This window comes from Centroberyx gerrardi, chromosome 14 (genome assembly GCF_048128805.1).
Source record: "Centroberyx gerrardi isolate f3 chromosome 14, fCenGer3.hap1.cur.20231027, whole genome shotgun sequence".
NCBI lineage: Eukaryota > Metazoa > Chordata > Actinopteri > Beryciformes > Berycidae > Centroberyx > Centroberyx gerrardi.
Genome location: NC_136010.1, coordinates 6,326,881 through 6,398,969, shown reverse-complemented (window position 1 = coordinate 6,398,969; position 72,089 = coordinate 6,326,881). Strand labels below are relative to the sequence as shown.

At 42.4% G+C, this 72,089-nt stretch overlaps 1 protein-coding gene across 1 annotated transcript; it reads right to left on the bottom strand.

Annotated features, from left to right (window-relative positions):
* Positions 1-14,350: 14,350 nt before the first annotated feature.
* sema3b (sema domain, immunoglobulin domain (Ig), short basic domain, secreted, (semaphorin) 3B) lies at positions 14,351-45,106 on the bottom strand. The gene is made up of 17 exons (XM_071896163.2): positions 44,582-45,106; positions 41,189-41,346; positions 39,325-39,387; positions 30,887-31,006; positions 29,883-29,976; positions 29,341-29,460; positions 28,785-28,927; positions 28,360-28,474; positions 26,051-26,120; positions 25,431-25,575; positions 23,096-23,315; positions 22,838-22,929; positions 22,592-22,633; positions 21,732-21,889; positions 21,473-21,528; positions 19,527-19,666; positions 14,351-18,726 (listed from the first exon to the last, which is right to left on the bottom strand). The coding sequence occupies exons 1-17, from the start codon at positions 44,805-44,807 to the stop codon at positions 18,217-18,219; spliced, it is 2,472 nt and encodes an 823-aa protein (XP_071752264.2). The 5' UTR covers positions 44,808-45,106; the 3' UTR covers positions 14,351-18,216.
* Between the last annotated feature and the right edge of the window lie 26,983 nt (positions 45,107-72,089).

Sequence of the window (72,089 nt, the reverse complement as noted above, 5' to 3'; positions counted from 1 at the left end):
GTGTGCAGGACAGGCATGACTGAGCGATCCAGAGGGAGCCGGCTGTAGATGTAGAGGCTCCACTTTGACTGATGAAGATTAATCTGCAGGGAGGGGGCGTGGGGGTGGGGGGGGGGGGGGGCTGGCTGGGATGGAGAGATGTTAAAGTGATATTTCACTTTGGTAGAACATTTCCATTTTTGTAGAGCTTTTCCTCAAAAGGAAATCACCAGCGGTCAACAACTAAAACTGTGCGCTCTGGGGACCTGAAGTCAGCTCCGCTTTTGAAAAACAAGCCTGAAAATCATTTTTCTTGCAAAAAAGGAAAAGTAGAGCGGGCTGACATTATTTCATTCTGTCACCATAGATCATGTTTTTCGAGAAATAATATTGCCTTTGCAATTATAGATATTGAGAGCCGAGGAAAAAAGTATGAATGCTGGGAGTGACAGCCGATCTCCAGGGCATCTGTCACTGAGCTGATCGCTTCTGAACGTCTGTTGAGGTGCTGCAGACAAATTGTTCTAAATCTGTCAAAGTTAAACCATATTCCATTGGAGATCTTCTTTATTATTTGTTTGTTCATCTTGATCATTAAGTTGCATCTTGTTTTAATACAGAGGCGTCACTGAGACTGATGCAAAAGACCAAGTGAGTGAGAGAGAGAGTTTTCCCTGGCACAGCTCTGTACAATGTTCCACCGCTCCACTGTGACTAAAGCAGAGAAATTAAGGCTCGATTTACCAGCAGGCCAAGTGACCAAATCCAATTTTCTGATTAAATCCAATAGTTGGCTAGTAGGCTTTCTAAATCCACTTCTCCATGTGGCTCAGATCAGATGTTTGCGTGTGTGTCCAGACAGAAGCGTGGCAAAATGGCACGCATGCATAAAACCAATCAGATGGTCCTGTCATGATATCACTCCTACAGCACAGTAAATTTTGACCTGCTTTTACACACAGTAAAACGAATGAAAGGTTGTTACTAAAAGTGCAATGTGTGGCATTTTATCATCAGTTGATCATTCCATTAATTTTGAGACATTAGTATGATTAAACAAATGAGACCACTGGTGAAAAGATTGTCAGCCTCTACCGGCCTCTACACTGCATTTTACATTGTGAACCACCAGGTTGGATTTTGTCGGCTTTATGTGTGTGATTGCTTCATGGCACAAAACAACAAGCGGGTGCTGTTCTTCCCGTGAAAACGGAGGTGAAGCTTTCAGAGTTTCTCCTAACGGCAGATGGCAGAAGGAGTGAAAGGCTGATGGAAAAATCACTTCCAACATGTTGTTCCTCTTCAGGAAAGTGAAGCGAAGAGAAAAACTTTGACTGGAGAAGTGAAGATCGTCTTCGTGAAAGGAAGCACTGGGGTTTATGGGAAATGTGGTCTTAATTTTGAGAAACACTAGCAAATACCACTGGTGTGAGATGGAGGCTACCAATCATCTCAACCATGGTCTCATTTGGTTATGGTATACCAAGGTATCAAGATTAATTTAACACTGATTTATTGATTTTTAAAAAATGTTATATATAGCAGTGGGGAGCAAATAGGTGGAGGCATGGATGGAGGAGAGCGAGAAGAGATGGATAGAAATAATGAAGGGGTGGAGGGTGAGAGAGGTGGTATATAGAGAATTGAGGAGATAAATAAGGCAGAGGAAGGGGGAGAAAGAAATGAAGGAAAGGGATGGAGGGATAGAGGGAAAGGAAAAGTGGAAAGAAAGAGGACAGATGGAAAGCAGGGAAATTAAAGAGTGGAGTGAAAAATGTAGAATAGAGAGATGGAGGGAGAGAAAGAGGAAGTTGAGGGGAAATGAAGGAAGAATTGGGGATATTGGAGATATGGGAGGCCTAGGGATGGATGAGATTCAGATAAGTGTGTGTGTGTGTGTGGGTGTGTGTGTGTGTGTGTGTGTATGGTCATTAATCTAATATACATGTTCGGCACCACTCATCCTATGGGAGAAAGAACGAGTTTCTCATTCTGTCACAAACTATTTAGGAAACTGAAGTGCGACTGTTTCAGGCATCTACTGCAATCTCAATATTACAAGTCATACAGAACACACACACACACAATGTTCATGGTTTCTCCCTCACACACACACACATGCAGAGTCAAACACTACATGACCCACTTTCAGCATGAATATGTGTATTATTATCTGTCATTATTCAGACCAACACCATTTATCAGTCCTCAGCCCTTGATGTTACACACAACCACAGAAACCTCGCTCTGCGTCTTCATCATGCTGAAGGTCTGGTCACAGAAACCACAGACGCCTCGCTTTCACTGCAGCTTCAAATCTGAATTCATTCAAATGCTCTGGAGAATTTTTTAATGTACGGCATTGTTTTTTTTCCAAACCAGCCTATAAGACAACCAGACTTTTCTCAAAAAGGGAGCGGCACTTTATTGATTTATTAACAGGATAACCCCTTTGAGATGACATGAATCATGTATCATCTTGTTTTCAAGTGGGTCCCTTAACAATATAAGATTACATGATTTTCTTATAGCAACAAAATTATACAGTGCAATGAGACAGGGACAGTGTGGTCGAATCTATCGCCATCAGACAGAATCAGACCCCTACTTATATTTCACTTCTTGGTATACTTTGGCTCCGCTATGTTGATACAGTGAGAAGAACCAGCTGATAAATTCTGTGCTTCCTGACAGTTACACCATGTTCACACTGCAGCATCTTGGTCGATGTGTTGTTTTATTCTGACTGATTGTGGCTGATGTCAGAGGCTCATTGCAGCGGTCTGCAGCTAAGTTTTGAACAGGCAAATCATGTGTTTTTTGCTGCTTTGGCCTTGCCTTACATAACTTTATGTTGCTTTGATGAGTTAGCAGTGCTAGCTAGCAAGCGGTAATTAGGTAGCATTAATAGAAAATAAACATCAACCCCAATGACTGTTCTCCAAGCATCATTTTTGAGAGGTTTATTCCTGTCATCTTTCAAGTAAAAGCTGTAGAAAACTGGAAAGCTTTTGAACTTCTCCTCCGTTTTGCACTTTTGAAACAAAATCACACCGAGAGGGAAGCAATGAAGTGCAGACATCTGATTGGCTGTCGGCGGCCGATGACTGACAAAAGTTCAGCTGTGGCCAACTTTTCTCAGAAGTTTGTTGACTGTCGACACTTTGTCTGAATTCTGCTCAGCTCCATAGGAAATTAATGGACTTCCAGTGACTTGTTGATCTCGCAGTGTGAATGCAGAGTTACAGCAAGAGGTTTAGACTGTCATCAACTCCCTCAGACCTTCAGATTTCCACTCATATCTATCAAGTCACACTGGGTTCACCTCCTCATTGTTAGTGACCATCTCCCTTACACTAATTGATCCCCACAATAGCTAATGTGTCCATCAGCAGCCATGGATCCTATTGAAGTGTCCTTAAGCAAGACACTGAACCCCAGCCTGCTCATGCTTCATAAGTCACTCTGGATAAGAATGTCAGCTACATGCCCAAAATGTCATGTAATTTACCACTGACTTTAATACAGAAACTGGGTAAATTCTTGTTATTTTTTAACGTGAAATACATCTATGTTGTAATTCACTGTCTATATGATTAGTTCCTTTCAAATAATTGAGAAAAAAGGGTAACTTACCCCATTCATGCCCATGAAATCTGAACATTTTAGTCCAGTCCAGTACAAAATCTGGCTTTGTTCCGGGGTTGTGAAACATTTCCTATGTGGGAGAAAATGTCATCTGTCAACTGTAAAAGACAAAAGTGGCAAAAAACATATTTGTTAAAAGATTTTTTTTTAAAAAAGGAGATAAAAGAAGATTTGTTAAAAGATTTATTATGTGCCTCATTGAAATTGTAAACATAATCTCAAGTGACAGTAACATGGAAAGTGGAAAAAGAAATATTGTAACTTTTGCCATAAAAAGCATCTGCATAATCACATCCACTTCCACCAACTAGGAGGATTAGCCTGTCATCAGCTGATCCCAAACATTAGACCTCATTTCCAATTAATGAATAGTGACTCTTTCTGCAGGCAGATTTTATTTATTTAATCGTCACAGCAAAATGATTTCCTGCAAATGCTTCCCTGCCATTCAAGACCACATCCTTTAATGGAAGTAGATATATTGTTGTAACATTTGCCATGAAAAATACATCTCTATTGCCAAAAGATTTCCTGCTTGACATCATTTGTTTCCCCAAAGTCATAACAGCTTCTCGCTGACAAAGAAATCTCAGATAAAATCCATATTTCTTGTGTAAAAACACAACCGCAAAGCCAAACGTTGTCCTGTTTTGTGTTTTCTGGCTCTCTTGAGGATGTTTAGTGACGATCACAAAGGAAACAATTCCTCTTTGTCGTAACTGAGAGAGACAAGGCAGCAAGTACAATAAATGTACGGGAAGAGTATTGACAACCGACGGGAGGACAACAGCATCTCACCTACTGTACAAACAGACATATTGATGGATTGATATGTGCATTTAAAAAGATTAGCAAGTTTTTTTTTAGCATTGTAGTCCACAGTGGCGGCTACAGTGGAACAGTGGTTCTCAACGTGGGGTCTGGGGATGAGGGGGTTCCAGGGGGTCCCCAGCAAATTGATGAATTGTTAAACTTCAGCATTATTTCATTTAGAAGCAGTTAACACAATTAGAGACTGTAGAAGAATGACTTTTTTGATCATAGTTTCACTGTCTCTAAAAATCTCACAAAATCATATCTAACAACAAAGATATTGTCAGATATGAGTCTGAGAGACAAAATCTCATCAAATGGGGGTCTATGGCTCTATTGTGGACTAAATTAGGGTCCTTGATATGAAAAAGGTTGAGAATCACTGCAGTAGAAGACTTCAATCCTGCATCAATCCTGCATATCTCCTACAGACACGGCTGTCTATACATTTTCACATTATTCTACTATACAATACAGGATGAGTATAATATAACACAAAACTCTGTGTATGCTGTATACTCAACAACATCTGAGCTAAACTGAGAGAAACATCTGAGATAAATTACTTGCACATTTTTGTTACAAAAAAACAACCACAAAACTAAAAGATTTAGTATTTTACGTCATGTTGCTCTCTGGAGGCTGAGCGCTGACCGTCACAAACACAGCAGGTCTGATCAGACCACAGGACAGACTGAGCTGTCATCATACTGGCTCCTGTTCATATGAGCAAGGGGCAATGAGATAAAGTTGATCTTTTTTGCTCATAAATGCCCTATTCTTCTGTTTCTTTCATCTTGTAACATGAAACCCACATGATACTGACAAAAAAAAAACCTAACCTAAGCTCACTTCTTTTGACTGTAAATCATCCAGCTGAAAGTGGTCCAGCTGCTGTCTGGTCCTTCCCTAATTGTGTTGGCTGGCTCAAAGTCACAAACTGCATCATTCTTTCTGAGATTAATCACATGTTTTGCATGGAAATCCTTTTTTTCCCCTCCAGAGTTACTAGTAACTGCAGGTGTTGCACAAATGTAGTGCAGCAACAAAGTGGGATGTTAGCTTTAAAATATAGAGGAGAAAAAAACTATTAACGCCCCTAGGCCGGAAACAGTTAAGTACAGCTCAGGTAAATCTGTCTTTAAGGGGAAAACACCAGTATAACTGAGTACTCAGTCGCTACTGTGAGTGAAGGTCTCATTTTCAGTGACAGTTTTTCTTATTTAACCATGACTAAAACCTTAACCTAACATTAACCAAATTGTTTTAGTTGCGAAAACCTAACCCTAACCTTAACTGAAGTTGTTTTACTTTGCCTAAACTTAACCGATTTTCACATGGAGAACACATGGAAATGTTGTGTCCCAATTTGTGCTGTTGTAACATAATGCTTTACTGGTGGAGGAACATATTCCTCAAATTATTTGTGTCCAGAACAGGTAATCTGGGTTTCAGAGTTTGTGCTCATTTCACACTTTTTTATCAGACTGTATGGATTTCAGGGTGTTGAAGTTAACAAGCACAGATCCTGTTCAGACCCACGGCGCGAGTTTAATTCTATGCACTGAAGCACTGCAGCACGGTTAAATTAACGTTACTTAAATACCACAAGGTAACGTCACCCACCATTAAAGTCTGTATGGCAGACGAGTTACTGTCTGCAAATCCCTGTTACTGACTGTGGAAAGTTAAGTTTCACTTTTGTTTTCACACCGGGAGACTCTGTGGATTGAGTTCACTGCTGTTGGTCTGCTGTCTGTACATCTCCAAATTACAGGCATGACGTGATTTAGATCCATTTATATACACTGATTATACACTTTGATTTTGCGCCTCTGTATGGGAAACATCTCATAGTCAAAAACGCCCTCTACAGGCCATCTGATGAAGCGCATCATCTCACTAAGCGTTACCTGACTGACTGACTGACCTGAATTTGGCTCATGATGCCCTCGACTGCACCGTGGGAAAAATGTTAAAGCAGTTGCCTCTTGCTGCCATTTGGAGCCACCAGCATGCAAAGTTACCTGGTAGATTTAAGTATAGTACTTTAATATTACTTTCCACTTGCTGTATCTTGTCAAATCACACACAGGACATGCCTGGTTTGACTGGTTTGGAGGCCGATACTTCTGAGGATTCAGATTGAGTGAATTTAGTCTCATCCTGTTTCCTGGAGCCGGACCGCCATTTATGAAATGATGATTCACCGCTGGAGTGAGTTCATGCGAACTTACGTACACCAGCCAGATGATACACTCACTGTGTTTTGTTATTATCCTACTCAGGACATGGCCTGTCATCAGGAAGCGCATGATGATGCTGCATGGGCCTGTAATTTACTGGCATTCCCATGATCCTTTTCTGCAAATAACAGAACATTATCCGAGCCACGGACAGATGTTTGTTGTAATGCAGATGAGAACATGTGTTTTCATGAGGTATTGTTGAAAGAGTCACCCTTTAGGTATTGTAAACTGATTGGGGGGGGGGGGGGGAGGAGAGAGAGAGAGAGAGAGAGAGAGAGAGAGAGAGAGAGAGAGAGAGAGGTGCTGTTTTTACATGAAGCGGAATAAACAACTGAAAGGAACCTGAACACCTGGTTCTGTAAGGCTGGAAGTGAACCATACAAGACACACACACACACACACACACACATGCACACACACACACACACACACACACACACCAGCACAAATGTTAATTGAATACTCCTATAGGAAGTCTGGTCAATAACACAAGTACCACAGGTTGTTTTCTTCCTGTTGAGGAACGGCGCTGACGCAGGATTGGTCCATTTCCAGGGCACCTTGGTTTTGTCAGAGGTAATGACCGGCCTGAGAGGACTGGCCGTGTGTGTGTGTGTGTGTGTGTGTGTGTGTGTGTGTGTGTGTGTGTGTGTGTGATAACTGCAGCAGCTGTACTCAGAACAGCACAGGCACCTCTGCAACTGCCCACCTGAGACCAAACCTATTCATACTCACTTTATGAAGGCTGCCAATACACCTAATGTTCTCTCCTCTCTCTCTCTCTCTCTCTCTCTCTCTCTCTCTCTCTCTCTCTCTCTCTCTCTCTCTCTCTCTCTCCCCTTCAGTTAATTCCACAAACACACTCTCTATCCCTCGCTCTTCCTTCTTTCTTAGCCTCTTGCTCTGTCACTTTGCTTCTTGCACAAACTTTTCCTCACACACACACACAGCGGCTCAATCGATTTTCTCTCTCTCACCGTGTCACACCACCACACACACACACACACACACACACATACACACATAAACACACCACTGCAGTGTGGGAAAGCAGTGAATGATTAGGCCTGCTGTGTGTTTTATTAGGGATTAACCCTCATTTACTCTGTGTAAGCAGGGTTAATTGATTCTGAAGATATGGGGGAAGTGATGCGTGTGTGTGTGTGTGTGTGTGTGTGTGTGTGTGTGTGTGTGTGTGTGTCACAGGAAGTGTCCTGAGTAAAACCCAGTAGTCACTGAGCTACTTCCTTCCTGTGGGTTTTGTCACACCTTGACCAAAAGGAAGTTACGCTCCCTGCAAGCTTCATGCGGTCTGACCGAGGCATTGTCCACAGTAGGCCCGGCTTCCTGTGTGTGTGTGTGTGTGTGTGTGTGTGTGTGTGTATTTGTGTGTGTGTATGTGTGTGTGTGTTTTACCCAGCTGTTTGCTGGCTTACGCAGCTCAATTTACAAGCAAAACAATCATTATTTTATGAGGTATAACTGATTGGATTTTATCCCAAAATGAGAGTTTCATCCCAAAATGTGGTTTTCACCTGATGCATGTTATATGTTAGTTAACGGTTTAGTGATAAAAGAGTGAGTTCTGGCAAAGGGAGAACTTTGTCATGAACAGAATGTAATTACAACATTTACTTTGCATTAGTTAATAGTTTAGTAAACATGAATACATTCATTCATGCTGTAGTTAAATTCAACATTAGTTCATGCATTAACTAAACTTATAAATTGTTACCAAAAAATGTGTCCTCAACTCTGACAAAATGACTGCTGGCATGAAAACCACAGCTCACTTTTGAAGATTATTGAAGTTATTAGTTATTTTGAGTCCTTAGTTATAAAATAGCTGTATTTCAGAGAGTGTAATGATTGTTCTCTTCAAATATTATCCTATGGGAATCAGGTAATTTTTGCTTTTGGCTCACCCAGTGTGCTGAAATGAAACACACTTCATTGAACCCAGGTTTCCAGTGTAAGGAGGTGATGTGAATGGGGTGCGATGGGGGGGTGGCAGCCCCTTTATTGGCACAGATTACCGAATAACCTCATCTTGCTGAAGGGATATTTCACTTGGGTATAAACCTGTACGTTTTTAGTCCACAGACCTCTAACAGAGCTCAATAACAGTCTGCCACCAGAGCTGCTCTCTGCTTGCACACGTGTGGAAGTCCATGCAGACACCTGACATAACAGACTGAGAGACGTCTGCAGGATTTACCATGGCATCACACCAGTCCGTTCATTACAGTCTCTCTCTCTGTCTCTTTAATCCCATTGTTGTTGGAACTCTAATGAAATGTCTAGTGGTAATTGGAGCTAATTTGAGGTATGTTTATGTCCACAGTGTATTATAAACGCTCCCATACCGGTGGAGACTGTCTCGGCACTTCAGTTGATCATAAACAATCCTTTGACCCTCTCTCTCTCTCTCTCTCTCTCTCTCTCTCTCTCTCTCTCTCTCTCTCTCTCTCTCTCTCTCTCTCTCTCTCTCTCTCTCTCTCTCTCTCTCTCTCTCTCTCTCTCTCTCTCTCTCTCTCTCTCTCTCTCTTTCTTGTGTCCAAGCTTTTTGTTTTCTATAGAAACAGTTTTCTGTAGGAGAGTGTTTGGGTTGTCAAGGTGGTAGGCTTCCATCAGCACAAATCAAAAAGTGGTCAAAAGTGTGTGTGTGTGTGTGTGTGTGTGTGTGTGTGAATGAGTGACTACGGTTAGTTAGAGGGAGCCCTGTCTCCTTTGTGTCAACAGTCTTTCTAACTCACTGAGGCTAATCACTGAGGTAATTACTGTTAATTAGGCTCATTAATCATTAGAGCTGTCACTCCGTCTCACTGCCTGGTAGCTAAGTGTGTGTGTGTGTGTGTGTGTGTGTATGCGTGTGCGTGTGTGTGTGTGTGTTTACTGTGTGTAGATGGTTTAAAGACAGAGAAGGTGGGGTTAATCATATTTCAAATACCAAATTGTAAATTCCATTATTTCAAAAGAGTGATTGAAAAAGCCCAAGTGAATGAGAGAAAGAGTTTTCCCTGGCACAACTCTGTATAATGTTCCACAGAACATTAGGCCAAGGACAAGTGACCAAATCCAATTTTCTGATTAAATCCGATATTTGGCGAGGATCTCCAAATCCACTTCTACATGTGGCACAGATCAGATGTTTGTGTGTGTGTGTCCAGACAGAAGCGTGGCAAAATGGCACGCATGCATAAAACCTATCAGATGGTCCTGTCATGATATCACTCCTACAGTAACTTCCCCAAGAGAGAAGTACATTTTGACCTGCTTTTACACATAGTAAAAGGAATTAATAAAGGTGATACATGCAGCATTTTAACATCAATAAATCATTACCACATATTTTGAGACATTAGTATGATTATCGTAAACAAACAAGACCATCGCTGGTAAGATTGTCAGCCTCTAGCGGCCTCTACACTCTACACATTTTACCTTGTGAACCACCAGGTGGGATTTGGTGCGAAATCTGCTGAATTGATTTAGAACCCAAAAGGCAGATTGCTTTACAGCAACAAAGAGGATCAGGAAGGAAAATAGACACAATACCTATTTGAATGGCAAGAACTATGTGTGACAATTCAGTAGGTGTAATTTGGATCCTTATCTAGCAGTCAATATCAAACCAGTTAGCAATCATGCTGGGTAATATATTCTGTAATCTTCTTTAGGATCAGTCTTTGCACAACACAACCCAATCAATAAACTTTAAATGATTAATAATAATCCATAAAGTCGGTGGGAGAGACAGTTAAATGTCACATACTTGTATACATAACTGCATTTGAATGGTTCACTGTTTGGTTTGAAACATGCCAGTAAAGTCCTGAAGCTTCAATGTGGCTGTAAATCTCCAACAACTTACAGCAGAAATCAACTAGTATATACTAGTATATATAATATACTGTATACCTCAACTTACTTAAGAGATCAACCCCTACATCCCACAGCTCAATCAGTTTAATTACACTCATAACAATTCATAAAGTCAGTGGGGGAGACGGTGGCATGCTAGTAGTTACATACAAACTGCATTTAAATGGTTCATTTAAACTACTTTACATTTACCATACACTATATTTATTGTACTGAGTGGCAAGGCAATCACAGGAATACACATTCTCCTGTTTCCTCATTTAGAAATCCAATGTAAACACACTTGCATGTAGTATATGCATTGTTTACTTCATGTAGTGAATGGAGTTGAGGCCTCAATGGCATCATTTCCACTGCAGCCTGGATACTAAACATACACTCATACTGGTGAGTCAGTGGGTGATGGTGCGCTCCATGTTAGTGACCCACAGGTTGGAAACAGCTCACAACTTTTATTTTGCACATCATCACTTTTTTCTCCCATCTATCCAGTCAGTTTGCAATAGATATTGTCTAATGAAGCTGATATGCCATAAAAATAGTCTGATTTAGACTTTTGCGTTTGACTTTTACTGGAGAGGTTGTGATACAATTTGCATTTACCTATTTTGACACCAGAAGAAGTATATTACTCCACCTCATCAAAGGCTCAATACTTTTTGATACAAACATTTTATCCTTTTAGAGAAACCTTTTCTTAACCTTCAACCTAAACTCGATTTTACAGCAGTCGAAGAAACGAGAGTGAAAATGGCGCCAAAGGGGGCTTAAGTTTACCAAATTTACCAAATGACTTTATTTTGACGTATTCTGTGATCATATTTCATACTCTTTGGACAAAATGGCGTCTTTATAACAGAAATTATATTATAAAGACGCAGATTAAAGTGCTGCATTTAACGGTTATTTGAGTCTCTGTTTAACATTGTATTGAATGGCATGGGAATGACTTCTCCTCTTTTCTCATTTACTGGTGCGACGAACTGAATGTAAACAGGCTGGCATGTATAGAAGGCATTAGAGTGTGTAGTGGGGCTCAGTGGTGTTGTGTTACATACAGACGCCACTGTGTGCCACGGCAACGTTTAACCCTGTTATGATAAACTGCACTGTGTGGGGAATGTGTTCGCTTTACTCAGCAGGGGAGAAGGGGAGGGCAGAGGCACCTGCATGGCACACACACACACACACACACACACACACATACATGTGCACAGACAGAGAGAAAGATATATACACACACACATATGCAATACACAGGTAAGCTCACACAAGGCACACAAGCAGCATGCATACACACACACACACAATGGCTATTGGTACCTAGTAAAATCAACCTACGGAAATGAGCCCTCAATTAGGACCGCATGGACCACTGCAGAGCCATTTATACACACACACACACACACACACACACACACACACACACAGTAAGCCTCCCTCCCAGTGGGTAGGGCCATTGGAAACACTGGGGAACTAATGGGTTGCCAGTTTGAGTAATATGGACCCAATTTCATTTCCTATGTGTTTATGACTGGTGACCGCATACTGCATTCATGCATGTCTGTGTTTGTGTGTGTGTGTGTGTGTGTGTGTGTGTGTGTGTGTGTGTGTGTGTGTCAGCGTCTCTGAATGCTTAAACATATGTGAATGTTTTTCATATGTAGGTGCATTTCAAGTGCTCTCACTTATGTGGCCAGGAGTATCTGTGTGTGTGTGTGTGTGTGTGTGTGTGTGTCATGTTGTATGTTCTTATCTGGGGAAAGTGGATCTGGGTTCCCAGCACTGACAGGCAGGTCATGATGATATTAGTATGAGGAATGTGAGTCAAAATGTCAGATGGTGGCACTGATATGTACAGAGGGGAGAGAGAGAGAGAGAGAGAGAGAGAGAGAGAGAGAGAGAGAGAGAGAGAGAGAGAGAGAGAGAGAGAGAGAGACGGAAGGGAGTGAATAAGGTAGGATAGATAAGAGGAAGGGAGAGGAGAGAAGGTGAGGGAAAGAGAAAGATGGAGGTTAGGGAAAGAGGGAAGTGGGGAAGGAAAAGAGGAGAGGGATAAGGGGAGAGAGAGAGAGAGAGAAAGAGAGAGAGAGAAAGAGAGAGAGAAAGGTCTCTTTGAACTCATAAGATGGATCTGTGATTTTTTGCCAAAAGAAACTTTTCTCCCTTTCTCATCTCATTCTATCTTTCTACTCTCTCTCTCTCTCTCTCTCTCTCTCTCTCTCTCTCTCTCTCTCTCTCTCTCTACTTGGATAGCAACTGATTCTTATCTGGAGTTAAAATCATAACCTTATTCTCATATAATCCTGTTTTATATTGATGATATTTACTTTTTAGATTTTTCTGTCTCATTTCCTCTGACAGATTTAAAGTCCCTTATTTTTCTTGGATTTTTCATCATAGGGGATTCATGCTTGATGCTGTATAATTTCCATCACATGCGTCCTTACTCACCTGTCAAAACTCACCCAAGTATGGAACATTAAAGCCTTTTGACTCGCTATCCATCTTATTTCTGAGTCTGGGTCTTTACGAGCGCATGTGACCCTATCATTCAAAGTCATTAAAAAAAAATCTGCAATTTCATATAATCTTTGCAGCGTTTAACAAAATAAATATATAGGGCTGAAAGAGAAAGAGAGGAAAGGTTTCATTTCAAATACAGACATCATAGAAGTCCGGCCTTTCACATGTTTGCTGCTCATTCTCCAACTGAAACTGTCCAGTCCTGCAGTTTAGTTTGATAGACGCAATGCATTTTGGACAGACTTCTACAACCGATGCCATTTTTATTTAATCCTGCTTTAGTCCGTGCACATGACTATAGGTCATCTATCAAATGATCTAGGATGTGTGTGAACCTTTACTCTTGACATATGGCTTAAAAAAAGAATCAGTCATACACATCGATTGTGAATGTGCCGATGTCTTCCTAAGGAATACTGAAAAAGTTAGTCCACCATATTCTTTGAATTATTTCTGGACAGGACATTTCTCAGCTTCAGTCTGAAGTTATAAATACATGTTGAGAAACATTTTGAAACAATTTTCTGCAGGACAGAAATAAATTGTTAAATGGACCAAAAACAGCAAATAACATTGTGGACTTCAATACACAAAGTCACCAAAGTAGCATGAAAAAAAAAAATACTTGCTCATATCAATAACTGCTCATGTATCATGGTTCTTACATTATTGCATGACTGCCACCATGTGGTTGAAAGGCAAATGACACTATTTCAGTTATTCATGAAGAATTCAGAGTTTAAAAAAAGAACATGAAGATCTGCATTTATATCTCTGTATGTGATTCCTTTGGTACAGGTACAAATGAGAAAAATTGAAATGAAGTCTTCTTTATTTTAAATTTTCTTTTTCTTTTCTTTTTTTAGGTGCAGACCATCTTTATTCTTTGAAAATATCTGACTGTCATGTTAGAATTACTTTGCCTTGTGATTTAGAAGAAGCTCAGCAGATACATGCAGCATAACAGATATTACCTCTGAACACCATAACAGATACATGACTCATAATTACAACTGAAGTATTGTACACAGTATTGTAAGAAAGTGGGTTGATGCGTGATCACTGCATCTTGACTCCATGGACAGTCAAACGCTGACATTAACTAAACCTGAAATATGCACTGAGCGCTGGTATTTTTGTTCTTGCATACAAGCGATACTATTTATGTAAAAATATGACAGAAAACAGAAAAAAATGGAAATATTACTTTTAAAACACGACAGAGAGACTGAAAGAAGCACAAACGTGTGTTGAAGTAACTGGGTATTTTTTATTGTGTTAATCAAAAACAATCCGACACGACAATTCACAAAGACCTCTGGGAGTATTACAGTGCACCACGTTAACTTTGGCCTTCGACCTTTGAACTTTCACCAGCAGACCGCTCGACACACACACCACCGCTCCTTAGCCATTATATACAGAGCTCTCCTTTCCCCCAAAACACACACACACACACACACACACACACACAATCCACAAGCACATGCACAACAACACACACTCTCTCCCTCTCTCACACACACACACCTCTCCTTATGACTTATCATACAGGGGTGCGTCACATGGCATGGGATACAACAGGAGTGTTGATTGGAGGGCTGTGTGAACAACAATGACTCTAATTGGACACTGGATTCAGGAAGTGTTTCCCCACTGGTTGTAATGTACAAAACAAAAACAGTCTCGAGGATGAGTCCTTCTCAGCAGAACATGAAAGGTACAGATGTAAATCTACATTTATAAGAAAAATAAAAATCCACCACAACATATCAGCTTATCTTTGCACATAAATACATAGGAATAATAATAATATTCAACATTGTGCTTTCTTTCTCTCTCTTTTCTCTGCTCTTTCTCTCCACCGCACCATTGTCAAACGCATATAGCCACTAACATTGGTCATGCAATTTCAAAAGAGCACAAAACAACAGCCGGCTTAAAAGGGAGACTCACCCAAGTTTGACATCACTACCAAAGTAAAATGGCCTCTTATTAAAAGAAAAAGTAAACTCTTTTAGTGAATTAGTAGTCTAAACTCAATTAGTTATGTAGTTTTACAAGGCTTATGGAAATGGGGCATGTGTAGATTGGGCTGCATCTTCCTACAGTTAAACTCATTTTTTTATTATCGCTTCTATTTTCCTTTCGTCTTTTTGCGGTGATTCCTCACTTCTTGGATGTGATGTCAAATTGCAGAGTTTCCCTTTTACAGGCGTCAGTCAGTTCAGTTCAGTTCAGTTTAAAGAGTTAATTACATCTTTATAAAGCAGGTATATAAATAACAACGACAATGATTCCATACATCTAAAATCCACTCACAGGCCTAGTGCGTGCTGCCTGCTGGGATCAGGCGCTGCTTTTCCAACAGTATCTTAGCATTCCCATCATCTTATCACAGAACCGGATGATCTTAGAGACAGTTTTTATTTTTTTTGGCACACATTTCCCTGTGTGAGCTAATGAACACTCCAGCACCAATGTCAGCTGTCAAGAATATCATTATTGACGTAATGTTTTTGTGTCCATAGTCTGAAAATCATACTTATAACACGTATACAAACTGAAACGACCAAGATAATGTGATTGTATTCCCTGCTGTCTTTTTGCATAAACCGATTTTGCAAATGAAACATCACTTTTACACCAAGATACTTTTGAGAAACAACAGCTCAGATTCATGAGACCCGACGAATCGAACCCCCTGGCAGCAGCACAAACTAGGCCCTGTATCCATCATAAAAGGGATATTGAAATTTCATGAATGTAAAACGTGAAGGCGTGTTTTATCTTACAAAGCCAGCTGTTTTCTTTCACGTCGGATAGACTATGATATGAAGAATACGTCATCGTACCACAGGTAGGCGCTTCAACCGGGCCTATACACACAATGGACACTGGGGGGCAGGCTGCACACACCATGTTATCACATAGAACCAACAAATAGGGCTTCTTTACAGATAATACACACAGAGAGAGATGGGACTATAGACAGAGGGAAGGAAGACCTTATCGTCCTTATTGTCCAATAGAAGGAGATGACATTGTTAAGCAGCAAATGATAATGATATTCGACTGGAAATGACTGTAACGCTACATGAAGAGTGATTATAACAGTGTATAAAATTAGTGAAAATGCATCGTGAATAGCGCAGAAGAACAGGCTTCTGTGTGTATTTTAACGAGGAGTCACTTGTCCGTGTGCGAGTGAGACCGACGCGCTCGATCATCTCAAATATCATTTGCATATATCTATTTATCACAAACAACATATGCAACAACAGTGTAAAAGAGCAAAGGAGTAGAAGTACCGCTTAGAATACAAAAATCATAGTTTCACTCATAAATATCATGCTAATATACTGTACTGTAGCCCAAAAGCATGGGTTGTCATACTCGGAGTCCACTAGGTTTTGCTGAGAAAGGGACGCATCTCTTTCCCATCTTTCTCTCCCCCACTTTCCTCTCTTCCTCCTCCTCCTCCTCCTCCTCACCACGTTAATGCTTCATAGTCAAATCACCATATTCACAATCCCTCCTTATATCCCCGAATGGAAATGTGGAAAAACATAGAACACAGCCTGGGAGTTGACCAATAAATTGTGAATTTTAGTGCTTTTATGGGTCATGTCAAAACTCTTTTTTTCAAATTATCAGTATGACATTTGTGTGTTATCTTTGTGCAGAAAGATACTGCATGAACTGCATTTTATAAACTAAAACATCGTTCATATGTAATGCAGGTTTTACTGTACTATAGGGTTCGTATTTGTTCTGCAATCACGACATAGAGATTTACTCCTTAGTGCTCCAGCTTTCTCTGTGTAAACGTCTGATCTTTCTCTCATACCATGGAATGCCAGTAGTTTTTCCACCCCTCCTTTTCTAGTGGTTTGGACCAATAAAAGCAATATAATCATATCCGGCCAGATACGACTGCTCTTGAACCATGACTGCATCGTACTGTGTGATTCGCTTTGCTGCAACACGCCTCAATGTGCCTTAAGGAAACCTACTGCGTAACCAGTTCTGCAACATGCTCATCTTTGCCACAAGTTTCCCCTTCGCCGCACACTTTGACAGCATCTCCACCTCCATCATGACTGCATCGTGTAATATGCATACAAAACCTGTGAAATGTGAGGATACTGGACACATGTGCACATAGAGTACCAGAGAAAGTGGATCAATCCATCCAGTGTGTGTGTCTGTCTGCATGCTTGTGCGTTTGATATGTGTGTGTGCCCATTTCATCGGTTATACTGCATGTGTGTGTGTATAATAATCCAACTCCATTATTCCAGTCATAGGCCATAACTTTCCAGTATATTCCAGTTGATATGTTGACATGTTTCACCATCCTTTCCCACTTTGTTCAACACTTGAATCCACCATTTTGGTCCGTTCTACAGTGGTATGAGGTCTTCAGCTAAGACAAGCCTTCGGGAGAGTTCATCCATACAACTTTTGGGGGACAGTTTTTGATCATGGGTGTAGTGGTGTTGTCCAATGAGGAGGCGTTTACACTGTGAACCACCATCCACTTACAGTTTGTGTCATCGGTAACTGGGCTAGCATGTAGGAAGACTCTTAATACCCAGAGAAAGACGTGGTAACCCTGGACTGTGAACGCACCATCCATGTTTAGTCAGTGGCAATGGGGATGATAGGTGAGTGTAAGCTTTATGCCCAGAGAAAGAAGTGGGTATACTCCCAAATACCTGCTTATACACTCAACTATACTAGTGGAAGAGAGTAAAGGGGTCGTGCAGAATCAGTATGGGCAGTAAGGCAGTACATGCAGGGGCTGGCCAGTGGTACGAGGATTGGGGGATCGAGGGGATTTGGTGACGTTGGTCGGGGGGGAATCGGGGTAGAATATAGTGGGGGCATCCGTAGATAAATATACACAACAGAGGAGGTGCTGTGTGTGTGTGTGTGTGTGTGTGTGTGCGTGTGTCTGTGTGTGTGTGCGTGGGGTGTATCTGTATGTGTATTTCAACACCTCCAGGAGTTCTTGGTCTCTCAGTCTCTTTCTATCGTCATCCTCCTTTCTCCGCTCCTCCTTTCTCTCTGTATCAGTCATTGTTTTCTCCCTCCGTCTCTCTCTCCGCTGTTACTCCCCTGCGCTGCGCGGCGCCCGTGGGTTCGGCTTCCCGTCGTGGGTTCGGCGGTTTCTCCCCTTCCTGATCTCCTGAAGGTGCTTCCACTTCTTGTTAGGGGGGCGGGCCACAGGGCCCAGAGGCGGGGCTTGCTTCCCTGCCGCCGGTGAACTCTTATCCGGTTGGTCGCTGGCAGCCTTGCGCGCCCAAACTTGCTCGCATATCTGGTCGACGGTGCTCAAGTTAGGGTGGTCCACCAGCTGCATAAAGTCCCGGTACCACAGCTTTTGATTGGTCGGCGGGGGCCCGCCTCCGCTGCGGGGGTCCAATCGGACAGGGGGGTCGGAGGGTAAGTTGGAGATGGAGGGGGAAGTTGAGGGGACGACTTCTAGGGTGATGCCTAGTAAGGTCTGGGTGAAGCCGTGCTCCATGGCGTGGCACTGGTAGACGCCGATGTCTCTCTTCAGGACGCGCCGAATCAGAAGACCTCTGTCCGTCTGGAGGATGCGGTCGTCTAGACGCACCTGGGAAACAAGAAGTGAGAAGAAATGAAATGGAGGAGCTAAAAGTAAGAAAGGAACTAAATTGAAATAAATTACCATGTCCTATTTTTTGTCATTTCTATGGATGTGTTCACAAACAATGATTTTAAAGTCACGGGTCTAAATTTACTACGATATCGTTGCAAGGGCATTTTGCACATTTTTTCACACCTCAGTTGCTTGAGTTAAGAGTGCAGAGTTGATCTTATTCAATAAGAAATTAAGCAAAACAAGTTGCGGCATCAACAAGCCCTCTAAAAGAGCACTGCACAAGCAAATATTCCCCTTCATCACGAACTACAACCGCAAATGACGTGTTTCAGCTTTAAAAACAAATCCATCAAGGCTGGCACCCTTACACCCTAAGGTGCCCTTTATAAATGAAGCATTCTCTGATCTGATTTGGGTTTCCAGGATGGAAAAGTCTCCCTTGGTTGTCTTTACAGCACCTTTCAAACGATCTTATATGTGTTACAGTTAGTTAGGGAATTGGTGTTGCAAAGTGTTAGTGATCGGGCGCAAACTTGACTTGTGTGGCCTTAGATTTACATCTAAATTACATGCATAATGATGACACATTTTTTGGCTTGTGCTATTAGGCAGATTTCCACTCATTGCACACAGTTAGTGAATCAGATTTGGTTGTTTTGGTGATATAGCGCACACTCTTCCCTGCGCAAACCTTTAGTGAATCTGGGCCACGGTCTCTTCCTACTTGCCACACCTCTGATCCTCCCTCCCTCCCCTCCCTCCCCTCCTCCCCTCTCTCCCATCCCCCTCACCTCTTCCCGGGGGTTCTGTGGATGTTTCTGGAAGGTCCAGGTGACTCTGGCCTGCAGGGATTTGGGGATACACTCCAAGAAAGTGCTACTTCCCTCGACTCCATACAGCCTCCTCTCTGCAACACGATGCTTGTGGTGATCTGCAGGGGGCAGCAGAGACACAGACATGTAAAGCACAGCATCTACCTACTTTACTTAGTGTGATATTAGAATCAGGGACAGAACAGAACAGAACAGAACAGAATAGAACAGAATAGAATAGAATAGAATAGACCATTTAGAGACAAGCTGAGCTGATTAGGTTCAGTTAGGAAACCACATTCAAAGTTCACTCAGGGACAGTTTCCCTAATAAAGATTAATAAAAGACTAAATATTAGGTCATTTTCAGTCTTGTGAGCAAAATTATCTCTTGTATTGGCATCACAAGAACTAGATTTAATCCACATTTGTAAAACATGTCCTTGAAACAAGGCCTTTTTCATGCAAGCTTCCTTTTGTTGTATGTCTTGTTTATCACTACAATGGAGTGTTATTCAGCACTGATTGATGACTGCCTCTGTGTCGGTACTGATGGGAAAGTTCACAACAATCACTCGTGATGTCAGCTTCCTGTTAGGAAGTCTTACTGAAGATGTTTTCAGAACTTGGGGGGGTTTGATTTGAACATGTTGGGCCTGCGTGTTTCATATCAAACAAGGGCCTTCATTGTCTTGGTCGCTCTAAGTCACGTATATCGTCATAATGGCTCTTATGCATACTGTGAGACAATTGATGAGTGATGAAGTTTAGTAATGACCAAGGATCGACTTCAGTGCCCCAAATCCTAACCTTAGCCATTAGTGGGCAACAGTGTTTCCCCTATATTCATTCAGCAATGGTGGATGAGCAAGCATTATATTTTAATCAAAATTCCTCAAGAACACATCTGGTCAATGTTCAGAATTAATAGTTTTTATTATCTAATGCAAATAAGCATGTCTGAGGTGCACTACGACCAAAACCGGACAAAAAAAGACCAAATTTACCTTTAACCACTACTACAAAAAAATGACTGGGGAAACAATGGCGAGGAAATTGCCAAACTGACCCATGATCAGTGCTTGGGGGCAATGCCAGCAGTCGCAGACAATTACTTTGACCTCCATCGGTTTTACAACACCGCCACAGGATGTAATCGTATTATTACCCAGCAGTCCTTCTGTTTGAGCGATTAGCCTGATTCAGTTATGTGGCAGAAAGGCAGATAGCGACAGAAAGCCGGTATTGTGGGCTGAGAGGACAGAGGTCACCGGGGGTGAAGGGAGTAGGATTTTGGCTTTGGCACAGAGAGCGGTGAGATGTCAGACACCAAGTCTCTCTGTGAGTCAGAGCATGAGCAGAGCGACGCTTTGTTCTTGCACATACCTCTACAGCAGTTCATGAACGGTCAACCACCAAATCTGGCTGCTCCGGGGAGCTATCAGAAGCCGCATTTTCATTTTGAAACCCTACAGTGTATTCTTACTGTAATCTGTGTCGTGGATCCAGTATTTGCCAAATATTCTGTGGCTTTACAGTTATTGATATTGACAGTCAGGGGAAACATCCTGAATGCTGTTGTTGATTGTGGAACCAAAGGTCAGTTAATGAGGTTTCTTGTTGCTGAACTTCTACAGAGAGTGCATGCTGAAAAGTAAAAAAGTTCTTCCAAATTGAGATATCACTTTAGAGAACATTTGGTGTGACATAGTAATAATTATTTCAGTTGCAATCCACAAGATTCTTTTTGTAATTCTATTTCTTTGGTGCTAAGCGCTCATTGCTGTGGTGTTTCTGCACTGCACTTCCCAGAGATCACCTGTCAATCAAACAGTGTGGGTGGGACTGTGACGTCTTTCTACTTCTACTTTACATCACTCCCTGTGCAGATTTTTCCTACAGTATTTAAAATCAGCAGAGTCTTACCTCCAGAACACAGGGTGTTGGGGTCTCCGTTCCTCACATCCTGACGACGGAAACGTCTGTAAAATGATGTTTAATGGAGTTTACATCAATTTTCTATCACATAATAATGTGAAAAGTAGTCGATAACACAGCAATTGACCTTGCAATCACAACACAGTATTTTTCATTCACTTTCTCTTACTTTCATCTCAAAATACTATCAAATGAATGAATTATCATTGGAGGTGTGTCATTAGTGTGTAGTGTTTTTGTTCCATACCTCTTGGTGTTAGGCAGGTAGCGTGTGCAGGACGTCCCGTCCCAGGCGCAGTAAGGGTCTCTGGCCAGGCAGCACTCTGCACAGGCCTTCCCATACACACTGCAGCGGTGGAGGGGAACCTGGGCTATGCCTGTGTCTGAGCCCACATAGAGCTGTTGCTGTGTACAGAGGGAGAGTGGAGGGACAAGTTTTAGAAGAGGGTTTGGAATAAGGGTTTGGTGGTTCCCTGTATATGTGTCCAAATGTCATGAACCCAGGATCATTTAACTTTACAGGAGACCAATTTTACAAGAAAAAAGGTTGACTCCAAATCAAATCAAAAATCTATTTTTTGGTTCAGTAATAACCTCCACCAAGCAGGTAATTTTTGTGCCCCTGTCTGTCAGCAGGATATCTCAAAAACGTATGAATGGATTTACGCACAGATGAACGGATGGCCTTGGGCCAGGGAACAATTGATTAGATTTTGGTGATGATCCGGATTTGGGATTTCTACCATTAGATGATTTTCATTTTTAAGCCATAACTATGAAACTGACAGAGATAGAGACTTGATTCCAAATCCTATGTTCATGTTTGCAGGCTCAAGAAATCAATTTAACTTCAAATTTAAGTGACAGGAATGATGTGTTTGGGTGTAACAGCAGGTTGGAGAATTGGCAGAGGTTTGCGATTTCCGAATGTCTCCTAGTTAATAATTCAAACAAACAAAACAAACAAACAAAAAACTGTCTCCTACAATGTGCCTGTTTTTCCATGTTGGGTCAAATATTCACTGCAGTGCAAGAACTACAATATCCAATTTAACATGAGGCCTTCCTCTTGATTAAGCAGCGATTTGAAGTATAAAACAGACTTACCCGTTTTGAGGAGATCTGCATGTTGATGATAGACGAGGCATCCTGAAGAGCAGAGGAAATAAAACCAATCAATTACCACCTTACATTATATAGAACATGGGTTTGCATTATTGAACACAAAACTTCACAAAACTCATTCAACATACAACACATCGTTACACAGCATACGACATGCAGTATTATGATGTTATGAAGTACTTTTATAATGTCTAAAATACCTTTATCACTTCTATATAATATTCTTACCTTGAAGACCTCCAGTTCTTCCAGGAGAAGTTCCTCCATGTTGTTCCAGCTCTCCTTGGGGACACTGATCACCTTCAGTACAGTTCCTTTGTCTGAAATAACAGACCTAGAGCTTTAGATAAATGTTTTTTTTCTTTTTTCATATTTCTTACAGTGCTTTGAGTATTTACTGATGAACTACACTGAAGGGTCCAGGAAGATCACTACAGAAACTTAGTAGCCATGAAGTTGAGGATCAGAGTTGAACAGAAACCTTACCCGTGCCAATAAACATGACGTCGTACTGTCCGTCCGCAGCGCCGACTCGGTCCACAGCGATCTGCGTGAAGCTGTAGTCCACGTTGGTCCTGAGGAAGACGGGCCGGCGGTTCAGAGGGTAGACCGGGTTGAACATCAGAGGGTGGTGCCGGGCGAACTGGATCACATCGTCAGGGAAACCCTTAGTGGACTCAAAGCTGCCGAATGTCTTGCTGGGGCACTAATGGGGGTTGATAAAGAGAAATTCAATCTATTAGCCAATGTTAGGTCCATGTTTATACAGACTTGAAGACAAAAACGAAACTTCTTATCCACTCAAACATAGTAAATAAAATATGAAGAGATACAGTACAAAAATAAACTTTGCAAATAGCGAACTGTTGCTTCTATTTCCCATTTCCTAGAGGTAGAGGAGTGATCACATATCATTTACTATCATTAGATATCCCACTTCCCATTTCATTTGCAGCTATTTTGCAGGTGCTATTTTGTGCCCTTCTTAGTAAACTGATGCACAATGGCACAAATGAATGCAATCTTTTATCCCATCCTCAGAAATCCCAATTCACCTGTTAATGAAATGGAGATATTGACTTGAAATGATGCAAACATTTGAAAATACATTCCGCAAATAGGATGAAATTGTTTGAATTTCCTCATTTAGACAAACGATTTTGATCGCAAATTAGGCCATACTGGGCATTCTGGAACATGTGATCATGCACGTTTTACATTTTAAATAGGATTTAGACCGCTGACCAGAAATTCAAAGAATTTAAAAAAATCAGTGAATCCAATTCTACTGTACTGGATTTATGACAGCGCTACAGGACTGGACTCAACACTGAAACAGCACAGGCTTCTCTCAGATGATCTTGACCACATTTGGAGTAAAACGTTCCATAATGACTCGTAATTGACGGGTAAATTTGTTTTGGTGTTTGCATTGCATGCAATTTGGAATACAATCTTTGACTTGTCAACAGTTCAGTTGTCTTGAGGTAAACAAAGCCACAAGGCACTGAACCGCAGTCCAGCAGGCCATGGTGAGGTGATTATGGTGTGATGGGTCACAAGGATGTGAGAGAGATTTACTTCAGGTCAAAGTACAGCCAGCTTCTGTAATTAAAATTCCATCCCTGGACATTATATCCAGGATACTTAAATTGTACTAAAATATACTCTCATGCAAGCTATTTATAGATTTTTGTTAAAATAGTGTTAGGATTTTTTCATTTTTTCTATTTGACAGCGTAGAGAGGTGATTATGGTTTGAACCAATGACAAGATATTGCAATATACTACAGCAGAATACAGTGCACTAGCAAACAGTTGGCGCATACAGTGTTAAACTTTACTGTTTTATACATTCGAAAAATTTTATCTTTTTTATTTTGCATAATTCACTTGTGAGCATGATCTTTTTTTTTTCTGTTTTCTTATAACTTCATTTGTTCCTCTAATGTTACCGCCCAGTGAGGTGACGATGGCGTGAGAAAGGGTTTACTGTCGGCCAAATGCAACTACTATTCTGCAGTCATACAATGGGGATTGTTCTGCTATGGCAGCAACAGCTAAATCACTGTAAAACAAATCCTGCTGACGCTACGCTTGTGTGCTTAGCAGAATGTAAGAGCCCTAATAACCGAATATTACACGGATTGGGGGATTGTGTGGAGGTTTTGAGGTCTCGTAAAGAGGACTGTGAATGTACAGTGTGGCTGTTACAAGTGTAATACATTGAGAAACCTCTCCCATCTGACTGAGATTCAAATACACATACACTGAATGTACAAAAAAACAGGAACACCTTGTTTTGCACAATCAATGCACACTCATTGCATATATTCAAAGCTGCACTAGATAAGACTTAGATGTAAAAATATACCCATCTTATCAGCCTACATCACTGAGTGGGGCTGCAACAGAGTAGAGCGTCCCATCCGCCCTAAAGGAATCACCCCGTTTGTCCAATTTCATTTCAGATATTTTCTTCCATTTTCTTGGCAGACAGGAAGTGATGAACCAAAACCAAAGAGCGAAATACGAAACTGTCTCCTAAACAAAGATTTTTATCCACTAACGCACTAAGAAGAAATTTAGGTCCGAGTGTGCAGTTTACTGACATCATGTTACATGATTTCTGGGTAATGAAGTCCTTCAAAATATTTCAAATAGTTATGTCCCGCTGCCACTTGGGGCCGCCAAAGTGCAAAGTTGCCTGATGCAGTTTTATTTTTACACAATTACATCGTCAAAACAATCATGCTCATCAGATTGTTGATCTATTGATCTTAACACTATTGATCAGTCATTTCTGTTATCGTTAACATACCATGCCAGGCCGGGGGTAGGGTACTTTTCCCTGGAAGGGGACCCACTGGTAGTTGGGCCCCTCTTTGTGAGCGAAGGGCCCCAGGAAGGCCCTCCGGATGTCATTCATGGTGTAGAGACACACAGCTGAGCCTTTAAATACACTGCTGCTGGGGGACAGAGGGGCAGAGGAAGGGAAAACAAAAACTTGGTTTAGCTAGAGAACTCACACAAACATTCTCTCTCTCCCTCTCTCTCTCTCTTTCTATGTCTCTCTCACACAAACACACACACACACACACACACACACTAAAACACAAGGACAACTGCACACTGCTAACCCTTCAAACACACTGATGATGTGGGATTGGGTGAGCAGAATATGTTTCAATAGTGATTCAAGTTCTGTCTCTCTCCCTCTCTTTCTGAATCTGTCTCTCTTTCGCACACACACACACACACACACACACACACAACCTAACTATACACATAGAAATCCAACTTCCCATGCAAGCTCATTGCCCAAACAAACACATTGCCTAATCTCACACATTCTCTCTTCACACATGCATGCATACATGCATACACACACACACACACACACACACACACATGCACATACACGTATGAATGAACTCTGACCTGGAAGTAGAGAAGACTGTGTAGACCAGAGGGTTCTTCCTGTCCCTTGTCTGCAGCAGGAACACGTCACCTGGAGGACGGACACACACACACACACACACACACACACACAGGTCAGAGGTGACAGTTGAGAGGTCAAAGGTTGAGAGAAAGATAAACAAAGCCCTATGGCCATGTCTAACCACTTTAAAGAGACATTTCACTGATAACTGAGGGTCATGGCAGGGAACTCGCTGGACAAAATCCATTATAGCCTGCAGCGGGGCTTTGTTAAACTAAACTAAATTTAACAAGATTTAGTTTCATTAAAAGATTTTGCTGCACTTGTCAGATTGGGACCCACCACAAACAAGACTGAGTTGAATTACTAAAAAAAAGACACCAACTTTTCATAGTTCTACTGTCCCTGTCTAGATGAAGTGGATTCCTCAAGAGTAGCTGTGAGCTTAAAGCTTGAGGTTTGGTCAAGAAATTCAGGCCAATTTAACCCTTAATTCTGCTTTCTCTAGATCCAGATCAAAAGATTTATTTTTACAGGGGGATCTTTTGGAAAGACGTTGCCTCAGGTTGGTCAGAAAAATCTTGGTCAAGATGAAAGACTCATTGTTCATACGAGGGAATCTGATGGACGGATATAACCTAAGGTAGGGTTGGAAATGTAGACACATTTTTCCACTTAGTTAAACTTTCACTGAGTTAAGACAGAAGCACACAGACAGACCGTATTATAGCCCACAGGTAGAGTCAGACAGACCAATCAGAAACATCTTCAGAGCTGAACTGCTGCTGCTGCTGTGGAGAAACCCAGCGACTGCAGTTTGGGTGTTTTTCTTTTAGAAACTTCATATGGTCATGTGTCGAGTGAGTTTCATGAGTTTCCTTGAACCCTTTTAAAAACCCACTGCATAATTTAAAAAAATACATTTAGTGTGAACAAGAATATGTGCATTCTTTTCTGAATTTAATTTAAATTGTTTTCTTTTCTTGATTTAATATTGATTACTCCAAGTCTGGATTAAATCCTTTTATCATGCCAAGGTATCTGATGGACAGAGTGCATTATAGCCTATATTTAAATCTATTAGATAAACTAAGGCTTTCTCCTGATCTGACTGACATGGTTTCCCTTATTAAACTAGGGGATATTTTGTGCTATTAGAGCAGAGGCATAGATGGAAGATTCAAACTGATTCTTTAAGACTAGCAATGCTTCCTTGATGAAAGCATATTTATTTACTGCATAAATAATGTTTTAGAAAGTTATACACAGATAAAATGTATCGCTTTGTTCGTTATGAGTATTTATGAGTTTAGACAAAATACTCTGAACTGGCACCAGAAGTTTGAAGATCAATCAGATCGAGTTCAGAACTAAATTACGTCTTCTTTATCTTTATCATAAAACTTCCTCTGCTCACAGCCCAAACTTTAGAGGTTTAGTCTCGCCCTTGGACCCAGTCTAATGAAAACACATTAGTGCGTTCTGTCGTGTGACGACTCACCAGAAAGAGGCCTGCAACTCATTTTGAATCCCAACCCATAGCCAAAACACTGGCTTCAGATCTGGTTAGAAAATATTACCAATTAATCTCTCACTCACGCTTTTTCCAAGTCTACAGGAATGTGGGGCTGAATGGTAATCTACAATTGGGGTCAGAAGTCCTGGTTAATTTATTGTGCTTTCTCTGGGTCGAGAGGGAGACAAAATCAGGGAATGTGCTGCTGGATAAAAATCCAAAGAACAAAGAAAGGTTGGAAAATCAGCCCAATTTCAGCACTTAGTTTTGCTTTTCCTAACTCCAGAAAAATCTGATTACTTTATCTCACTATGGAATGTTCTGGACAAACGTAGCCCAAGGTGGGGTCAGAAAATAAGAAAGCTGGACCTATTTTGGCACTTTGCAATTTGAGTTGAGATAAAAGTGCGCTCCTTAACCGTATTAGGACATCTGCTGAGCCCAGAGTGAGGTCAAATTGGGACAAATTTTGGCACTATGCTTTCACCAATCCAAGATCAAAAGGCCACTCTTGACCACTTTCACTGGAGCTCCCTGCAGGACAGTCTCTTCAAACACCAGTTACATTACATCACACTTTTACCTTGCATAATTTTAGTCCACTATGCAGTCTTTCACCAGGTTTTGCCTGTGAAGTTCAAGTGGTGTTTAGGATGTTTTCCCCTTAAAGCGTGTTTTTATAAATGAGTCCACTTACTTATAAATTGTTGAGGCTGATTTATATAATTCATTCGAAAATACTGTTGCCAAACAGATATTCTGTTCTACTGAGAGTGTATAAAGTGAACTTACGCAGCTCGTCAAAGTACGTGTCGCTGCCGTCGGCTCCCGGGACAGAGCAGATCAGACGGGTCTTCAGGAACGTCGTCCACTTGTTCACCAGACTTCGCTGACCACCCATATCATTCTGGTTAGAGAAAAAAACAAATCAAGAATTGGTCGGCTGAAAATTAGCACAAGAAAATGAATAGCAATTCTTATAGGCTGAAGGAAGGGAGCAACAGCAGTGTCATAAACTGGGCAGGCAATTCCAAAATTCACCAGCCACTATTTCACCAAATATTATTTTTAGAATAGAATAAGACCTCGGTTGATTTTCTGCCAAAGTGACCGGTACAGTAGACAAACTTGACCAGTATCTGGCTTGTGTCTGGTGTTAGTTTTACACCCTGTTTATTTTAAAAAGTTGGACTTCAATGACAAAATAAATCTCTCACCCTGCACAGCTGTCCGATGCGGGAGTAGGTGGACTTCCCCAGGCCCTGAGCCTCCACCGCCGTCTCCCGGAAGAAGAAGAAGATCTTGTCATCGTCGGGGTTTTCACTCTCCGGGACCCAAAAGGAACCGACAAACTTTGGCTCTGGTAGATGAAAACAAAGAGGAAGGACATCAGTTATATTTTCTACTCTTAAGATATGAATTTTGCTTAAAAAAAACAATACAATTGACAGATTTAGGATAGTTCTAATGAACTGGAAAACACAACCAGTGAAGCCTCAGGTACATATGTAGTAACACACAGCTACACTTTCGCTCAACACACACATCTTGTTTTAGAAAACATAATACACACAGAGAAATATCATTTTTTACTTTTTTGCTACATGGAGAAAAAAAAGTTTTCCAGCTTTTGAATTTTGAAGAAGATTAACATCCTGAATAAATTGAATTGAAAGTGAATTGACCTCTACCCTGACACACCCATACACACACACACACACACTCTCTCAAACGCTCTCTCACACACACACACACACACACACACATACGGACCATTGAGCCAGCGGGAGTCGTGCTGCTCGGTGCGGATGGAGGGGCGTCTCCCCAGACTTCTGAAGATGGTGAAGTCCCGCCCCATCAGGTCTGTGGCCACGCCCGCATACAGCTCATCGCCTAGGAGACAGAATTCACCAATCATTGATTGATTGGTCATGTGACATACTATGCTGATGACTAGCTCCTTTGTCATACAGTCCACAAATATTAGTTCAAATGATTCCATGCTAGATAACCTCAGGAAAACAACTATGCTGTCAAACCATTTTATTACTAAAACCACAGAAATATAATCTTAAAAGATAAAAGATTCATAGTACTTTAAATTGTTGTCTAAAACTATTTTGTTCACCTAGTGGGTTACAGAAAAAAACAATACAATGCCACGCCATTGTTTGACTTTTGAGGCATCGTAGACCCAGTTTTGGGGTACACTGAAACAATTACAGTATAACATTGCTTATACCAGTCAAAATCTCATCAAAAGCATATAGGTTGTTGGGGGAAAGGCTCATGGTTGTGAGCGTGGGGTCAGTTACCGATGAGCACAGAGGCAGCGGGGTGGCGAGGATCATACGGACTCTTCCCTTTCCCATCCTCCACCTTGGAGGGGTCGATCCTAAACACATGGTCCTGAAGCAGAGGGAGGACCGGGGAGAGAGGGGGAAACGGATTAATGGTGTAATCGTACCTACAGTTTGTTTTCTTTGGTCTGAATCATGGTGGAAATGTTTACTTTGTTGCGTTTCTGTATTTGCTCTGTTTAGGTTCACACTGACCAATTACAAACAAACTAGTGCCTGTAAATAAAAGTGACATGGACTGACGTGTGGTTTGTTTATTTGGACAGGGTTTTGGTAACCTGTCATCCTGAGATTCTGGCATCAGGGAAAGCCAAAACAAATCTGATTCCCGTCCCTGTAACTTTAGCTAAGCATAATGGACTTGTCTGCGCTCTTTGCTGTAATTTACCTTCTCTGGTGTTCATACCAGACCATTTGAGACTGCGGTTTGCAGTTCGCTTTATTTTGTTATGCTAGGCTTTCCAAGCATGAGGAACTGCTGGCTATCAGATCTCAACATCCTTCTCCTACCCATAAACCCTTATGTTTTGGGGTCATTTCCTATAGTTGGTTCAGATTACGTTCTCACTCCTAATGAACCGCACTGCAGCTCTCTTGGAGGAGGACCAAGACCCGGATTTCGAGGCATCTCGATGTCGTTACTTGGTGCCACCAGAGGTCGGATTGCATCGTTCTCTCCTGGCTAAACGAACTGAACTGAAGGAGTAAATACTCCAAACATGCTTGGTGTGAACGTACCCTAAGAGAAAAGTTAGATACATTCATATAACTAGTTAGTCTACTGTTTAATGCAAAATAACTTGCATGATGCATGGGAGATTTGCATGTAATGTACACACGGTGTCTGTATGCTCCTTGCTTTCATCTTCTGCCGCACCTCCACAAAGACACAGGAATGGTCTAGTTTTGAGGTGTGTGTGAGTGTGTGTGTGTGCCTGTTTTTTGAGTTTATTCCTTACCTCCATCTTCTGTCCCACCTCTACGAAGGCACAGGTGGGGTGGAAGGCCCCGGTCCCACAGGCGTACAGGTGGGTGCGGTTATAGTGGTGCACAATCTTCACATAGTTCACACAGTCAGTCTGAAAAACACACAAGTACGAAAGAGAGAGTCAGGCCTATGAATGCCAATATGAAGGTTGATATATTAGAAATGAAGTATATATCTAGCAAACATCGTCATATTTTGGAGAAAACACTACAAAAGTAAATATATTTTAAAAACTCCCTCTGAAAAATGGAACAAAATGAATGTGATGTGTCATATGCTTTGGGACTGTCCTGTTAGCATGCATACATACACACACACACATATACACCCCGCCCGCCCACCCACCTACACACACACACACAGTCAGCAATGTCACTCTCACCCCCCTATTTCCAAGCTCCATTAACAAAACATAGACTTTATCACCTCCTCTCTCTCTCTCTCTCTCTCTCTCTCTCTCTCTCTCTCTCTCTCTCTCTCTCTCTCTCTCTCTCTCTCTCTCTCACACACACACACACACACACTCTCTCTCTCTCTTTAGTGATGTACATTCCTCACATAGCTCCTCTCTCCCTGTCTGTCTGTGACAACACTACAGAGTCCCCCACTCAGTCCAACACATTGTTATGACAGCCTTTTTGTCCTTGCTATACACACACACATGCCTGCAATGTGTGTGTGTACAGCAAGTGTAAAATGTTCACATGAAGCTACAGATGCAGACACACAACAGTCAAAAAAGTGTAGCGGCTGGGACTGTGAGCTCAAGTCCATCTCTTTGTGCTGTTGGTTAACTTACACTGTGATATGGATTTCCCTTTAAAAGATGACTTACTGCCGCAGATACACACACACACACACACACACACACACACACACACATACTGCTGTCTAGTGTTGTTGTCATTTCAGGGCTTCGGATTCAATCCATTTGTTGTTTCACCTATGTTGAAAATTTAGTTTTTGGATCCTGTGCTAACGGTGACTTCAGGGACAAAAATGCTGGAATGCTAAGCTAAGTATGGCTAGCACTTTTTTTTTTTTTTTTCATTGTGGCTTCAAAACCGATCAAAAGCCACCTCAACAAATAAAGAAATGCATAATAGAGGTCAGGTCAAAGAAGCAAAAACATAGACTATCAGCTTTTCATTTCGTGTTTTTTGTTTTGTTTTTTTGGTTCATTGGTTCTTATATCCTCCTAAATCATATATTCTTTTTTTTTTTTGTTTGCTGTGCATTATCTCTAGCTACTTAAAACAATTACACCCGTAATGAAGGCCAACTTTAATCTCAGTACATAAACAGACATAGAAAAAGACACGTGCACCCGCATAGAAACACACACACACACCCACTGAATGTCCACCTTCTCTTCTTTTCACTACTTCTTCACATAAACCGCCACGCTTGACTATCATGTTTGTGTTACAGGGTGACCCTCTCACTTTAGTTTAGACTGAGCCTTGTTTTCATCAGCAAGCTGACGTCAAAGAAGAGTGGAGGAGTAAGAGGTAGAGCACAGAAACAGGAAGAAGAGAAAAGTGGTAGGCCGATTTAATTATACCTCTATCTACAACACAGCACTTTCCCATCCCCTCTTTATCTCTCTCCCTAACCCCAAAATTGTCAGTATCCTAATCCCTTTCTCTCTCTCTCTCTCTCTCTCTCTTCCCTCCTCTCCTTCCCTAGACACTATTGACCCACTGACACATTCTGTCCATCTTGGAGTCAGGTTGCAGTGTGCTGGATCTCAAGGGACTGCTGGAGGAGAGAGTTACTGTACACTAACAGACTGTATCACTGTATACATCTGTCCACTTTCTGTGTCCTTTTCCAGCTAGTCTCCATATTAAGGGAATACACCAAGTTTTGGGGAGTTTCAAAAGTGAGAAAATAATAACTTGAAGCAGCTTTAAAACTAAATGGCGAGTAATCTTAAATGATATGCGACTAAGTCTGGCAGTTTTGTGTAGGAGATTGGTAAAGTTTACACAAAATAATATAACGTTCTGTTTTGAACAAGCAGGGACTACTTTTTCTGTTTCCGTAGGAGGTGAAGGCGGTGGGTGATGGGAGACCAAATCACTGCGCAGCGGATGGATACATGGCTGCTCACCTGGAATAGTTTCACGAATAAACCTGGCTACATCAGCTTTTAACGATAATTCCATTTTAAATTATGAATCTACAGGACATATAATAAAAAAATACAAAAAACTTTCTTACTTTCTAATACTTTCTTGTCAACTTTCTGGTTTTCTTACTTTGGATAATGCTAGTCGCCTACTATCACTCAACAGAGTGTATGCTAAAGTGTTAGCATGCAGCACCAAAGTGATGATCTACCAGGGACACATGGATGAATTTGATGTTGGTGTTTTCTTTTACGCTCTACGCTGCTGGGTCATAGGCAGAAATTCATCTTGTTAGTCTATTCAATAAGACACTGTTGTCTTCACACACCACTGCCAACACACTTTCTCTCTCTTTTTTCTATCTCTTCCTATCTCTAATCTCTCCCTCCCTCCCTCCTGCCTGCTTGTCCCCAGACAGACCATTGTAACATCTGTCTGTCTAGTGATCAAGTTACACACACTGTCGGACCCCCGGGGGCCACTGGAGGAGAGGTTTATAAAGACGTATATCTGACCCTGAGCTGCAGACAGAGATAATGCATAACCACCCTGTGTGTGTGTGTGTGTGTGTGTGTGTGTGTGTGTTTGTGCGTGTTTTGGAAGGTATAGTCTGCCTGTTTTCCTCATCTCTCTCCTCTCTTTATGTCTTAACATATTCACCTTCCTCCCTTTGTTTCTAGTCATCTCTTTATTCTCACTTCATTCATTAACATTTTTGTCGTAATGTCAGCACATGGAAGTCTGTTTGCTGGTTTCACTCATTCATACACCTTCATTCCTTTCTTTATTCCAATCTCTCTCTCTCTCTCTCTCTCTCTCTCTCTCTCTCTCTCTCTCTCTCTCTCTCTCTCTCTCTCTCTCTCTCTCTCTCTCTCTCTCTCTCTCTCTCTCTCTCTCTCTCTCTCTCTCAGCCCCACCCCAGGGTGACAGACAGAAAGACAGGCCAGGTTGTGTACTGACACAAGCGGAAATCTGGCTCATTAGGCCTGACACATACACACGCGCATGCATGCACGCGCACACACACACACACACACACACACACACACACACCCTTCAGTGCTTTAGAACAAAGGCTTGCCTTTCAGCCTTTGAAAGCCACCAGGGAGTTAGAGTTGGGGTTGCTGGTGTGTGAATACATATGTGTTTCTGTGTGTGTATGTGTGTGTGTGTGGGTGTGTATGTGTCTGTGTGTGTGTGTGAGAAGGTGTTAGACCAATCGACAGGCCGATTAAGCTGTTGACAAATACAGAGGAGACCTCTGTTTTCCAAGGAAGAGGGGGCACACACCCCAATTTTGCCTCCACCCTCAGGCTGACACACACATGCACACCTCGTATGGACACACACACACACACACACACACACACACACTATCACCACCTAAAACTTGGACCCCCTCCCAGAACCCCAACCCCTTCTCCCTACAGCTTCACCCCTCCAAACACACCATGTTCCTCTGATAAAATGCACCCGTGCCAGATTTTGCCAACTTCAATCAACCCTTTTCTAAGAATTCCCAGTGTACTCAAGCAAGCCCTCCTCCTCAATCTAACCCCTATTGTGTTTTAAACCCTGTGTGTGTGTGTGTGTGTGTCTGTGTGTGTGTGTGTGTGTGTGTCGGGGGCAGAGGAAGGTGAGGCAGTCAGCGGAGCGGTGGCCTGACAAAGTCAACTCTTTGATGTGACAAAGGGATGAAAAAGGAGAGAGGGAGCGGGAGGCTACGGAAAAGAAAAGGTACGGAGAGAACAGAAGCTTGAAAGACCTTTAAAAGATCCGGAGAGGAGGAGGAGGAGGAGGAGGAGGATGAAGACGAGGGAGGTGCATTGTGTCAGCGCTCACAGATATTTTCCTCTGTGTGTGTGTGTGTGTGTGTGTGTGTGTGTGTCAGTGGGTTCACCAGTCAACCTTTGACCCACCTCTTGCTCATTAGTTAAAACAGTGAGCGTAACGCAGGCTGTGACCTCACCACGGCCTGAGCTGCAGGTCTTCATGTCTTATATAGTGGTATTGTTACTGTGTGGATGTCTCTCTCCCGCTCTCTCTCTCTCCATTTCAACCCACAAATGATTAACCCAATCTTTATCTGTTCGTCCTCCTCCCTCCTTCTGTCTCTCTCTCTCTCTCTCTCCCCCATCTCTCTCCTTTCTCTCATTTTCCATCACACAAGCTAGGTTTAAGTATTGTTTTGTGAATTATGATGTATAAGATGAATAATTAAATATTTCCATAAGATTTCCTTTATGTTGCAAAAAGGCTTCACACTCCCTTGAACTGGAAAATGTTTTATCGCTGAAGAAATGATGCAATAAATTTGATGCAAACACATGTGTTGAATATATAATGACGGCCCGCTAAATGGTTCAGAATCGCTGCAAAATGGTTTAAAAGTTGCTTTGGACATCCCGAAATATTAGAGTAGATATTAGAATATTGCCAAGTGCATTTCTTTGTTTTTATTTCATTCAGAGAACATGAAATATGTCAAAAATGAGCCTGACATTAAAGAATAAAATCCCCAATACTCACTATTTCCATTTTTCTCACCAGCGTCTTCTTTTTGCATCCAGGAAGCTTACTTACTGACTTCAACCCACCTGATTGTAACGCACCTATTTCATTTTATTTACTGCAACATTTCAAAAGTTTGCTTAAAATTTGCTTTCACAGTTGGATGGAAACATATAGCTACTGTTTTTCTCTCTTTCTCTGCCTCGACTGTGTGTGACAGCGAGTGAGGAAAGAGCTCCAGTGATCCAGGAAACTTCCTTTAATAAAGTTAATAGCTGAGAGCCTTTGACTGAACACATTGAATGGGAGCGCACAGTAGACAACCATTAGATACACAAGACAGCCCAGTGTAATAGCCCAGGAATGCCTTTGATCGCTCCTGTTGGACAGAACAATGTGACAACGCTGACATTTATCTGACATATTTCATCTGAAAAGGAGTGATTTCTGAAACCATTTCTGGCCTCTGACCTTCTACAAACTGTACAACAACATCAGGGATGAATCCATCGAGGAAGAATGGGATTTCCTCCTGCGATTTACGGGATGGAAACGCTCAATTGTTGTAGAGTGTATTGTTTGTGTGTGTGAATGCAGGTCTGACCGGCAAAACAGATTCCCACACGCTGATGATAAAGTTAAAATCTAAACAATAGTTTTACCCAGGGAAAATTGCCTGATCATGCTTGTTGTTTTCTAGGAACATCCTGCTTCACATTCAGCTCCACACATTTATACTGAATTTATACTGAATTCAGGCTTTAACTTTAACTACAAGGGATCTATTTTAAATCATAAAGAGTTTAATAAAAATGTGCTTTTTCGACTCAATAATTCAAAGAAAATAATATATTGACTTTATGTCATATACCATTTTCTGCTATACTTACTATTACTAGAGGATGGTTTGTTAATGGACTTTGAAAACAGAGCGGTGAGAGTGACATTGTTGAGTGTGTGCATGTGTGTGCTACCAGGACAGTGTAAACACAATACATCACTTTCACTATATTGCTATAGAACTAAAACACTGAGGAGTGAATGTGGCTGAAGCTCTACAGTGACACAGACTGACTGTCTGGGTCAAGTGTCAACTGTTTACTGCCACTGCCGCTGTGTGTTTATACGTGTGTCTGTGTTTGTGTTAGTGTGTCCGTGTGTATGTTATGTGGCTTTGTTGCAGTCTGTGTGTGTGTGTGTGTGTGTGATGAGGTGTCTTTATGTGAGTGACTGTGCATCTATCATGTGTGCTTGTGTGCATTTGTGCAGCGTTGGGGAAACATGCTGCTCTGAGACACGTTAGAGGACTCGGATAACTCCTTTGTGGCGTTCGTTTTTCAATTCTTGTGGTCGGTCATTAGTTACTTTTCAAGACTAGAATGTTGTTACTTTTATTTTCTTGCATATTGTTTCTTTTTTGTTTGTGCACATTTAAAACAATCCTTTGGCATCTCATGCCGACAACATGCTGGTAACTGAAAAACATCTAAGTCTGCTTGATATAAATGAAATTGGTTTATACTGTTTTAAAAACAGAGCAATAATCTTGCATTGCATCTTAAAACAATGATCAACCACATTCATAACAGTCATATTCTTACTTGTTCAAGGCTTAGCTGATGAAGACTGTGATATACGGTCAGTTTGACAACTGGTGAGAAAATACTTATTAGTAAGTATTTATTGTAAGTCACTTTGGACAAAAGCGTCTGCTAAATGACATAATGTAATGTAATGTAATGTGATTTTACGGTGTGTTTTTGAAGTGGATAATGCAAAAATAGTAACTTTTAATAAAGAGTAATTTGTACCTAGTTACTTTTTAAGGTAAATGACAAAGTAAAGAAACAAATTATTATTAAAAGTAACTTTCCCCAACAATGCTTGCGCATGTATAAGTATGCTTTTGAGTGTGTGTGCACATGTGCAGTTCATGTGATTGTTTAATGTTTACAGTAGGTGTAAAAAGACTAATGAGTTGAACCGATGCCAATGACCCAACAGTACAGAGGTTAATATGAGGAAAGAGAAAGAGAGAGACAGAGACAAAGAGAGACAGACAGCCTGTGAAACAGAGAAACAGAAAGACGGCCACTTTGTATTCAGATTAAAAAGACAAAGACGTCTAATGGAGAGGAACGAACAAAGACAGAAAGAGGAGGGAGGGATGGAGGGGTCGTAAACAACATGAGAAACTTCTGGTTCCCAGAGAACAAACAACATAAGGCATGAGAGAGAGAGAGAGAGAGCATGGGAAGAAGGGAGGACTGGGAGAGAGAGAGAAAAGGAGAGAGAGAAGAGGAGAGAGAGAGACTTCAGTCTTCCTCCAGAGAAACACACTGCTCTATAATTAGGGTCAATAGTGTGAGGTCAGCTCAGTTCTCAGTGTGTGGGTGTGGGTGTGTGTTCACCCAGAAAATACAGTGGGGAGTGGGTGTTTAACAAAGTATAACAAATATTTTAAAGGCCAAAAAGGCACTAATGGCAATTCACCAGGAGAAAACTCCTTTCAATGCAACATTTGTCTTCAAAACTCCCCAAACCTTTCTTTTATTTTCTTATCTCTTTCTCTTTCTGTCTCTGTTTCCCTTCCGCTGGAGCAATTTCACTAATTCTCTTCACCACTCCCTGTCTCCACTATTACTCTCTCTTTCAAACACACACACACACACACACACATAGGGTGCATACACACAGAAACCTGAGCACACATACGCTGACACACACACACACACACACACACACACAATCAGACAGACTCCTGGTCAGGTGAAACTGGAGCCAGTGTTGTGCGGTATGAATGGAGCTCGTTGTCTGTCTGCTACAGCTGTGTAATCACACTGATGAAGGGTTTCTGTTTTACACACACACACACACACACACACACACACATGCACACGCATAAATGTACACACACATTCTGTCCCACATATATGCACAAATACATATATACATTTATGCATGCACGTCTATGCACACACTGATGAGGGATTTCTGTTTTACACACACACACACACACACACACACACACACACATCCAGAGATAGATAATTGTGTGTAATGTAATCCTGGGTGGTCTATTGGCTCTTAGGTGGCCTCTACATGTAGGTCAGTGAAGCCGAGCCCATGCTCCTCTGCCCTGCCAGACTCCATCCACATGAAGAGCATCACATTTAGACACATAATCATCGCTTACTGTGTTGACTTAACATTTTCTTAAAAAAGAAAGGCATAGTTACTGTATATCAAAATAGAAAATCTGATATTTAATCCTGTATGGCCTGATTTTTCTCCCTTTTTGCCAACCAATGAAAAGACCAGATCTTGGTTACATGGGAAGTGGCAGGATGACTCGGCGGTTGGAGAGACTGTCCTGCAACCATCAGGTCACATGTTCAATCCCTGCAACCAGAGGCGGGGACTCGAGTCACATGACTTGGACTCGAGTCAGACTCGAGTCACAATTTTAATTGCTTGAGACTTGACTTGATGCATGAAGAGAAGACTTGAGACTTGACTTTGACGACTTGAAAATGTTTCTAAAGTCTTGACAAAAGATCTTGTGTTTGTGTAAATGACTTGGATTGAAAGTGATGTGGATAGAAGAGAGGAGGAGAGAAGAGAGGAGGAGAGAAGAGAAGAGAAGAGAAGAGAAGAGAAGAGAAGAGAAGAGAAGAGAAGAGAAGAGAAGAGAAGAGAAGAGAAGAGAAGAGAAGAGAAGAGAAGAGAAGAGAAGAGAAGAGAAGAGAAGAGGTCGACTTACATTGATGTCCTTGCCGGCCCAGTTACACTCCTCCCTCCAGTCAACAGGAGCGGGCCAGTAGATCTGAAACACAGAGGGCAAAGGTCAGATCATCCATACTGCCAGATATCAATATGGACATACAGATGTGCCAGTAGACAATACATGTGAAGCAACAATACAATTGGATTAATATGAATAACTTACAGTGTGCTTGAGACATAATTTAACCTTACAAAAACTAAAGACAGAGAGAGAAGGAAAGATGGAGGGAAAGTGATAGAGGGAGGAGGAAAACAGAGAGAGTGAAAGTGTGGGGAGAAGGAATGAATCTCTGTTACTAATCTTGGGTAAATAAAGATTTAAAAAGGGGTCTGTGGGGTAAAAAAAAACCAAACTGGGACAGCGTTTGTCCTTCACCCTCATGGCCATGCTGTGGAAACTCTTCCTCAGCCGATCCTCCTTTCCTTTCCATCTTCTGTTCTGTTTTCATCACTTCATTTCCTATTTTTAGCGCCGTCACTTTTGATCCCTCTGGGTTTTCCTGTCCGCCTTCATCCTCGTCTACTCTCAATTTCTTCTTATTCTCTTTGCCCTGCCCTACACCTCCCTATTCTTTCTCGTCTTCTCATCCATTTTTAACATACTGTGTATATTTTAAGTCTTTTTGCCTTATTGGTGGAGCTGGACAGGAAATTGGGACAGAGGGATGACCTGCAACAAGTCAGGCACCGGATTCAGATCCACAATATCCTGTGATAGAAGAAACAATATGCACCCAAGTAGGATTCCCTACATTTTTATCACATCTTTTTTGCATTTCCCCTTCTCTTCTTTTCTCCTCAAACGCTCCCTTCCTTAATTTACCCCTCCCTCCTCCACCTCCTCTCCCTTCAGCCTCTCCATACTTCTCTTCCCCTCCTCTCTTCACCTTCCTCCCCTGTCTTTCTTTCTTCCCCACCTCCTCTTCCTCTTCTCTCTCCTTGATCCTACCTCTCCTCATCCTCCTCCCCCTCTCTTTTCTCCTCCACGTTTCCCCACTGAAGTTGTGACTCCACCACAGTGAGAAACAGCTAAAACAGCTTCAGCAGCAGTGAATCTGGACTGTGCACAGCCAGTTCATAAATCAAACTCACCCATATACCTAAAACCAACAGAGGCGTCAAATCCAACGCACCAAGCTCGTAATTCACTCTGCACAGCTGCGGCTCGATGTTTGCAGGGTGTATTTTGTTTGTGCAGCTATGGTTTTGTGTGTGTGTCTGTGTGTACTAAGTGTGTTTTAGAGTGTGCATGTTTGTGTATGTGCATAGTTGTGTACTTAGTTGTGTGTGCAAGTGTGTGTGAGTGTGTGTAACTCTAAATTTAGGCTGTCAGATATATTGCATAAGCCAAAGTCAAAGGCATCCATCAAAATCATCATAGCATTTTTTGGGATAAATCCTCTCTCTTTTCATCTCTTCCCGCCTCTTTAATTTCTTACCTTTCTCTTTATTAATCCCATATTTCTCTCTCTATACCTTTCTCAGTATATCTCACCCTATCTCTCTTTATCATAAATCTCTCTACTTTCAGCTGCTCTCCCATAGAAAGTTGATCCAAACCAAGACTTCTTCTTCTTTTTTTTTTGTCCATATATCATTCTATGTCATATTGCACATGTGCACACAGCTCTCAGTTGTGGACAGCTTCACCAAAGATGTAATTCAATCATTTCAAAGTAGCAGTAGGTAATCTATGAACCACAGGATATATTATCGTTATTTTGTGCTTTGTACTTATTGCCCCTTTAAGATTTTGTGCACGAATAGTTTTTCACATTACTTATTATAACCTCTACAGACTTGAGCGATCAGTTCTTTGATTGACAGGGGTCCTGACCAACCTTGTGCTCCTGCTTGGCGATGTTGTCCAGTGAGAGCGAGAGCAGGAAGTTCCTCGCCCCGACGAAGAGCCGGCCCCGCTCCTCGTCCAGCAGCAGAGCGCTGAAGCAGCAGGAGCGCTCCAGCTCGAACCGCCGCACGCCATGGAACTGCTGCAGCTCTGGAGACGGAGAAACACACAGGATTGGATGAACTGTTAAACGGTGTTGAGCCTAACATGGAACACATACACAAAGTCATGCACACACACACACACATTCACAAACAGACACAGAGAAAGACGCGTCCCACAAACTACACACAGAAACAGGGGGTGGCGCCTGTCAGTCCCTCCTCTGTTACCCGGGAGACACGGAAGGCGACATCCCATAGTTTAATAGCACACAACCCCTTTCAGTTAATGCATTTCTATGGTGATTTTACTGTTGCAATGCTCTTCTCCAGCTTAACTGGGACTTCCACTCAGCAGGATCTGTCTGCCTGCCTGGCTAAAGGATTTGAAGTGTGTGTTTGTGTGTGTGTCTGTGTGTATCTCCATATAAAAAGTCTTGAAAATGTCCAGAAACACTCAGTTAAAACTGAGACAACTTTGTAAGAATCCAGCCAAGCTTAGCTGGTTTGTAAAGCACAATTTATACAAGAACATAAAAATCAGATTGTTAATCCTGACGACCCGTGTTTGACCTCTTTATTGCAGGCTAACAGCCAAATCTAAGTTACTGATAGTTAAAAATCTGTTCTTTTCTTGTATAGACAAATGAGCTGAAATTGCCCTTATTGGCTGTTTCATGCAAGATTTAAAAGCTGATAGTTCTTTTGCCCAGTATTGTGCTGTCAGCAGCTGAGCCAACAATGAAAAAAATACTTTTATTGTCACTTTTTTATAGTCACTGTCCCAATGTTCACTCTTTTATCAGTAACTCCAGTCAAAATGGACAGATAACAGTAAAAAAATGGTCCAAGAAAGCCTTTGGGATCACAGTATCAATGCTAAAAAAGGATCTTATTCAAAACTCTGCTTCACATCCACCACAGTGACTCTGCAACAAGTCCATGTGCTTGAAAAAGAGGATTACCACTTAATTTGAGCACGGTCAGCGGCTGGCCAACCACTGATCAGGCAGGACAAGTCACTCCTCTAAAGGATCTGCACTCCATCTAAAAGCAATGCAACTGTATTGGTTTCAATGGAAAAATTGAGTGTCCTTGCTGTTTCAGAAGCGTTTCCAAACTGCCAAGAACAAATTCTGGTGGAACCAGTGCCCAGGACAGATCAACTTGTATTTGTAAACTTAAGCTATAATAGTTACTGTTACCCCAAGCCAGTGGAAAAAACAGGGTCTTTGGCCTGAGAAGTTAAAGTAGTTAAGGAGCTGCATGTTCCCCTGCTGGGCTGGCTTGAACCAGGACCTTAAAAACAAGAAGACCAAGGCCCTCTTCACTTTAAGAATGATTTTATTAGTCTGCTATTGTTCTAAACATGCACTTTTAAATTTAATAAGACTCTGACGCCATCCACCAGCCAAAGCCATCAGAGACTTTATCGCCTATTGCTGTTATTTAGGATCCAATAGGTCATTTTGTAATTTTGTAATTAACCTACAGCATGTGGTGTTGAGAAGTAACACAAACCTCTTTTGGCCCAAACTGTTGAAAATGACACATTCTTAGTATATGTGCTCTCTAACAAATGAAGACAGAATATACTCGTCTGTTGGTCAAGGAAAACACTTTGTTCTTGTGTCTCTCCTCTTATGTGTCGCTCGCATGCGGTTCTTTGTCAAAATAATAGGGAAATAATGTATTTTGAAGTAGAGGAGACAGCACTGAAGGAGCCTTAAATCCTTGATGTGTTAAGTAATGGATACTATACAATATCTGTCACTTTGCTTCATGTCTGGGTCTTGATTCACCCTGTCGGTCCTTATATTGCAATAATGACGTCTCGCTGTACATAACATCCCACTTATTCCAAGGCTGCTTACTAAAGACATTAATCATTTGACACAAAATTTAGATTATAATTTCATTACAAGCTAAAGTAATTTACAAGCTTCCGCCAAAAATGTCGTTCAGCAGGATTGCAGTAATAGAAACGTCTGTAGCTAGCATCCATGGCTACTCTGTAACAGAACTGTAACCATAGTAATGCAAACAAGTCCGGTAATATAAATTTTCAGTTTCATGCTCTCCCAATAAATGAAAAATACCTAATATTGTAAAAGTCTTCCATGTTTCTATCCTCGGTTAGTGCTGCTTTGGCACAAGGTGTCGCTCGTTAATTTGATTCAAAATCAACAAAATGGAGCGGACTTCTTGACTGCGGAGTGATATGTGGTGAACAGTGGTGAACAGTGGTGAACAGTGGTGTTGTTCATTAATGTGTCAGAATGCATCCATTCATCAGTAACTAAAGCTGAAGTAGCTTGGTGCTGTCTCCCATGTTCGGTATGTTACATTACCTGCTGTCTGAATAAAAGCCAAAGGATATTTCAGTGGTTCAGAATATCTGTAGTCCTTGATGTGCCATCTAAAGCTAAAATACCCTGCTCCTGCCCTCCAGCCTGCATGTCACATCGTACCTCCTGTGTAAATTAAAGGGGAACATACAGTAGATCTCAGCTGGGCGGCCGGCCTTCAGTCTAAAGACCTCGGTCACTTTGTTAAGGCTGTAATTGTTGGCTCTCGCCGATGGAACGGATCTTCGGTTTCTGTGGTTGTGTCGGGCCATGAGCTGCCATCTTATATCTTACAATACTAAGACATGAAAAAACTCTGCCGCTGTGTGTTTAAGCTGTGTGTGTGTGTGTGTGTGTGTGTGTGTGTGTGTGTGGGGTACATGAGCGTGTGTTTGCATGTGTTTATATTTGCATGTAAGTGTGCTTCCTTTGGTCTGAGCGCCTGCATGCATGCCTCTTTGTGTGTGTGTGTGTGTGTGTGTGTGTGTGTGTGTGTGGCTGTGAACTTAGCCAAGAATAACAGCAACCACAAATTACAGCTGGCTACTGTTCAGTACTGTTTATTGTGAAAAGGATATGGCTGAGTATCACATGAAGCAGAGCAAGATGGTGTGTGTGTGTGTGTGTGTGTGTGCGTGTGTGTGTGTGTGTGTGTATGCACATACACACACATGAAAACAGTACTTCATAGCTATTATGTGTGCTGGAGCAAGGAGAGTTTGGGGAACTGTGGAAGATTTCATTACTTTCCTCTTTCCTTAAGGGTAACTGTGTTTGCAAAAAGGGATTAGATGTGCACACACACACACACAGACAACCCAACACACACACACACACACACACACACACACACACACACACACACACAACAAGCTAAATTTGCCTGGTTCAATAAGACAAACTGCAACTTCTCTTCTTCAAAGCTTCAGTTCTTACCTTTGTATGAGAGCTTCATGCGCGGTGAGGAGGAGGAGGATGAGGAGGAGGAGGAAGAGGTGGAGGTGGAGGTGGAGGTGGAGGTGGAGGTGGAGGAGGAGGATGAAGATGAAGAGGAGGGGCGGGGCATGGCGCTGGAGGAAGCGTGGGCGGCGGCCAGCCCCAGCAGCAACAGAGAGCTGCAGGTGACCATCATGGCTGCCATCATCATCATCATGGTCATCATCTTGGCACAGCTGAAGACTGGAGAAATCTGTCTGTGGTTTTTGTCTGGATTTTTAGCCCTATTCTAGTCTCAGCTAATCCAATACCCAACTTTTTTCTTCTTGGCCTAGTTTGGCCCAGGTCTTGTCTCTATTCTGGACCCAGTCAGAATCCACCTGCCTATTGGACTGGCTTGGTTTGGTTTGGATCTAGTCCTGTTTGGCAAGGACTCAGTATCAGCTCAGCTTTGTAAGTCCCAAACTGATTCTCCCTCTTGCAGTTTGCCTTAGCAGAGGTTCAGTTCTTGCCAGTTGACGTCTCTTCCAGCCGTCCTGTCAGACGCCGAACATTCAGTCTAGTCTCTGTAGTGGTCTCTGCGGTTCTGGAGCGTTCTGCCGGCAGGTCCAGGGTTCTAGTTCAGCTCTCTGCTCCAAGATGGCAGAGGAACTTCGCATGGGGGCACAGAGGCCTAAAACCAGAGAGAGACAGAGAGAGAGGGTTTAGAAAACAAGCAAGCTGGGCTGTTGTGACAGGACACCACACACACACACACACACACACACACACACACACCCCTGGCGTCGGAGGTATATTTAGTCAGAGCCAGATTGATGCCCCTGCCAGGCTGTGTTAATGCCAGTCTCCATTATGGCAACAACACTATAATCACTTCACATTACAGCAAGACCCGGGGACAGGGTCCAAAACACACACACACACGGTCAACACTGATGTGTGTGTGTGTGTGTATGATAGAGATATGCTATAGTGGATTAGTGCCATGCCCACTGCCAAGCCAAGCACAAGCTCCCTGTCTGTGGCACTGCCAAGTCAGAGCTCTCTCTCTCTCTCTCTCTCTCTCTCTCTCTCTCTCTCTCTCTCTCTCTCTCTCTCTCTCTCTCTCAGCACTAATGAGCCTGAAGTCAATAGTGTAATGGATGGATGAATGGATGAGTGAGTGGATGGGTGCATAATAGAGTGTTATTAGATGATAGTGTGAGCTGGATCCAGTATCGGAAAGCAATAACTATCGGTTTTGCACTGATGTTTGGTGTCAGTATTGACTATTAAATGGTATTGAAAATGATGCAAAGCTTCAAAATGTTGATTTCTATAATCTTGTTTGTATGTCGGTTCTATAATCTCAGTTTCTAGTGTTTATGGGGATCTACCATTAGGGAAATCAACTGAGCGCGGTCTGGAAATGTAGAAAAAACTGGAGAAAAGTATACAATATGTACAAATAATTGACTCAGTTACACAATGAATTGTTCTTTCATTCAGTGTGGGATGTATAAAGTCATTTAAGAACTGGTGTCAAATTCAAAGTGACAGATTTGTTATATGGAAAAATCCCCAACAACACCGAGCCTCAGTTGTGAGTGTGTTGTTGTAAACCACGACTCTGCCACGGGATCTGGAGTGAGGTCACTGGTTTGTAAACCTATATGAATGTTGTGTATTAAAAAGTCTAAGTCTGCAGAGACACACACACACACACACACACCTCTTTCAGTACTTTGGACTCTGCGGTCAGCCATAACAATAAAGTCTTTCAGTAGAAACAGCCTTCTTTATTATATTACACCTCACAGTTGGCAGGCTGGGAGTCTGCTTTTCCCCTTTTCACTTTCAATCGTTCTTTCTTTCTTTCTTCCCCCTCAAAAAAATCCCTCTATCGCTCTCCCTCATCTTCCCTCCTCTTTAAAACCCTCTTGTCTCCCATATTGAAGTCATCAGCTCGGCCAGTATGAGCCTCGACTCCGCTCCGAACCACAGACTGGCTGTTTCTGTCAGAGTCTGGGCCAATTTCAGCCTGATTCCTAACACATAGACACATAATAATAACAATAAATAACTGTATTTATATAGCACTTTACAAAACAGAAACCACAACGTGCTTAAAGCCGCACTAGGAAAGATTTTAGTGTAAAATAACACCCGTTTTATTTGTATAAATTACAAAGTGTGGCTACAAGAGAGAAGAGGATCCCATCACCTCGAAATTAAAATGCTGTAGATTTGCCCAAATTAAATTCTGGTGTCAAATATGTGGAAACATGAAAACATGAGCGTGGAAAAACGTGGCAACATGAGCGAGCTGTGTGACGTTTACTGACCTCACTGCACAGGATTTCTGGGTATTGAATTCTGCAAAATTCAAACAGTTACCTCTCGTTGCCAATTGGGGCCGCCAACGTGCAAAATTGCCTAGTGCAGCTTTAACAAATGGGCAGTAAAAATAAACATAAAAAACAGTTATTTAGGTCATGTGCAAGGCAGTTTATGAAAGGGCCTTTTTTATACAAATGGGTCTTGAGAAGTGATTTAAAGGATGACATTGATTTAGCCAGTCTAAGCTCCTCAGGCAGGGCTTTCTGACGCCTGGTGGCCCACACACACACACACACACACACACACACACTATGTATCTATGCACCTGCTCATCAGACTGTCGTAAAAGGTATCTGTCTGTGTTCTGCTTTTTGTGTCACTCAGGATGGATGAATAGATCTCGACTCAGCGAGCCTTTAAGGCCACACACAAGCACGCGCACACACACACACACACACACACACACACACACACACCAGGTCACTGCAGGAGTCATGAATTTTGATGCTGCCTCTCCTAGCAGGCTTAGCTGTCATTTCCTCTCCTGTCATTGTGTGGTAATGAGAGGAGAGAATGAGAGAGGAGAGATGAGGCGAGGGTAAAGTTCAGGGAGAGAAGCAATGAGAGAGATGGATGGACGGGATGGGCGAGAGAGGACAGCAAAAAAGAGAGAGAAAGGGAGGACAAGAGGAAGGAAAAATAACAGAGAGACAGATAGAGAACAGAGAGAGAGGACAAGAGAAACAGAGAAGAAAAACACAAGGAGGAATATGTTTAGAGTCCGGGTCTCTCATAAGTTTCTCATTGGGGTCACAGCATGAAAAAGCTAAAGAGTCCACTGCTTTAGAGTAGGGTTAAACTGATATATGGGTTTGCCGATACTGGCCTTTCATTAAATATCACATATCGGTCAGTCAAGTCGTCCACCTCTGATAAGACGGAGGTTCCTCCCTGGTCACAGCTGCATGAAACCAGTCTGTAAAACCAGTTTATTCTCTTAAAGATCGACCTTCAGAAACCCAGATCGGTCGAGTCCTGCTTTAGAGAACAGGAGACTACTACGATAGAGTGAGTGGAGTATCAGGGAAGACTTGATGTTACAGGTATCACTCATGCTAGCAAAGACCATACAGTATAAGCCTTGAGCTCAGATACACGATGGTTTGAGCCATACTGGGACAAAAAAGCATCTTGATTTGGACAAAGGATAGCAAATTCAACTACAGGTGAAGTTTGACTGGCTTCTCCAACTGTATTGTATTGGGAGATGTGGGTCAATGTGGGCAAAGGCTCTAATCACCTGCTTAGGATGTTGTGTGGTTTTGAATCTGGCTCATGATCATCATACTTTTTATCTTTATCCCCTCTTTTTTCTCTCAAATAAAGTAAAAATTCCATACTTTTCTTTTTAAAAAGACTTCTTTGCCTCATATTTTATTTATTATTATTTTTTTTAATTTATTATCTGAAGTGTGTACTACTGAAAGCCCCGGTGATCACTGTTGACCAAAAGAGTAACAGTAATATCTGCACATTCACAAAGTACTGCAGACATACACACACAGAAACACTCAAAACACACATATGCATGACTAAACACACAAACACGAGTTGTATGAGTATACACACACACACTCTCTCTCGCTCTCTCTCTCACACACACACACACACACACACACACAGGCCCGTCCAAGCTGGCACAGAGTCTTATGAATAATGGAGCTATTGAGGCGTGGAGACAGCAGAGCTCTCATGAGCTCCCAGCTCCCAGGCCACAACTCAACTCAACACAACACAACACCACAACTCTCACACACACTGCACCATACAGATATACATACACACACACACAGACACACGTGCATGCAGGGACAAAAGCTCACATACATGCTCTAAACAGCACACAAACCATCTCTCTCTCTCTCTCTCTCTCTCTCTCTCTCTCTCTCTCTCTCTCTCTCTCTCTCTCTCTCTCTCTCTCTCTCTCTCTCTCTCTCTCTCTCTCTCTCTCTCTCTCTCTCTCTCTCTCTCTCTCTCTCTCTCTCTCTCTCTCTCTCTCTGCTCACAGTTACAGAAGAGCAGCCATACAAAGAGGTGTTGTAAAGTGTAAACAGTCTGGGATACTTTTATAGCTCTGGCACAAAACTCTGCACAGTTAAAAGTGCTGGTGTGATTTTATGTATCTGAAGCAGAAAACATCAAAGTTCTCCCTGTGAACGTGAGGGAACTGTGCAAAAAGTATTAAAAATATTGTGTGTGTGTGTGTGAAAGAGAGAGAGAGAGAGAGAGAGAAAGAGAAAGTGTGTGTGTGTGTGTGCTCAAGGCCCTGCACTGAGATACGAAGGCGCTGCAATATTTCAAAGAGAAGGACAATAGTGCTCTCTTCAACTGATGAAGGCAACTCTGGGAGACACACAAACCTGCATACACACACACTCTCTCTCTCTCTCTCTCGCTCACACACACACACACACACGTCACAAATTTGCGTCACCCTCACTGGGAGTGACAGGGGCAGCGGTGAAGCCCTTCCACTCCTGTCGGCTGCTATAAAAGGAACGACCGGTCCCATTGTTCCTCAGAGTCTCCTGGAGCTGTGTGTGTGTGTGTGTGTGTGTGTGTGTGTGTGTGTGTGTGTGTGTGTGTGTGTGTGTGTGTGTGCCTGCATCTCCCCGAGCTGCCATCATCATTTGTAGAGAGCACTATTGTCCTTCGCACATGCACATCTCAGCGCAGAGCCATGAGCACACACACACACACACACACACACACACACGTTCACAGAGCATATACATATGCACATCTGTAGGCTAGCTCCCGCTTCTCAGCACAAAGGCATGCAAACACACTCACACACACACACACACACACACACACACTCACAAATACACAAACTCCCCGCACGCACCATAATGCATCTTAATAAAAAAAGCCATTGGGCCCGCTGACACTTGCATTCAGTTCAGCTTCAATAGACACAGAGCAGCGCCGTGCCAAGAGGGAGTGGATTAAAAATAAAGAGAGAGAGAGAGAGAGAAAGAGAGAGAGAGAGAGAGATTCTTTAGAGTGGGGGGGGACAAGTCTTCCTGTCAAAAAGCAGCCTAAATAGAGAGGGGCGGACAAAGCGGCCTGCCTCCAGGGTGAGAGGCCTTTCAGAGCGAGGTTAGAGTGCGACCCTGCAGCACTACAATGAATGGATATCAGCAGTTTAACCTGCAGCCCTCCACTAGCACAGGTTAGAGAGGGGGAGAGAGAGAGAGAGAGAGAGAGAGAGAGAGAGATGGAGGTATGAATGGAGGTTGAGGGTTGAGGAGGGATAGGGAGAGAGAGAGAGAGGGAGAGAAAGAAAGAGTAGAGGGGGTGGAGGAGAGGGCAAGGACATATGGGAGAAAGGAGGTGTGGGAGAAAGAGAGACAGAAAGAGGTGGTAAGAATGGAGGATGAGTGCAGGGAGGGAGGGAGGGAGAGAAAGAGACAGAGGGAGGAGGTATGAAGGAAGGGCAAGGAGGGAGGAAAGGAGGGAAGGAGAGAAGGGGGTGGGAAGTTGAAGGGAGATAGGGAGAGAGGGAAAAAAGAGAAGGGAGGATGAAAACAGATAGGGAGAGAGAGGGAGAGAAAGAGAGAGGAGGTAAGAAGGGAGAGAGAGGGGGCGACAGGAGGAAGGGAGAAAGAAAGAGAGGAGGAGGGTGGAAGGGAGGGCAAGGAAATGCGGGAAGAAAGAGAGAGGGAAGGAGGTAAGAAGGTGAGGAGTGAGGGAGGGAGGGAGGGAGAGATAGAGACAGGAGAAAACAGAGAGGGAGGAAAAGAGTCAGAAAAAGGGAGAGAGGGAGGGAGAAGAGGAGGATAAAGAGATTAAGAGAGAGGGCGAGAGAGAAAGAGATGGAAAGACAGGTGAGAGAGGTATGGAGAAAGAGAGAGGGAGGGGAGAAGTGGCCGAGAGAGAATGCAAGTGACTGAGAGTGTGTGTGTGTGTGTGTGTGTGTGTGTGTGTGTGTGTGTGTGTGTGTGTGTGTGTCTCTCGGTGGGGGGGTTAGAATGCCATTAGCGGCATACAGTCGTCACACCGTGTCCTAAGCCTATTTCAGCCCCGCTGCCTGCCTGCATGCATACACTACCAGGGAAAAGGAGAAAAGAACGAGGGAGGGAGAGAGGAAGGAGGGAGAGAAGAGAGAGGGAGTAGGAGGAGGAGGAGGAGGAGGAGAAAATGAGCGAGGCGAGAGGTGAAGGAGAGAAAGGAGCCAATTGTTTCGCCTGCGGGGAGAAAAAGAGTTTCCCTGGCCTGCGCCCAACAAGTCTGAGCCTCCCTGCGAAGGAGAGATGAAAGGAGGGAGGGATGGATGGATGGATGGAGTAGAGAGAAAGAGCGAGGTGGAAAAGATGGAGGGGGGGGGTTAGAGAGCAAAGTGACTGAAACAGCAGGTAATTGGTGGCTTTTGCCCCTGTTTGTCTGATAGGGGCAGAGAGAGAGGGCAGAGAGGGAGGGGAGGGAACATTTTCCTCCAAAATTACTCCAAAATATCAAGAATTCAAAAGATTATACCTCACAGTTTGTCATACAACTGGAATGCGTAAACCTGATCAATTGATGAGAGCGTGTGTGTGTGTGTGTGTGTGTGTGTGTGTGTGTGTGTCTTGAGGGTGGAGCAACAATGCAGCAGCAGTGCAGCAAGCATGTAAAAAGTTGGACCTCTACACTTAACTATACATTCTCACTTTTTCTCACCTTATTTACATCTGTATTTAACCCGTTTGACACATTGTAGTGTTTTACTGAAGTCCAGTAAAAAAAAAAAAAAAGTTGGCTCTCAAGTCTGATTGCTTCATTTCCAGTAAAAAATGAGAAAGATAAACCAACACTGTCAGGACAAGTCACCAGTCGACAGAAGCAAGAGAGGTGCTGGAGGGGAGGATGGAAGAGCTGTGGTGTAATTATGATATGAATGACTCACAGATATGATGAGAAATCTGTTTTCAATTGAGATTAAGAGACTAAGAATGATTTAACTGGCATGGACTCAGCTGGGGAAAGACTGTATATCTTCTATATAGAGATAAAGAGAGACAGTTTGAGGATAAGGTCACACAAGATTCATTTAACCCTTACTGAAGTTGACACAGACTGAATTTATACCTAAGAACTGACTTTTTACCTGTCTGTGGCACCTGATCTGATTTTCCTTTGGTTGTCTTACAAGTTTAAAAACAAATAGCATCTCATTTTTCCCTGTTTGGTCAGTCATGTAAAGGTCAGATCTGGTTCAGTAAAGAATTACAAATCAGACACCTAATCCAGCTTAGGAGTACATTCTTATTTACAGCAGCGGCCTTGGGGGAAGGCTAGTTACAGGGGTAAATGAGGGTTGCACACACACACACACACACACACACACTCACATGCAAGGAGAGGCAGCTATAAGCCAAACGTGGCTGTTGGTCTTTATGGGGCTTAAGCAAGAAAGAGAAAGAGAAAGTGAGAGAGAGAAAGAGAGAAAGTCCGGGGTCTGAAAGAGAGAGTGAATGAAGGAGCCGGGGAGGCTACGGCTCTCTGCTGGTAGCTGGTACCAAGCCATCTGGCTCGGCACCATGACTGGAACGTTTGCCAGCCCGCTAACCCGTGGCTAGTATTTCTTCAATTTGGCTAAATTATTATCACTAGCCGGAGTTTGAATGGAGGTTTAATGGAAAATTTATCGAAACGGGAGTCGACTGAACCTGCCGGGCCGGTGCCCAAAATGCAAAAAGCTGCGCCGCCTGCCCAGTCCGAATCTGAAACCAGGAACTAGCACTCATGATATATGGAGAATCCCCATCCTGCAGCCAGACTGGGGAGTGGTGACTGGATTCACATTGCTGCAGATAACCTGATACACTTCAAGGGACAAATAGATCAAAATGCTGCTGCAGAATTGTCTGCCTATATTTCTCAAGTGTTGCCTAGGCATCGGGGTCTTGAGAGAGCTGGCTTCAGCCTCCTGTCTGGTGTAACAAGCTGTGACAGAGAAAGGGAGAGAATGAAGGAGCCACCAAGGCGAGGGCGCTCTGCTGGTAGCCGGCCATTTGGCCATGTTAGGACCAGGAGCAGCAGTCAGTCAGTCAGTCAGGAGCTGACTGAGCTGCCTGTCGTCCGCTGACTGGAGCCGCTCCAGACTGCTCTCTGAGGGAAGACAGCTTACTCTAGCCTCCTGAGAGGAACAGCAGAGCAGGTTTAAAACCAGCTCTCCAACCAAGTGTCTACAGTATCACTAAGGAAGATCTTTGGGCTTATAATGTCTCAGGAATGGTTAGTCTTCCACACCAGACCTGGACTAAAACACAGCAGACAGCTGGACTCTCTGGCTTTGGCACTGGAAGAACCATTTTCTTCACAATACAGTATGCCATTGAAAATAACTTATTTTGTGATGGTATATTTTGAGGTATTTTTCTTTTCAGCCAAATCACAATCATTTTTGGAACAGACAGTAACTTGAAATGTTTTTTTTTTTTTTTTAAATCAAACATTTCCCTATATGTAATACAGCCATTAAATGTATGAGTATTTAGTCAAAAAACATGTTTTACTATCCATCACACTCTCTCTTTACTCTCTCTTTACCCGCTCCCTTTTGATTATGGGATTCATAAATACTGACTTTTTCTCCTGTTGCACTTCTAGTAAATATAAATACCTCAACTGCAATTTCAAATGATAAATTAAATCACTCTGGGGATCGATGCAGCGACCCTGAAACACTCCTGACTGGACCGGAGTCAAAGGGAACTCACCTCTCTTTCCGTTTCCTGGGCAACTAAATTCCAAAAGAGTTCCAAACGTTCCGAGCCGGGATCAGCGTCCACCTGAGCCCATCATGCCTCTGACTGTTTCCATAGTTACAGTACTTTTCTGGGTTTTTTTTTAGCCTCTCACAGGTTGCCCATTCCAGGACAGAAAAAACAAAGATTTCAGGTTCCCCTTTTTACCACTGAGAGTCCATGCAAGACACACACTCTCATACTCATTTACTCACTGTATAGAGAGTGCTATAGGCTATACACACCCACACACACACACACTCAGTGAGTCCTTGCTGTGTGCCCACAAAACACCCAGTCTCAGGCTTGAGCATGTCTGAAAAAATCAGAATTCAGTGAAAATGTCCTTCTAGATTCAGGTTAAACTGTTGCTGAATCCACTGAATAAAAAGTATAAGTCAGCTAGGAAATTGAGGATGAATGAAATTGTGTGTGAGGCAGGTAGAAATTCCTGTAAAAATCCTTTTCAGAAAGCTGTAAAAAAAAACAACTCCTCAGTAATTCCAGAGGTGGGAATGGTGCCTGGGGGGCAGAAAGAGAGCAGCGGCAAAGTCCCACTTCGGTGCAAAAGTCCAGTGAGTCTACAAAAAAAAAAAACTCCAAAAGCAGCCGGTGCGCGAGTTAAAAAGAGGCGCAGTGAAAGTTCAGTATTCCCCAGCCTCTCGTCAGCAGCGCTGATGAACGGCTGCACTCCAGCTCCACTTAGAAAAACACACAACTCCTCTCTCTCTCTCTCACACACACACACACACACACACACACATAAAACTCTTCTTAACACGCACACGCAAGTTCACACACTCAAACACACACAGGAGCTGAGCGGAGTCGAAGTGCTCAGAGGGAGAGCAGGCAGGAATAATGGACTTAATTCAAGAGGAGAGAGGGAGAGAGAGAGAGAGAGAGGGAGAGGGAGAGGGAGAGGGAGGGGTTGAAGAGAGGAGGGAAAGGTGGGAGGAAAGAGGAGGGGAGTGGAAAGGGGCAGGGACATGCACTGTGTTGGTCTGTCTCTCTGTGTGTGTGTGTGTGTGTGTGTGTGTGTGTGTCATGATGAAACTCTTTCCTCTTTATATCATGGTTATCCAGGGCTTTAACTGACTTCTTTTGAAACCATACAACCTCAATCCAGAGCCAGAACCCACATCCATCCTACAGCATACAGTGTATTTATGTATTTAGATTACAGGACAGTTTGGATAAAGATCTCTGCAGACACAAACAGCAGATTTGCATCTAACTGATACATACACAAAGTAGTGGGAGAGAGAGAGAGAGACAGAGAGAGAGAGAGATGTAGACTAACAGATAAAACGACTGCCTTTCCTGTGCTGGTGTGGACAGCAGAGCCTCAGCTGTACACATGTAGGCTGATAAGCCGCTGTACGTACAGTAAGAGGGTAATTGCCATACATTTACAGCCTATGAGGGTTTACATCATCCTCTGCAGGTATCTAAGTTTAACTACAGGTCAGCTATTCAGGACGGGCTGGCCTCAGAACATACAAATGCATGTGAAGCACAGTGATGGGTGGGAAACCTGCTGCAACAGTTTGTTAAGCAATATGCACACATCCAAGAAGGCTGTTCCCATGTTGTGATGGAAGATTTTGTTTTAAGCTCTTTGAATGTGTGTCCCAAAGTGTAAGTTTTCTCAAACTTTCAGCATCCAGATTTGGAAAAGTTAGCAAGTTTGGCAACTAGTTTAAATCAAAGACTTTACATCTTGCTGGACTATTCAGGGTGATAGAAGATATGAGTGGATAGACATCCTCGAACGTATTTCAGCTGTCGTATCTCAGCTCAACACATAAATAAGCATGTTAAGTTTCAATTCAAGTAAAATAAAAACACCTACATTCAAAGTTTTTCAATGACAGGAGCACAGTGCATGGACAGTCCTAAATTGTGGAATGACTGAGGACTTCATAATACAATAATTGCTGCAAAAACTATTTTATTTTAAATTTTTTGACAAATTTTGACAGTGTCACATACCCAAAGACACCACTTTCCTCTCTCACTCTTTATGTACATGTTTATGTGTGTGTGTGTGTGTGTGTGCGCGCGCGTGTCTGTGTGTGTGACCGTCTTTTTGCCGGCTGTCTCGCTCCTTTGGTCTTCATTCCATTAGCAGGTGCGGGACTGCGCCTGGCAACCCTGACACACACACACACACACACACACACACACACACACACACATTCACACCCCTCAAACCCCTCTTTCACCAGGGCGGGGTTCCCATAGATATACAGACAGGTCATGGGTCACACATTAGGGGGTTTACTGTGTGTGTGTGTGTGTGTGTGTGTGTGTGTGTGTGTGTTGATTGCATATTTGTGCACACAATGCGTACTTGCTTTCATGTTTATGCCTCTGCAATGCTTTCATGTGTATGAGCATGTGCATATGAGTAAAGACGTGTGTGTAGGAGCGTGTGTGTATATGTATGTGTGTGTGTGTGTGTGTGTTTTCAGCCCATGGCCCGCCCCCCTCCTGACCCCCCCCCCCATCATAAACCAGTCTGATGTCTCCATGCGGCTCTCCAGGCTGCAGAGTCGGCACTGTGATCCTGACAAAGCCTTTTGTCTTAGCCGAGCCTCTCTGCTATTCAACCTGATGAGGGCTCAGTTTCCTAATAGCGTCTTAGTGAATCTTTGCTTTATTGGAAGTCAATGAACCAAAATGATCTTAAGATACTTGTGGGACCACATTCAAACTGGGATCCCCCCTGTGGGAATCTCTCCCACTGGTCTTTGGAGGTATTTGGTCTCAGTTGGATGTGTTGGTGAGATTCACAATTCACGATTTTGCTCCTTCATGACACCTTGGGAAATAATAATGTATACTAACAGATACAGTATATGTCAGTATCTCTTGCATTATCTCATCATGTTTTCAGGATAGTGAATAAGCTAGTGCCACACTCACTTACTTAAATCCGCATCAGACTTTATGATCTTAATGCAGGTATTCAAAATGTAGAAATAGATTAGTTGTACAGACTTAAAATGTAAAATCTCCTAGACAAAGCATGTTATTATGGTCAGTTAATTTTACAGCTGATAGTCTGAATCAAATACTTTTGTATTGCTGATAATTGCTGTTGTCTGACAAAGTGTATAAGATTAACTGCATGGGGGGGGAATCTAAATTGACAATCTGGCATTAAAAATCATTTAAATTTTTCCTACAAATGAAGAAATCTGCCATTAGGTTTAGTGAAATGAAAGAATGAAGAATTTTCTTGACATAAGTGGCAATATCTTGAAATACCCCGCAGTATCAAGATATTGTCAATAAAATAAAATAAAAATACTGAGAAAAGTGGATTTGCATTGGAAGCAAGTGGAATTATCTCACCCAATTGGCAGTTGGTTTTAAGAAAAACAAGATCTTAAGACCAACACAAGATTAAATAACTTGTTAGGCTGGATGTTTCTGCAGCATAAGTCTATTGAGTCGGTCACTTGATTCTCATCATCCAACTTAACTGGTTTCATAAAGCGATTAGGTTACCACTGCTTTTATGTTATGTAATATCAGAGCAGGAATGCAACAGCAACAATGACGCTGAAGTACTTGAGTAGATGTATTGAGAAGCGCTATTTGAGTATTTTAGTTTTACTTCTACTTGAGTCATTTAGTCTTCATTTTACATGAGTAGATTCATTTTTTTTTAAACCTAATAACAGTTCATTAAGTGGAATCTATTCTATGTTTTTCAGTTGAATCAAGCCAAGTTTACCTAAAGAGACTTTTCAAAAAAACAGAGAACAAAAGACACAAATACAGATACAAAAAGGAAAATAAAGTAAAAAGAAAGTATTCCAATTACACTTGACAACCATGGCAAAAACAGGTTAATACTTTTGGGAGCAATTTTGGAACATGCACAAAATAGTAAAAAGTATAATATAAGTACTTTTTTAGTCAGGGTTAGGGTGTTTACTGACAGTTCAGGTTTACTATTTTCTAAATTTAAACAAAGCTTATTGATGTCATAAGATAATTAAGCTACTACTGCTTTTATGTTATATAATGTACAGTATGTATGATGCATAACGTCATACAATTAGCACCACAAAGTACACACACACACACACACACAACCTGGATTATATCAGTTGATACTGTTTGAGAGTGCCATTACATAAACATACTACTATAGGCTGTAATACACATTCCAGAGAATATACAAACCTTTAGCCAAGAGCAAATATTATAATCCACTCACCAGCTACAATAACACTAACCTAAGTGTAGCTGTAAAACAGGAGCTGCCAAGTCCCTTCTATTTCTGGAACTTAATAGGAATATAACACTTGAACTTGGCTTCTTCCACCATGGGTCTTCCAGGTATTGGGAATTAGGTATGCCGACTATGAGGGCACATTATACTAATATTAATATAGCAATAAATCACTTGTGCTGAGCCACTTTGAGGGCAGCTATTAATAAAATACACAGAAATAAAAGAGATAATAAACTGGCTTTTGGAAACACTGTAGTGCTTTCTAGGTGCTGAGGCAGAGGGGAGTGGAGGGTTATGCATGATCGGAGTGAGTGGAGCTCTGTTGACTTTAAAAACTCCACCTTCATAGCAAAGTGCTGTGGCAGCACAGTGTTGTTGTAACTAAGAGAATGAACAAAATATTTAATTCATGCGTTGACATAGGAACAACAGTTAGAAAATCACCAAGCGACGACTTCTACCGCACCGCCTCACTGCAAAAAATCTCCATCTGAACAAGTCGTTTGGTCTATTATTGATTCCTAAAAAAATGGAAAAAGTGAGTAAATCTGCCAATGGGGTTCGATAATTTCACTTGTTTCCAATGCAAAAAAAGAATTTTGTAGAATCAAGTTTCATTTTCTTGCCTCATTCTGACTGGTTTCAACATACTGACACTCATTTCTAGATAATTCCTGAAACAAGTGAAGCTGCATTGGAAACAACTGGAGTTATCTCACCTCATTGGCAGAATTTTTCTCTTGGTTTAAGAAAAACAAGATTTGAAGGCTGAATATGAGACCAATGTTGTTAAGATGGATGTTTTTTTTTGCAGTGCTGGTGTACGAGCGCACACTGGATTTCCCTTCAGCAGGGTTCTGGGCATCTGCAGCCTCAATAAGACACACGGTAATTCCCCTCAGCAGAGTGGGGAGCGTTCCTCAGAGGCAAAGGTGGAACAATGGAGTTACATGGAACGTATTTACACCAAGCCAACCACAACAGTAAAATTAGCATTGGTGGCACCTGCCAACATTACAAGAGTTGCTTTAAAAACATTTGCTCAACAGATGGAACAGAAATGTCCGAGCCTTGATGCCACGCCTGTAAAACAAGCAGCATGAAATGCCACTGAGGGCAGCGGGCGAAGTCTCACCATGACACAAACAGTTGATATCAGTTAAAGTCAATCGCTCTTTCTGTCTCTCATTGTGTGTGTGTGTGTGTCTGTGTGTGTGTGTGTGTGTATGGGTGTAGCACAGTGACCCAACATAAAACAAATTCCAGTACTAAGTGGATCATCAGCATCATAGCGATCATGGAGCTCATTCTGCCAGCTGTAACCCCAAGCTAATTTCATCACACACACACACACACACACACACACACACACACACACACAGACAGAGCGCAAATGTCATTGAGTGTATAATGCACAAAATGCCGGTCATTACAAAGACAGGCCAGAAGGGCTCATTGTCAATTACACATGTGACATTTATGAGTATGTGTGACTGTGTGTATGTGTGTGTGTGTGTTTTAATAGCTACCACAGCAGTTCCTCTGAAATAGATGGGTGAATCAAATGCTGACTTCAAGTGCTGTCGGAAACTTCGAAATTACCAGTTGAACATGAACGACCCGACAAAGTGTGAATTTTCTGTGATACCTGAGTTGCCAAGATGAGACATTTAGGCACCAGAGAACTGAAGGTATAAGTATTTAAATATTACATGATATTGTTTGGCGTTCTATGTAATTAATTAGTAATTTGTATATTTCTGTTTTCACACTTTGTTTAACTTTTAGCTGCCATTAATTTTCTGCACCAAATGGACTACATTTTCAATTTGCACTTGATTTCTAAAATAAAATAACAGACACCAAAAACACATACTTTTGTTACAGGGTCCACTTTGTTAATATTACCGACCAAAAGCACTTGAATGCGTGACAACTTGTACTGCAAATTTTAATGTCGGAAGTCTGAGCATATGAGGAGCACTTGAAGGCAGCAAAACAGATGAGATCACAATCTGGTCGAGGAGAGGGAGGGAAAGGTGAAGGACAAAACTGACATTACTGAATGCTACTTAAAGCTACAAGATAGAAAGGTAGTGTGTGAAAGAAAGAAAGAAAGAAAGAAAGAAAGAAAGAAAGAAAGAAGTCGAACTGGTCCTCTGATCTCATGTATTCAGGCTCAGCTTGCCTCTCCATTGCTGTACTACATGTGTCCTGAGGGGTCATCCATGGCACGGTCCCCCGACCTCTGACCCCTGACACCACAGGGATTACAGGGGCCCCAGTGGAGAGCGAGGACAGAAAAGAGAGAGAGAGAGAGAGAGAGAGAGAGAGAGAGAGAGAGAGAGAGAGAGAGAGAGAGAGAGAGAGAGAATGAATAAGAGATAGTGAGCGAGGGGGAGAAGGAAAAGGAAAAGATCGGAAGATGGGAATAGGGACAGAAACTGAGTAGAGAGAGAGAGAGAGAGAGAGAGAGAGAGAGAGAGAGAGAGAGAGAGAGAGAGAGAGAGAGGGGTCGTGCTTGGGAACCCTTGGGGCATAGAAACCTGTAATCCTTGCTGTTTCACTTTGATGTGATCACACCCCACTGAAAGGATGGAGAGAGGGAGGGATGGGGGTGGGGGGAGTTGTGACTGTGGTGCCAGGAGGCTGGGAGGAGAGTGGGGGGTGGGGGTGGGGGTGGGGGGTGGGGGGGGTGGGGGGGGATGATATGGCAACTCCAATCCTTCACACACACTCGTATACAGGCACGCACTCACACACCCAGCTGGCTCTGAGGGTCACCGGGTGGATAAGACCACCTTGAAACATAAGCATGGCTTTAGTGACACATTTTCCCCTCACACACACACACACACAGCAGGTTCTGAAGGTCACTGAGTGGATTACAACACCTTGCAGCATATCCACGGCTTTGTCACACACACACACACACACACACACACACACACACACACACGGGTGGGATAAGCAGTATTTCTCTGGTGGAATGCACATCGCTGCTCTGTTTCCCACCGCTGTTAAATCTAGTTGGCTGGTCACTGGCTAATGAAGGTCTGTGTCTACTAGCTGCGGACAAAAAGAACCGTTTTATCACTAATGATGTCAATTCATCTTGGTAAAAAACAAAAAGTTCAAGACTTGTAGCAGTGGTTTGCACTCAAAAACACAAATTACTTCTTTTATTAAAGACGGAACAGGGGAGGAAAAAGGACACAAACCCTTGGTCTTCCTCATTTAGATGTTAGAAGTAGTTTACTCTACAAACTGTGTTTTTGAATGCTGCAGGACTTTAATGATCCCACTTGGTTACAAGCACCGAACAAAGTCAACATAACAGTGAACCTGGTTGAGTGTGATGGTATTGCCTCTCAGAAAATGAGAGAATCAGACTTCTACCACAGATCACAGAGAAGACAGATGAAAGACAAAAGTGGGGAAATCACCTACTAAAAGACAGAGGCTTTAAACTTCGCCCTCACACAGAGGACACACTCACTTTCACTGCTTTTAAAGGCCCACACCTGCACCTTTCCCTGCACACCTGTGTATATGCATGCATGTACACAGGCACATAAGCTTTCATACACATGCCACATGCATACCACAGAATCAGCCTATTTCTTCTTTTTATTTATTTATCCAGGGAAAGTTACCTGAGCATTGACCTTACTCCCATGGCAGCCATTTGAAATTATGTCACACTCAGGGTGGGAAACTTTACCTGGAAGATAAAACTAGCATTCCTTTAACCAAGTATGCACTTCAGATAGAGCTAACAGTTATCAATTTAGCTAGTAATCTCAGAAACAGCTGCTTGAATTCAGCGGTGAAGTTAGCTAGCTTACAAGCTAGTTAGTTACAGGCTAGATTCTGGTATTGGCTATTAGTGGGCCAAATATAATTACCTTAAAATATGAACCAATATCCCTCTGGATTCTTGAGATCCATTGGTTTCTAATGTGTTTTTCAGTGGGGAATCTGTGAAATGATAAATGTTTCTCTGATTCCCAACGTTTGTATGATGTGTTTCTTGGTACACAACAGCAGGACGGAGCTGGGCTGTACTTGCTGTTTTGGGAAACTCTTCCCGAAAGAGAGCAAGTACAAATTCAAAATGGCTGCTATGGGACTGAGGTGTTGCCTTTTTCAGCACACTTCCAAATACTGGCACATATTCACATTTGAGAGCTGCTGTACAACTGGGGGTAAAGCACCTTGGTGGTAGGCTAGTTGTTGAGGAGGGAAGAGTGTTAACCTTCACTTTCTCCACCCAGGAATTAAAACCAGCACCTTTCCAGTCAGAATCCCACTCCTCCACCACCATGTCCTTGTTCTGACTCCACGTTTTCTCAGGTAAGATTCACACTGTACTGCATACTACAAAAACAGTGTGTCCAATTTGGAGTAATGCATCTGAAATGGGTAATAATAACTGACAGGCATTTTCTCATTCTCGTGATTTTAAAGAGAAAATCTCCTCAAAATCCACACTGTCGTTAAAACGATTGGATTTGGAAGTACATGAGACATTCTTGCTGAAAAGCAGGCAGATAAGGCACATGGGATGCATGCTGTGAGATACAGGGTGATTCTAATGATGGTTCACACACACACACACACACAGTGCAGTGCTGCTGTGCTGTCTCATTAAGGCCTGAGAAGCGATAGCAGCAAGCAGACCCAGCGAAACGATTCCTGATCCTGATGGGCACTGATCCAACTAGACAGGCTGCTCTCAGCACCACCGCAGATTAATAACACACACACACACACACACACACACACACTAATAACTCAGGATCTGGTGTCTCAACAATCCCTTGGGAAGTGTGTATAGGTGTGTGTGTGTGTGTGTGTGTGTGTGTGTGTGTGTGTGTGAGCGCATATACACCCCCAGGGGAAATCTGAGACAAGCTCAGCAATGAGCAGATTTCACAAGAACATTAGTGGTCCTGACACACACAGGTGATTGCACTTGTCGCAATATGTAACATACTGTACTGTATGTGCACACTGATGCAAACACACACACACACACACCATACAATCACCCTAGTTTGACGCTGCTTGCTGCAGTCTGAACACTGTAGGAGGCATTTGGGTGGATTTACGTTACAGATTAATGTGGAAGCATAAAATCAAAGCCTAAAAACTTTGATTTGTTTTCAGCTTTTCAATTGAATTGTAATGACATTCATTTACAATGGCTACATTGTAAATGTAATTTACAACAGCTACAATGGATTCCATTGTAAATGAAAGTCATTGCAGAAGCTCCTGCATTTAGTGCAGATGGGAGTTTTAGTTACAAACATTTCTGGGAGGCAGAGCTGCTCTGGAGGCAGAAATAATGTTACTGGTTGAGTTAAACCTCAATGAGCAGTGGATGAATGGAAAAAAAAAGTCATTGCCAGTCATATTTTTTGTTTCTATTTTTCCTTCTTTGTCATTCAAGTTTGCCAGCTAGCTAACATTGCACTCCGAAAAACTGGTTCTTTGGCTCTGCCCATCGAAGCTTAACTCAGCTAATGAGATTAGAGAAACTCTGCCTCAGCGAAATGCTTATATAATTAAAACTCCAGTCTGCACATCTAGCCCGGTATATCCTGCATTCTTGAATGTTATACAGTAGAAACAAATGAATATAATGTAACATAAAACTCCAGTGTGTTACCAGATCATTCCTGATAACATCTGACAGACCAATCCTCTTGAGGATGGATGAAGTGCAGCAGCAGTTCAGCAGGCCTGCAGTGGAAAGCTGAATGGCTACATCTGTATGCCTGGGTGCTGGGAAGTGCTGGGATTTAGCACTTCAGTACAGCAGGGAAGATAGCATCTCACTTATCATTGTAAAGGGTAAAAATGAAAAACAAATGAAAAAAAAACGCATTGGCACTTGGTAAAGGACACATACCTAAATTTCTATGAAGTAGGAGCTTGTGTAACCAAGTCAGAACTAGATTTTTCTAGTTTGGACACCAATAGGACAGCCAGTTTTATTCAGTGCATGAAAGACAGACTTCTTGAAGGTACAAACAAATGTTCAGTGGCACAAAACTCACATCTCAATTTTGAGTTCACTGAATCTTAATTTAGTTTGTCCAAAAAACAACAACAAAAAACGCAGGCACACAGCAGAAGTATCACATTGGTGGTAAGAGGAGACGGACAAATTTGGGTTCATTATACACAACACACTATCAGCAAAACCTTCAGATAAACACACACTGACCATGTAAACCTTCACTAACAATCATTATCCCAAAGTGAGGCATGTGAAAAATGCAGTCGCTCACTTTTCCCTGGCTGACATGCACACACACACACACACACACACACACACACTTGCAGACACATGCAGATGAACGCGCAACCTGCGATCACAACTGCCACAGCAGATTAAACGAGTGGTTCAAGTACTTTCAACTCTGCTGTGATTGCAATCTCACTTTTAGATTTAGGCTGTCAAAACCACAAGTGTGCACGTGGTTGCTAACACACACACACACACACACACACACACACAGATAGACACACACACACACAAACAGCTCAGGTGTACAGAGTGCCGTCTGTGTCTGGCGGGGCAGAAATCCCCTCCATCAACCAGTAATTGAAGTCAGAGAGGGAGAAGAGAGAGAGGGGGATGAACGGATGAACAGACCGCCGTGAGAGAAGAAGAAGGGGGGATGATGAGTAGAAAGAGAGGTGCTTCTGTGTGGTTTAATGGGTATGAAGCAGGGTTCGGGGTTCCACTGCCTGTGTATCTATATAGGTAGAGCAAGGCACCGACTCTGCCAGGGTTAGGGGTTCGATTCCCACCAGGACCCATGCTAAAACTGTTAGAACTGCAAGGCATTAGGGGAAGAAAAGTTGGAGCATGTATGGAGAAAAGTGAAGGCAAAGCAAAGGAAATGAGATAGGAGAAGATACAAATGAGGAGGATGAAAGAAGGAGACAAAGTGGAACAGGAAAGCTCATAAAACATGAAAACATGAACATGATGTGATGATGAGGAAGGAAACCGCAGACCCCACACACACTCCTACCATCCTGTAACCATGAGCCTGTTCAACAATACTATGTACAAGACCAAAATTGCAGTTTCATATCTAATTTTAAACTTGGGATTGGGGCCCAAAATGGGTCAGAAACCTACTTCTGCGGTCCAAAAGTGAACATGGATCCCAAGTTACAAGGCTAACTCGGCTCCTAAGCTGAAAATGTAAAACTGTTTAGGACTTTAAGACTTCTAAGATTCAAAGAAGTTGTACAAATCCTGATAGGAGAACAAAAGCAGCACTCCACTGAATGGCAAAGCTATTGAAGAACAATTGAGCCCACATTTATTCCAGACACAAAGCTAGGCAAAAATTAGTCTGTCAGCCAGCCAACTACCCACGCACACACACACACACACACACACACACACACACACACACACACGGCCTAACAGTAGATGGCAGAGGGTGTGATTTTGGGTTGCCAGGGGAACATGGGAAATCACCTCGTTATCACAGAGGCAACAGCTGTCATTAACATAGCCCCGAAATCATAGACACACACACACACACACACACACACACACACACAAAACCGTTGCCTAAAAACACACCGAAACAGTATCTGGAATCGATATAGACTTGAACAAAAATGCTATACTTTCCGTTTTCATCTGATGCCAACCTGAGCTACAGATTGAGAAAACAGCTTTGCTTTTAAAGACAAGCATATAAACTCAAAAGAAGCTGACTGATATGAAGCACAAGGCCTCATATAACAGTCTGGAGCTGCTCTAAATGAGTTGTATAGTGACATAGTAGACATAATGCTGTTGCTACACATGTCTCTATATAGTCTCTACTAACTATTCTCTGTCTTTACCTTACTTGTATTGTATAATGTATTGTATGCATACTCGTATCTCTCTCTGTCTATCTGTGTGTCTGCTTTTGACTGCCTGTTTGCCTTGTGTGTGTATGTGTGTGTGTGTTTCTGACTGTCTCCCCTCATATAGCATTGAATGAGACAGTATAGCTCAGTCGATTATCAGTATATTATCATCCACACTGCATAAGGAATCTCTCTACAATTTTCTCGTCCCATTCGCAGCTGTGTGTAACCTGTTTTAGGACCAGCGTTTAGGGAAATATGTGCCTATTTCGAGGAGAACCTGGTAGTTTATTCTATTTTCGGTGTGAAATTGGGTCAAATATACAAGTTAGTCCACAAATATAATAAAATCATTTTCTAAGCCGCAGCCTCTGCCTCCCAGCTCCCTCCATCCGTCCCCGCTGAGGTTGCAGGTAGCCGGCCAAGAGGAGGAAGATTAGAGCGCTCTAAGTAATAGTCTGCTCCGACCAAACAAACTGTCATTTCCCTCTGTTTTGGCTCAACTCCTCTGTTCCTCTCCTTCCACTCCTCCTTCCCTTCCCTCCTTCCCTTCCCTCCTTCCACTCCTCCCCTCTTCTTGGAGCCAACGTGTCAAGGGGAAAAAAACAAAGCTGTTTAAACTCTGAGTAGCAGGCAGAGAGGGGGGGAGAGGGAGGGAGGGAGGGAGAGAGAGTTAGAGAGAGAGAGAGAGGGAGGGAAGGAAGAAGAGACTCAGAGACAGAGATAGAGGAAAAAGAGAGACATAGAAAGAGAGAGCCAAGCAGAGAAACAGACACAGAGGTTATACCTTAATGCTTCAAGTGTCCCAATTCAGATGTTTTCCCCTCACATGTGACGCAGATGTGATGATTTCTAATCAGAGTAAACAGCAAAAAGCTGCATGGAGTCGCATTATTTCAAATGCAATCTGGACCACATGGATTTGTGGTACAAAATCAGATCCCAAGGCGTGCAGTGTACATGCGACTTGTATTTGATCACTCAAATCGGAAATTGTCGGCTTTGTCATTAAGTAAATCTCATGTCATTCACTTTGTCACAATTGTGGTGCTCACGGTGGCCTGGCTGAGCGGCGTTAGCATGGAGGACAACAAGAAAACAACAATGGAAAGAAAGCAAATACCCCACTTGATTGGTATTCGGGGAGACGCCTCAAAACTAAAGAGCCACATGCTGGAATTGAAATGAGTTCAAAAACAAGCGAGAGAAACGCAGGTTCAAAAATGCATGTGACGTCTTTTGCTATTGTTATTCTGCGCACACGTGGCTTTTCAACATCACTGTCAGATCATATTGGAATCAGATGTGGATTACATCCTAGAAAAGATATAAATCCCCCCCCAAAAAAACGGGAAAAAAACCCAGATATGAGCAGCAATTCAGAACTGAGCATGAAGGCCTGTGGTGTGAACGCAGCCAGAGACACGGGTAGAAGAAGAAAGGATGGAAAACGTTTTAGTCCAGAGGGGAGAAAGAAAAAAAAACAAAAGAGAAACTGATCACAAGCCAGCTAATCACCAAGTACCTCCAAATTAGGACAGCACATACTAGCACTGCCAGTCGGTACACACACACACACACACACACACACACACACACACACACACACACTAGATGTCATGAGAAGATGGATCAAGTTAAAGCTCTATAAACACAATAGCCAAGGCACACACACACACACACACACTGTTCTCTGTTTGCTTTTCTCTCTTAAAAAAAAGATGAATTACACTGGCAGTCGTTATGAGTTCAGCTCTGCTCAGTTGAAGCAGGTCGGCTGCTGTGTAGATCACGTCTGTTTCGATCGGCGTAGCGTCGACACTGTTGTGCTTCCACAGAACAGAACTTGTAGCGAAGAGTTTTTTCAGCCAACTGCAGTCAAAACGTTCCCATAAAGCATCAGATCCACGTTAGTGAGTTAATGTCTTACTCTGAGTATTGTGAGAGGAATGAGGAAGCATCAGACACCAAGCTGGAGTCAGATTGTGAATTACGCAAAGGTTTGTCTCTGTTCCTTTCAGCAGGAGGAAGATGGGGACAGGGACTCACTGGGCTGTTTCCCTTTAAATTTAATTCCCCGTTACTCCAAATTTCCCCCTAATTTGTAAAAGTAATGCAGGGACGCATCATCAGCTCTCAATGTTCCTCCCTCAAATGGACACCTGGTTTCAACCACAAGCTGTGATTAATCGAGAGGCGTTCCAGGAGTGCCGATATGCCTCATACAGTAGATGAATAGACACCTCATCCCCCTCTCTCTCTCTCTCTAAATGTAACCACAAGGCCGTTTACGCAATATAACGGCCAAGTCACAGCAGCCGGCTCGGCTAACGTGACTACTCCCGAATATATTAAATACGCAGCCTGCAGGCTCCCTGCTACGACGGCAGCACACCCGCTCCAATAAAAAACAGTATAGCACATCTCCTCATGTGTTATTAGTTAAATAGAAAGTGTCATGTTGGCTGTGAAGCATTATATCTCCTTCAAAGTGAAGCAAACAATTTGACTCAAATAATCTGAGAGATATGGAAGATGACGTGGAGAAAGAGGACAGATTCACTTTGGGGCTGAGATACTGTGTGTGTGTGTGTGTGTGTGTGTGTGTGTGTGTGTGTGTGTGTGTGTGAGTGTGAGAGAGAGAGAGAGAGAGATGATGTGACATGTATGTGTGCTTCTGAGAAGATAAATTCCTGTTGGTGTATCTATGAAGATCAGTGTTGGGCCTTAACACTCCTTTGTAACCCATTAGTTGCTTTTTTTAGTTTGTTTTTGTAGTAACAAGTTTTTCGATTCTTGTAATCTGTTATTAGTTACATTTTTAAATTAGAATCTTTTCTATTTCATCCATATTGCTTAACTTTTTGCTTTTAAAAAAGTAGAAAAAAGTGAAAATCTTGTGGATCTGATGCAATAAATATCATGTTGCTGATTGGAAAAACACTTTCAGTCTGCTTACTGTTTTAAAACCAGAGCAATACTCTATAGCATTGCATTTTAAAACAATGATCGGCGACACACACACACACACACACACACAGTTACTTTTAATGAAGAGTAACTTTGTAATGTAACTAGTTACTTCTGAAGGTAAGTAACAAAGTTAGTAGCTTTCCTCAAAACTGGTGATAAATGTTTGTGTGTGCATGTGTGTGTATGTGTGTGTGTGTGTGTGCATGTGTGTGTGTGTGTGTGTGTGTGTGGCAGGGTGTGTGTGTGTGTGTGTACAGCTGACTGGTCTGTTGTTTCAGTATAAAACTGAAACGAGGTCTCTGTGACTCTCACACATCTGTTGATCATTAGTGGGATTCTCCCTCTCTCTCTTTCTCTCTCTCTCTCTGTCTCTCTCTGGTCTCTATATCTCTGCTCTCTCCTCTTTCTGTCGTACATTCCTCGCTCTCTTTCCTCGCTTCCCTTTTGACATCTGGTCTTTATCATTTATCATATTTAAATCACTTTATAGGTGATGTCATTTTTTAATATTTTCTCTCCTCTTGTATTTGTTCTTGCTTCTTAATTTTCCCTCTTTCCCTCTCCTCCGTCCAACAATTCAATCTGTTCCGATGAATTTCAGGAAGGATTTGGGCTAAAGTGATTTGGATAAATTGCCCCAAAGCATATATTTAATGCAGGTTTCTCAAACTTTCTGGCCGCCGACCAGCGGGATAGCGCCTCAAAGCTGCCTGACGTAGGTGAGCACGCACAGAATGAACTGTTACGCTTAAGAATGACTTTTTAATTTCCCATTTCAGGCTATCCCACTTGATAAATAATTGGAGGAAGCCTGGAGGAGGTAATATTCAATTTTCCATTCAAGCTTCTTGAGGATAATATGACATATAACTCATAGCACTGAGCTCTGGGCTCACAAATCTTATTCCACCATAAAATGTGTGCGTGAGTGTGTGTGTGTCTCAGCAGCTCTCATTATCACACACACGCTGTGCACTGTCCGTGTGCTTGTGAGTGTGTGTGAGTGTGTATGTTGCATGCAACCTCATATAACCCTAGCATGGGCCGGTCTACGGGTGTATTAGGATATTGAAAGAACATTGCATGTGGTTTACCAAACTTTGGCTTGATAGACTTGAAAGGAACTTGAAGAACGTTTTGAATACAGAAGAAACGAGCCAACATGGAAGTCCTTCATTTTACCGCGAACTCTCCATGTAACAGTGAATTAGCGCTGCACGATTATTCTGCCCGTCGCACGGATTGTTCAGCATTTTTTTCCCCCACTTTTTGTCATCAGAAGGTGCAAGAAATGACGGGGCAACAAATTGGTTGAGAGGCAAGATTTTTGGTGTTTTGTGCTTTAATGGATACATGAGTCATCTGGGTATTTCCAGGGAACAGCTAAACTCTTTATGCCTGTTACTATTGAAAAGTTACTAATTCTTACCATCTTCTAGTCTTTTGTGAAAGTCTCGTAGAAGTTGGCGTGGCTAACACAGTGATAGGCAAACAAAAATGCAATAAAGATGTTTACCTTTGGTCTGCCAACAAAAATATGTGGTTTGGATGTTATTCTAAGTGTGTTAGCGTGTTACAGTGTTGTTGTTTTTTCTGCCTGTGCCCTCGTATCTCGTGTATATCTGTTGCAGTTCTCCAAGAACAAAGCTGCAGCGGGTAGGCAGCTAATGCAGGACAGATGCATGATGGGGGACGTTTGTCACGACGACCGCAGTGAACTGTACAGCAGCTTGGTCAGCGGAGCCACACACACACACACACACACACACACACACACACACACACAGCAAACTCTGCTGCCTCTCTTGCCATGGGTTGGCCGCTCGGACTTTGAGGAATGATTGTAAAATACGTGGTGCCTTTCAACATTGTAAATATGTGGTCAGGCCCTTACCAAGCGCTGGTTAGAGGAAAAAATGAGGGAGCAAAGTTGTGAATAAGTTGTATATTGGTCACTGAAACCACACACACACACACACACACACACACACACACACACATACACACACACACACACGCGCGCGCAGGGTTTGGCAGCTTTCCCAAGCCACAAGAGCATGATGCCATTTGGAGGAGCTCTGAAAGGGATTGCCTCCCTTCTCCTCATCTCCCTCCTCCTTTTCTCCATTGTCTTTCGTCCTAAACCGCCTCAATCTAATAAGTTTTATCTTCCTCTGCCTCCGCTTCTTTATGACTTCTTCCATTCCTTTCCTCTTCCTTCCTTCCTTCCTTCCTTCTCATTTTTTCTTCTCTTCTCTTCATCTTCCTCCTTATTTGTCCCCCCTTCCCCTTCATCTGAGACTTCTCATCTTTCCGTCCTTCTCAACCTTTTCCTTCTCCTTCTCATGTTTATGTTTCCACAAAAAATAGATAATAAAATAAAATTATATAAAGCCACCAAGCCACCGAGGGAGCCTTTACCCATTGTGGTTAATTATTTTCGTCTTTGTCGTTGTCACAGATTTCCCCTAAACCAGCCTCCAGTCAGCACATCAGCTCTATTCCTCACATGGGAAACACATCAGACACCATAAGATCTGCTCTCATTGACAACCAGTTGCATCTGCACACTGTCTGAAGCTGGATAAACACTGCAGAGACACCTGTAACAAAGATCTGTCTGGGGAATGGGCTTGAGACATGAGATGGAAACAGCTCAGGGTTTACAGTAGTAAAGAAGTAATTCAATGGAAAATAAGTCCATGAAATACGTCTCTGACTTTGTGACTTCCTCCATGGTTTTATTTATACTATAATGTGTTTTAAATCAAGACCAATAGGCTATGTCATATTAGGAATGGAACATAAGATATAAGTTTCTATGCTCTTCTATGTAGCCTATTTGTCTTACTTCTTTTATGTGCTACTATTTATATGTAAAAAATAGATTGAACCCATGTGGGAGAATATTCAGAGGAGACAGCAAATGAAGAGTTCCATTTAACTCTTTATTCTAGTGGCGGCCATTTTAACTTAGGTCACACTTGGGGTGGGAAACTCTAAAGCTGCGTTCGGAATGGTTCACTCATTCCCTCACTCACTATTCCCCATGTAGTGTTTATCATATAGTGAACTATATGGGCAACGACCGAACGAAATTTCGGACACTACAGTAAATATCATTGCGTCCAAAAAATGCGCTGGACTTCCGTGTGACGCACCGGGACGCGCCCAGCATCACGTAAACAAACCAAGCATCATGACAGCAGGTTGAAATGGACTCAGGTCGTATTGATTTTGACAAGTTTTGAACATTAAATTACAAATAAAT

What these genes read in the sequence shown, in the direction of transcription:
- sema3b (XM_071896163.2), bottom strand. Translation starts at nt 44,807, where the DNA reads ATGATGACCATGATGATGATGATGGCAGCCATGATGGTCACCTGCAGC. An exon ending in CGTCATGTTTATTGGCACGG is followed by an intron (nt 22,930 to 23,095) that starts GTAAGGTTTCTG and finishes CTGTTATTTCAG; the next exon opens with ACAAAGGAACTGTACTGAAG. An exon ending in TACCTGCCTAACACCAAGAG is followed by an intron (nt 21,529 to 21,731) that starts GTATGGAACAAA and finishes ATCATTTTACAG; the next exon opens with ACGTTTCCGTCGTCAGGATG.